The sequence below is a fragment of the Styela clava genome, chromosome 8 (assembly GCF_964204865.1).
Source record: "Styela clava chromosome 8, kaStyClav1.hap1.2, whole genome shotgun sequence".
NCBI lineage: Eukaryota > Metazoa > Chordata > Ascidiacea > Stolidobranchia > Styelidae > Styela > Styela clava.
This window is the reverse complement of record NC_135257.1, coordinates 12,273,197-12,345,285: the sequence shown is the minus strand read 5'-3', so window position 1 is coordinate 12,345,285 and position 72,089 is coordinate 12,273,197. Positions and strand designations below refer to the sequence as shown.

The window sequence follows — 72,089 nt, the reverse complement described above, 5'->3', positions numbered from 1 at the left end:
TAGAATTCACGCAAAATTTTGAAATAAATAAAAGTAATAGCCTTCTAGCGAAGAAATTAATCTTTAACCACTGAAAATTTCAAGGCAATTGGTCCAGTATTCGAAGAGAAAAGCGATTTTTTAAAAATGTGTCTAAGAATAAGAACAACAACATAATATTGAAACGATCGTTATGGCCACTAAACGTGTCCAATAATAATAAAACGAATGATGAATTACGATAGGTAGTAAAAAATGGCAGTGGAAATGGAAAACATTATGGAACGGTGTAGCTTGTGGCTCGTGTTCATAATTCAGATATAATGTATTCACGGGCAGATAGACAAAGTCAAATGACATGAAACAGATAAAAACGCCAAATAGAAACTTTGATACTCTTTTCTTCATTTTGCGACCTCCTACTGAGTGCACCTGAGTTTCATGCTCACCTGTGCAACATTCTACGCTTAAGATATTATCATCGTAAACATAATACTTTATCATTGTGATAGTATAGATACGCGTAACTGGCTGTTCATTAGCCTTACGTATCAACAACATCTATACGTTCGGAGAATGAATGCAAAAATATTAACGCACAAATTTGATGTGCATTAAACGGATTCACAATGAATAAACAGCATATGACTGGGGCTATCATGAAGTTTTTGTAGGATTTGGTGACTAGGAACAGGTAGGAGCTTTCACTTAATATTCACCGTAACTACACGTGACGCCACATAGTCTGGCGTTCAAATGTCGCAGCGAGCTACGCAATGTGACGTCGGCGTTAAATGGAGCGAAATTGAATCACGTTGTTGACGTCACGTTCAGCGTAAGCCTCGTAACGTCGATATTTTGAGAAAATTTTTAAATCTTTTTTTTTTTTTTTTTTTTTTTTTTTTTTATTAGATTTTCATAAAATAAAATAATATTGAATTAATCAATATTAGAAGATAAATAATACATTCCAAAAAAGTAATATTTCACACTGTTTGAAATTGTAATCTAATAGTATGGTATGAGTAAACAGAAGATTGGAGAAATTTCACATTTTATCTATATACTATACAATCAATTACTAAATAAAATTATATTGAAATAAACAATATCAGTAATACAGTCATGAAGAGTATCACAATGTTTGCATTCGCAATCTAATTATGTTATTAGAAAGAATAATATATTTTACTTGAATCGCACACGACATCTCGTGATCACTGTAATTTTCCTTGTACATTGTGTATGCCCTCTAGCGATTGACGGTCTTTTAGTGAAGTTAGCGTCGGCAGAATTCGCTATGTTAGCCGCTCAAGAACAAGGTGTCAATTTTTGGCTAAAATGTGATTTTTTGTGTCAAAAAATAAATAAGATTAGACGATTGAAGATGATAACAGATTTAGATATAAAAGGACTCTCTATAGAAACTGCCAGAAGCAAAATATGACGTAATTTAGTCAAGATATAAACGATTGAAAATTTCATCCGAAGTTACAAACCATCCGAAGTTACCTGCGTTTATTGGACACGTAGTGGACATAACGATCGTTTCAATATTATGTTGTTGTTGGACACGTAGTGGACATAACGATCGTTTCAATATTATGTTGTTGTTGTTCTTGTTCTTGTTATCCTTGTTGTTGTTCTTTGACACGTTTTTAAAAAGTCGCTTTTCTCTTCGAATACTGGACCAATTGCTTTGAAATTTTCAGTGGTTGAAGATAAAATTTTTCTCCAGAAGGCTATTACTTTTTTTTTCGCTATGACGTCATCAAAATTATTGCCATTGGGTGGCGCTACGTGTCCATATATTTGAGCATAGCTCTCTTGTTGTTCTTGTTCTTGTTCTTGTTGTTCTTTGACACGTTTTTAAAAAGTCGCTTTTCTCTTCGAATACTGGACCAATTGCTTTGAAATTTTCAGTGGTTAAAGATTAATTTTTTCGCTAGAAGGCTATTACTTTTGTTTATTCTTAAATTTTATATGAATCCTATGAGATATGATATTTCATACAAAATTTCGCGGTATTTATTTTTACTCATGGGAACACTGTTTTACACTTATTTCAAGCGGTTTCGCGATCGATTGTCTTGCTCAGTACTACAGCTACTGTAGGTCGGTACTGGTAAGTTGCCATACAGGTACCGTAACGCAGTGAAATTGACTTATTCCTTCCGCGGTATTACTAATGCTGCAATGCAAGTTTTATAGCCTATCGTATGCGGAACGGAATATCAGACCTACAGGTTCGGTACCGGTACTGGTAGCTCAGTACGTAAGTACGATACTGGTACTGGTGTCTTACCACAATGAAATTACCGTAACTTATTCTTTCACGGTCCTACCAGTGCAGTAATGCAAGCGTTGTAGCACTTGTAGCCTACTATATTTGTTTATTTTGACGAGAGTCTACTGGAAACAACATAAAATTTGAAAGGGAAGAATTGTTCTGTGATCAATTATCTGTCCTAAAGTGTAAACAACATAAAATTTGCAAGGGAACAACTGTTCTGTGATCAATTACGGTACCGTATATGGCCTACAGTGTACAGGTAAGATGCTGGCTGACTGCTAACCGGTACTGGTAGCTCAGTACGTAAGTACGATACTGGTACTGGTGCCGGTACCGGTGTCTTACCACAATGAAATTACCGTAACTTATTCTTTCACGGTCCTACCAGTGCAGTAATGCAAGCGTTGTAGCACTTGTAGCCTACTATATTTGTTTATTTTGATGAGAGTCTACTGGAAACAACATAAAATTTGAAAGGGAAGAATTGTTCTGTGATCAATTATCTGTCCTAAAGTGTAAACAACATAAAATTTGCAAGGGAACAACTGTTCTGTGATCAATTACCGTATACCTACAGTGTACAGGTAAGATGCTGCCTGACTGCTAACTCAGTACCGCTTGACACGTTTTTAAAAGTCGCTTTTCTCTTCGAATACTGGACCAATTGCTTTGAAATTTTTAGTGGTTAAAGATAAAAATTTTCTCCAGAAGGCTATTACTTTTTTTTCGCTATGACGTCATCAAAATTATGTGACTCTACGTGTCCATATATTTGAGCATAGCTGTCTTGTTTTTTTTTGATAGTGCTGTTTGATCTGAAGCAAATTCTAAAAATGCTACATACTTAATAAGCTATCGTAAGCTCACAGCCAACGGGCGGGCAGAACTCTGTTACAGATATGAAAGTTTTTTGCTGTTATTTTCGATCAAGGCAGCGGAGTCGAGAAAAATTTGCGATGGACTCCCGAACTCTGCATTACAAACACTTTTGGCTTCAACACTGACTTCGATTCCAGACTACGGGTTGTAAAAAATTCCGAGCTCTGATACCAAAATCTCTGGCTCATGCAATGTTTCCTTTGACTTCTTTTATTGGTATCCCCTTAAAAGTCTGAAATTTCGACTCAGACTCCGGAAAACTACAAATGCGTTCCATTGAAAAATGCCAATTTCAACAGCCCCGCTTGCGAGCCGAACAATCATGTTAGTCCTGACTCCTGTCTGAATATTCGATAAGAAAATGAATCGAGAAATCTTTTCATATCCGGAGAAGCTTTATTGTTTTATCTTCAATGTATATCTATATATTTGAAAATTAAAAATGAAATTGTCATTGCACATTGCTGAAATATATACAGTATATATATATATACCAAATCACGACGTCAACAACGTACATTGAGAAACTTCACATTTTCACAAAACAATCCTGAATTCTTTTTCTTCTTCTCCATCTGACGTTACGACAGTTTCTAACTGCTTTGGTAATCGAATGGCAGTGTTTCTGAAAATTGAGATATGAATTGAAGGTCCTGAACATATTATTCTCGTCTCGTTAATGATATCTATATGCAGGCATGGATTAACCATTAGGCAAAATAAGCACGTACGTAGGGTACAAAGAGAAAGCGGGCACCACAGAAATTTTAAAAGACGAAATTTTAATGGTGCATCGATGTTTAATAAATAATTCGAGTTCGTCAGACGCTCCAGGCCTCAATATTGATCCGCCTAATATTAGTTTGAAAAAATAAATTCTGAAATATACCCAATCATAGCTTGGCCTTAGTATCGAATATTACTTGTCGTAGTTTTCTTCAGATAACACTAGTTTCATCACTATTAATATATAGCTATAGTACCCAAGTCTCCATTGCCTATAGGGCTTCTAAAACGCATGGCCCGGCGCTGTCTATATGTTAAACTAATTATTAGATACGCTAATTACGCAAATAGGAAGTAATTATGATTTTAAAGTGTTTGTTTTAAATACGCTTGAGGATTAATTAGCCTAAGCATTAAGTGTCTTGTACAGCAGTTTTTATGAATAAGAAACTTGTTAGTCTTACCATTGCATCTGTACTCGACATCTGACCAAATGATGTTCTCTTGTGAATAACAGTAAACACCTAGTCTTCCTCCCTTGAACGTTTCATCTTTAACTACTCCGCTATCAGTCAACTAAAATTTAGAATACTTATAAATTAATTAGGGCAATATAAGACTTGCATGAATATTTGAACTGAACTGAGCCATATATAAAGCTGTGTTTTTATACGCGCTCGTAATTTTAGAATATAAAGTACAACCAAGTACTTTTTTTTTATTGTTCCACGCAGTATTTGATGTTTTTATATGAAAATGTTTCAAATCGAACGAGAAAAAATAGAGTACACTTATTTTGCCATCCCGAACCTATAACTGAGACATAATTTCCTCAGGTTCTACTGTGTATGACCACTATCTAATTTTAGGTTCTAAAACATATAGCCACCGTACTAATGAGGTTCCTTGGTATATTCTCAACTTGATATATCCAACTGAAGGTCTGTGGATCAATTCCCACCGGTATGACGTTTTATCCTTCCATCCCTTATTTGCTGGATCAATCCAGATAAGTTTAGCTTGGCCTTCTGTACTTGAACCTTTCCACAGAGCATTAGCTAACTGTTTCGCTGGACCAGTTTGAGATTCAATAACCTGTTTGTGGTGGTATACAATATTAAAGATCTTTTTTTAAGTAACGAACAAAATTATGCTCATTCTATTGTTTAACGCCTAAATATATATATATTCAAACGTAACATTATTTTAAACAATTACGAAAGTTAGTAAAGACTGAAATAAGATCGGTAATTTCGTTCTATATCCATTCAAATTATGGATATTTAATTATTCAGTGATCCAATAATTTATTTACAGCTGTATTCATGTTGATTGCTCATTGCGTTTAAGTGGTAATTTCAAAGTGGCAGCAAGATAGGTTCAACGGTCATTTTGCAATGAATAATTCAAGTGCAATGACGTATGTTTCACAAATGTAACCTAGATTAATGAAGGACGCGACTTTATATATATATATATACCATATATATATGTGTGAAAGAGATAACCATCAAAGGTAATTATTCTCAACCTCTGACCTTTATTTGAAATCCAGCTTTAGAAACACCTTGATCAGCCTGCTTCCATTGTGCGACGTAAAATCTACTGCTATCCTGTAAAATAAATTACCTATTAATTAAGTATTCAATTGTCGGTATTTCGCACATTTGCTCCAATACAAGATGTATATAAGAGAGAAACGGTGCGGATGAAGGAAGCTTGCGAAATGAAATCGCGAGATGAAAAAAGACAATCGCAATCGGAGATAATCGATTTACTTGCATTTTTTCTGTTTATCAAATTGCAAACTAATTAAAATCACACCTGGAACCCAAAAACAAAACCTATGAAATCGTCATCAGTATTGGTATTCACAAATAATGTTCCATAGAAATCAACTCCGTTGAATGCAGTATCACCGACTGCCAGCGCAGGATCACTGTTCTTGGTTTCTGTAATCTCTTTACCCTGAAATAAATTGCAAAATAATGTACAATCTTTATTTGCCTAGCAGTTTGTTCGACTGTGAAAAAGACTTTAAGGCTTTCTAAAATCGGAAATCTAAAGCCAATCGAAGATCAGCAACGTTTATCTTTTATATCAATGTTTGTACAATCCACGTCGGAATATATGAAAATGTATATGATGTTTTTATAATGCTACTTCTTTGGGTGCTTTAATATGAAATTAGGCTAAGTTTTCGGCACATCACGGGCGTTCATTCATGCTGCCCATATTTAAGTATACGATTTAAAATTGGAGAAGTGTTGTAAACAATAAAAGTTGTGATTTGTGAGTTTTTATTGCTACATACATTGTGTGTTACCACCCAATTTGGTGGTTCAGAGCCACTTGGATCAAGATTAATTTGTTGTAAATCTCGGAAATCCGTTTTCTGAATATTAGCATTCTTTGGGCAAGCATCATTCTCGTCTGGTACTTCATCACCGTCAAAATCATCCTCACATGCGTCTCCTACACTGTTTTCTACAAAAAAGTATGCGACAAATTAACACAATCTCAAAGTACTTTTTGTCATGTTTCACTACACAATTAATTTCACACTCACTATTTTTATCTTTCTGATCGGGGTTTGCAACCAATCTACAGTTATCGTTCTCATCAGTTATGCCGTCATCATCATCATCGTCATCACAGGCATCGCCTAAAATTATGATTTTTTCAATAAGTCTGTATGATAGTTTTTTGCATCATTTGGTATTATTATTGATAATACAAATATTTTAATCAAACAAGCATTAGGCTATATTACTATCCTATTTTTGAAACACACCATATAACAAATCATATATATATCATTTTTAATTTGTCGTCAAAATATTTATTTATTTTAATTCTCTTGTCGATTATGAAGGTGTTGTGTCTCGATTGTGGTCATTTGCAGTTTTCAATTTCAATATTGGATTACGTGCCTAGTCCATCCTTGTCAGTATCAAGTTGTCCACTGTTGATGATATCCGGACAATTGTCTTTATCGTCTTGAACACCGTCCTTATCCCGGTCCTAAATTTTACGATTTGATTTATTTAATTCTTATCAAAATTGTCTGCACAAAAAGATCATCTAGAAAAATAAAAGGATAGAGAAATCGGGTGCAATATTAACCCAAGCGCAAAATGGATGTTTCCCCGAGCATTGATTACTGTGTTTATCTCCGTAACAATGGCCAATCAGCAAGTTGACAATGGTATATATATTGTATTTTAGCAGCAGCCCCCCCAGAAAGATATTTAAGCATGGTTTTAAACAATGCATCGTTTTCGGGGTTTGCGAGGTATTGGTCAATTTTCCTCTGTGTTTCCAAAAATTGCTTGTAAACCAAAAAATGAATTGTCATTACGTCTTTCATTTAGTTTCAACAATTTAAAATTAGTCTCGAAAAAGCTGCGATGGATTAGGCCAAAATTAGCGAGCAAACGGCACGTGGTTAAATATACTCGTATATATTAATAAAAATGATGCTTTTAAACGTGCAAACTAGTTTGTAAGCGCCCGCTCGCACAAACGCTCTTAAAATAAGCTTAAAAAATGTTAGAATACAGTAGTAAAGTATAGAGAGGGTTTTCTGTGGCCAGGGGTCCGCGAAAAATCCAAGACAACCGTACGATCACCTCATGCCACAAGACCGGTAGACAATATTATCTATCATTATCAATAGATATCCAAGAATTTCTGAACAATGTACATTGACTATTTGGTATTTGCCATTCCATTTACATCAATGTAAACCAAAGCTAACGTAGCAATTAGCTTGCCCTGTCTTATTATTACAGTATTTCAAACATTACCTGGTCATGGTCACACAAATCGCCTACAAGATCAGAATCCGAATCTTTTTGGTCTGGATTTTCTTCATCTGGACAATTATCGCACACATCTCCTACGTTATCCCCGTCTCTATCAAGCTGACTCTCGTTTGGAATATTTGGACAGTTGTCATCAGAATTGTCATGATCTAGCAAAACGTACTTAAAAATGAACGAACTTAAAGGCATCAGTTGTTTGCAACAGTGTTGTACAGTCATAATTTCTTCGATATAGACTATGAAAACTCTAACTACTTTAAAACAATATCAGATTTGGGTCAAAAATAGCCTGCTGTTCAATCGGATGGGAATAAATCAAATGTCACAATGCAATACTTCGATAAAGATAGTGGCGTCATAACACAATTTTAGGTCGTTAAGCGGAGCCAAATTCCCTCTAAGTACCACACTAATTTCAGCATTGATAAAATACGTCACTATGAGATATTTTGTCTGATATTCTTACTTACCATCCCCATCTTTATCATCATCACACTCATCGCCTAATCCGTCTTTATCAACATCGAATTGTTGGAAATTTTGGACAGATATGCAATTATCACATGCATCGCCCACACCGTCTCCATCCCCATCTTCTTGCCCTTTATTCGCAATGTATTTGCAATTGTCCTGAAAAATCAAAATTAGATCTGTGTATAGCTATAAGTAAAAGTAAAAATTCCTATACGTTTTGAAGGTGCTAATCAATTTACACAGATCCTCCACATGCCCTCAATCAAGCTCCAATAAAATTTGGCAATAACTTCTCTGCGATCATCGGAAAGCAATCTTATCTATTTTCAGAATGCTGAATATAAGGTATAGAATGTAATTAGAGTTCACAATTTTGTTTAGATACTCACACATCATCATTATTAACATTGGGAATTATTTCAGCACTAAAAAAAAAAATTTTAAGATTTCGGATATTCGCAAATACTGCATCATACCTTGCAAGAGAGGTAAGAAGAAATCAATAAAAATAATTTTCACATCTGTATTTTTTCTGCCGTCATCGTCAATATCGTCATCGCAAGAATCGCCAATTCCATCTCCATCCCTGTCCTCCTGTCCACTATTTGGTATATTTACACAATTATCCTTCTGACAGGACTGTTCTTCGCATGGCAGTTTTTCGTCTGGCTGCCCATCATTATCACTATCTTTCCCGCAGTGAATCCCGTTTCCGGCTTGGCCTACCGGGCACTTTAATTAAACAAATGAATGAAACTTTTTATTCAATACCATTTTAGGAATTTATGATGTAGGGGCTTATATTTCCACAAATACTCGTAAATTTGATGCTGATTTTATGACTAATAGAACTTTTTTCGGCGAGAAACATTGTAAATTTGCCAACTCACTTCCTTTATAAATGTGCATGTTTTTCCATCACCCATATAGCCTTCAGGACAAGGACCACACTTCACGCCTCTTTCTACATTAGTGCATTCAACACCAGTAAAGCAAGGGTTGCTGAGATCACAATCATCTTTTCGATCTATTCCTAAAAATAGATATATATTGCTATAAATTAGAGATGATCGAATGATTTTCATAAAATTTCACAAAATTTACTTCCAGTAATCATTTTCGCAATGTGAAATTTACTTTAACTTTTGTAATCGATGTCTGATAGCATCTACGTAAATGTTTAATACTTTTTATTAGCTTAGGTTTTAATCTTCATACCACATGCTTTGCACTCAAGAATTGCTTGCGTCATTTTCTGTGTTGCGAGTGTCAACTTCCCAATCTCTTCGGCAAGTTTTGCAAAACCATCTACTGGCGTCGGGCTTTTACCCCTCGCATGTTTACCTGTAACAATTGGAATAATATAAATTATTACATTCTATCAATAAAACGTTCACACAATTTTGCAATACATGTTCATTTTAGTATATATAGATTCGCCGTCCTTTACTATATATAAAGTTTGCCTTGAAAAAAATAGGCGTATGGTGTATTTTAGATACTCCCCATTACAATTGTTCTCTCAATTAGAAATAAACTCGGGAGACGTAAAAGTCATTGATGAGGCACCCCCTCAATGTATATTCATAGCCTATCTTCGAAAACGCGCTGAATTGCAGAATGTATTACCAATAGTGACAATGTATAAAATGAAGATTCCGTTTGCAATTTGCAATGCCAAACTTTTATCAGTTTTTGCAGACCGTTTATGAGATTTGAGAGTGTCTGGAGATAAAAAATAAAAAAAGCAATAACTTACGGCCAAAAATTGTTGGAAACGAAATTACCCCCATGCACAATAGCGCCAAAATATTGAATGCTTTAACCATCTTTGCTCTTTATTAGAAAAGATTCTTGATGTTTGCATCTATGAGAACACGACCAAACTGACCAATTTGCAAGTAGCAGAACGTTATATATCCAGGCCAGAGACGGGAAATTTTTTTTCCTTTTTTACTATTTTATAACTAGCATGAACACCCGTTCTTCTGCAATTATTTGGACACGTATGAATGTTTTACTTGCATAAGCAGGGGTTATGCAACATTCGTTTTTTTGGAAGTCAATTCAGAGAAGCAGCACGCAATCAAAAACACAAAAAAAGTTTTTTTTTGTTTCTTCAAACCTTAATTATTTAAAGTGAAATTTGATGTTTTGTATAAATGTAGCACTTTTCATCCAAAGATGAAGTGTATATGAATTTGTGATATTTTTTGAGCCGTTATATTTTATACACATTTCTCAAATTCTGGCGCACAAGGTGGTTAATAAAGTATCGAGTTCGTCACAGGGTACTGTAATTATGATTTCTCATTTCAAGTCATTTGAAGCTCACTAGTTTAAAAATATAATCAATATTTGATTCTTACTTCAGTCAGACACCAATTAAATGTCCGTAGATTATTAAAACCAATTTATATTAAACTAAAAATGTTGCCTTAAATATTGTATAATGAAATATAGATGTTCGCTTATATTTTGCATGGAAATGACAAACGAAAACAAAATTTCTTCTAGTTTTTTTGTACAAATTGTAGACGGACAAAAATTTATGTTAAAACCGATTGCCTAAGTTGTCACAGCATTGTGCTTCTGATAAAATATTCGAGTTTGCAATGAAACTGTTTACGCGGCATAACATAATGAATGTGTGTTGAAAAAAAAAAACGGGTTTTCAATTATTCCCCAAGTATCAGGCCGTACATGTCCGCAATTTGACACTACGTAAAAATTTTTAGTCCATTAGTTTATTTAAAGTTTCGCAGAAAATAATAATGACTGCTTGAGACTATTTTTCTGAAAACCATTTCAACACAAGGTCCGAGATCGCAAATTGAATTGTACGTTATATGAAAAACGGAAATATTCAACTGAAATAGATTGTTTTCATTTTTCAGAAAATTCTGTTATATACCTCACTTTAAATTAATATGCTTTTCAATTGTAAAACATTGACTTCATAAGAAAGAGGTGCATAAATATGTAGACTTTGTACAGTCATCAATGCATTCATTGGAAAATTTTAGGAAATTCAAGCTGATCATTTGGACAAAAATTGGTTTTTAAACATGTGTTACACGTGACAAACTAGGGGTTGTCAAATTCCAAGTATTCTCTCGAAATATAAATGCAAACTTTGTTTTGAGCACAATTGAATGATAAAAGATAAGGGCAAACCGTAAACCAGATTCAAAAGACATGATTAAAAAAAAAAATTCTTAATAATGTAGAGTGGTCCATATTGTCTCCTTGCCATTGGAAAAATTATTTTAAATATAGATGATGAGATACCGTAAATGGTTGTTTAATTAATGTTTGTCGACCCCCCTCCCCTTTTTTGAAATTTCGCTAATAACGGGTGCGATTGCATTTGGCTACAATCGCCGATTATTTTCTTCTTTTTAATTTCTTGGTTACTTTTGTTTGCGCTCGAAATTATGTTAATGTATGATTATAACCAAAAGTTTTAGTAATCTAGGACGTTTCCAGAGAAGCCATCTGGAATCTTTTGTAGAGAGCCAGATGCATGAAAAAGCCAGATCAAAACAACATTTTGTCCTATTTTTTGTACAAATTGTGTACAGTATACGGACTAAGATTAATGTCGAAACTAATTGCTAAAGTTGTCACAGCATTGTACTGATAAGATATTCGAGTTTGCAATAAAACTGTTTACACGGCATGACATAATCAATGTGCGTTTAAAAACGAGTTTTAAATGATTCCCCCGGGTATGTGAACGTACATGTCCTCAATTTGACACTACGTAATAATTTAAGACCATTCTTTCATTTAAAGTTTCGCAGAAAATAGAGAATGCTCGCGACTATTTTTCCGTAAATATTTAACACAATGTCCTAGTTTGCAAATGAAATTGTGCGTTATAGGAAAAACGGAAATGTCCGACTTAAGCATATTGTTTTAACCTATACAGAATTCTATTATATACCTCATTTCAAAAATAACGTGCTCCTGCATTTTTCATGTTTCCAATTATCAAACATTGCCCTCATGAAAAAGAGTTGCTGTGAATATATGTTGTCTTTGTACAGGCAATAATGCTATCATTCGACTGGTATTAAACATCGTTCCCAAAACGGTTTCCATGAAAATTATAGGAAACTCCCGCTGAATATTTCAATGAAAATTGTTTTTTAAACATGCGCTATACAAGTGACAACTCCAAAAAATTTCAAATTCCAAGTAGCCCTCTCCGTGAGCTCAAGAAAAAGTAACCGAGTAGTATCTAAAAATAGTTTTAGAATTTCATGAAGGCATGAAAACAAGCGTTTTAGTGATACAGAAGTTGTCAAAGAATGTATGTTTTGAAGTCTAATCTAGATTTACCGATAAAAAACCTATAGCATGGCAGCGTATGAAAAAGTAACCGACTGCTCCCTAAAATTGCTTGAATTTTATGTAAGAGTAAGAAGCCTTCAGTGATGCAGAAGTTGCCAAATTTGGCATGGAACATATTGCTCAAACACTGTTTGATGCTATACAAAAGATGAACTAAAAATTAAAGTAAAACAGACTCTGTTGTCTGATTCTGTGGCAATGAGGACAACTTAACTATTAGCTAAAGATCACTCACTAACTGACGCGAATGACAAAACTAAACTGGTTATTTATTTGCGAGTGAGAAAATACGGGAATTGTGTGATATGACTGCCCTTAATAGACGGACAAAAATCATTTTTTTTATTATTTCAGCTTATAAAAATTCACTCAAAGGCTTATGTTATGATATTTCATACATATTTCTGAAATTTTCTGGCACATGGGATTGTTCATAAAATATCAAGTTTGTCACAGGGTGATGGAATTTCGATTTCTCAAAAGCACTAGTTATGAAATCTAATCAATATTCACTAATTAAAAACCTATATATTATCAAAGCTAACTCATAACGCTAAACATGTTGCATGGTCCATGGAACATGTTGGAAAATGGAAATTGATATTTGCATTGAACATTTTGTATGGAAATGCCAGATGAAAACAACATTTTGTGTTAGTTTTTTGTACTTATTGTAGATAAACAAACATCAATGTTGCCACTGATCGCCAAAGTCTTCGCCAGTTTTGACCTATAATAAGACATCTGAAATGAACGTTTACATGGCATTATTCAATGAATGCGTTCATCAACGAGTTTTAGAACATTGAATCTGATTTTTGGTAACTCCGAGTAGGTGAATAAACGCGTTTCTTGAGCGCCACATACATATTGTTCGGATCTTCATATATCCTACTTACGACTCTTTATGAATAAATGTATTGTGAGACCATAAACGAGGTCACCAAGATATTTTACCGCAATTTGACCCTGCATGATGCTTGATGGCCATTCTTTTCTTAAAAGGTTCGCAGAAACTTGTCACTGTTTGAGACGATTTTTTCCATGAAAAATCACCTATTTCAATTTTCCTCCGAAAAATAAAACTAGGGCTTATTTTCAGGGTAGGTCTTATTTTCGGGGAAACACTGTATGTAATATAGCCTACGAGTTTGCAAATGGGAATTTATGTTACATGAAACAAAAATTCTATAAGGATTGTATTATATCCTTAATTTCAAAATTGAATTGCTCTCGCATATTTAGGTTTTTAATTATGGTACATTGCCTTCACAGGAAAGAGTTGCTATGAATATGTAGACTTTAGAGTTCAGACTGTACAGGCATCAATGGTACCATTTTACTGGTATAAGGCATCGTTACCAATTCGGTTTTCAGGGAAATTATAGGAAATTCCAGCTGATCATTTCGACAAAAATTGTTTTTCAAACATGCGCTACACGTGGCCAATTTAGGTGTTCTCCAATTCCAAGTATTCTTGTGTAATATTTTCTGAAATTGAAAAGCTTTGCACAAATTCAAGCTGATGTAAACAACCAAATTATGATTTTGCATTACTTCAGACATATATGTGACGTAGCCTACATATAAAATTCCGTGTTATGAGCGTGATCCAAAAAAAAACAGAATTTATAAATTTCTTAATTTCTTCTTTGAAAATAAAAATAAAATCGGGGTAATTTTGTTTGCGCTCGGAAATTATGTTTGTATATGATTATGCCCAAAAGTCTAGATAAACTAGGACGCATTGCAAAAGCTATTTGGAATCTTTTGTAGAAAGCCCCCGTCACCGCTAAAAAGAAAAAAATAACAATTATTCAGATAGGGATACAGATCGCGCTAGAAAATCAAACTTTCAAATCATTCCTAACCCGAACCCCAACCTCGATAATTATTAATTTTGTTTTTAGAACGTGGCGTTTTTTCTCAAATCTCACATTTGATTTTGCATTAGTGGTGCGCACTTTCTACAAAAGATTCGATATGTGTTCTCTAGGTAGACTCTTGTCCAAATCTTTTTCGGTTTAAAAAGTTACCGTCTCGATTTATTTAAATTTTGGATATTTGAAAAATCGATCTTCTTAAAATAATACTGCCCATATGCTTGAGTTACATGCTGATTGATGTGATTATCTGAATTATTTGTTTGGCAGCTATCATAAGACTTGGCAGTTATCATTTAAGCTAGGTGTTTAAAGAAATGCTTGCTTTGGAACGTCATGGAAGGAGACGTCACATCCGACGAGTTAATCAGAATCCATGCTGTTTCTAAGAATTTGTTATTATAAAATAATGACCTTTACCCGTCATGGATCCTTGCCGAAATTACCATGGAGACGCACCGCGACTTGCCGATGATTGGCAGTTTAGTGCGCTCTTGTGGTGTTCGTGATACGGGTCTAGTGCAAAATGACAGACTTGCCTAAAATATATTAATGTTTTATATTGAAAGAAGCTTCTAGGCAAAGGACTGAGTCATCGAAATGTCACACGGGTGAGTTTGATGCCACCATCGAGTTCTGAAGTAGAGTATCATAAGTTAAAAATATTGCTAACAAATTTCAAAATGTCTTGTTTTTGTTGCCGATTTGCTATTACGCAAACTGCTTTATTCTATATTATTACTGCACACGTATATTGGAATATGTATTCAATAAATGTATTTAAATAGTATTCTCATAGTCTCCAGTCTACGATTCATAAGATTATATGTAAAACGAAATGATTCCGGTTTACCAACCAAACTGGAACCAAATTTTGATGTTTTAGTTAAAAGTAGCTCAAGACATTTATTGACTCTATCTTTTGTTGCAGCACATACAATCAATTATGGGCTGAGGCTCAGACAAGTATTGATGATCTTTTGCCTCGGGAAATACCACTTGAGCCTCCGAGGCCTGAAAAAGTATGTTCAGAAATATTTATTGTTGGATTTCATGGTATTTGTGAATTTATTTAAGATTATTTGTTCGAATGTACATTATATGTTTTCTCATATTCACAAAATATATTATTTTGATATAGTACACTGTTGGAATTATTATTTTCTGTTATGGACATTATAGAGTCATGATTTAAAATAATGTTTTAACAAAAATAATTTCAGGATAGATTGACGGTATTTCAGACGCTTGCTACTCTCTATATCAAATATATCCAAATACTTCGAAAACTTGAAGCATCTTATGATCAGGTAATTTTATTCTAGTTTGTTGTTTTCGTCTGAGAAAAGTTGATGAATCATGTTTGCCAATCACTCGATATTTCTGATTTGTCAGAACAAGATAGGGTTTACACAGGGGTGGGATTCAATTTTTTTGTCAACCGGTCACAAAAGTCATATTTTTTCACCCGGTTCTGTTACAAAAAGTCATTGACAATAACCAGTAATGCTAACCAGTTCGCTGATCTCATAAAATCCTGTGAGACGGTTCTATAGAACTGGTGCGAACCGGCTGAATCCCACCACTGGGTTTACATATTTATCTCAGTGAAGAGGAAAAGACGATGAGACATCTCTAATCATATGACGAACCACAACCTCTCGTCCGGTTACCAGTCCGGTCGGGTGGATTAGTTAGCCAGGTTTCAGATGCATGGTCTCAGTAGTGAAGGAAGATGTCCCCACCAGCGGCTACGTAAACCACTCTGCAGTGATGAGGAGTGTAGCAATCTCCTCTTGCAAATAATTTTCCCCCACAGAATTCGAACCTGCAAACCCAGATAGAGATTAAATCTCTTTTCACACCATGACAGATGTATGATATAATCGGTGTTAAAATCTGAGCACATTTGACAAAGTGAAGGGGTTTTGTTTCGCTTGTTTTCCTCAAACTATTGATTACACTCTTAATAAAGAGCTAAAGGTCCAAATACATTAAGGGTAAACAATTATGATTCATTTAATTAACAGTTATACTAGGGGTTTTATATTTATTGCTTTATGCCTTCTGTATTACACTTGCATCTGAAGCCACAAATAACTTTTTACCGTACTGATACAACCTAACTAATCATGAGGTATCATTTTTTTCAATTGATAATAATAATTTCTTCATAAGAAAATGAATGTGATTGGTATCACTTCTGATAACTTTCCAGGGAGAGAACCCTCTTATAAGTTAAGGGAAAATAAATAAAAAAGTGATATAATAATTGCAGATAGTTCATCCTCAAAAAAGAAGAGTCTTGCGTCAAGTTGTTGATGGAACAGTAGGAAGATTGTTGGAAGTAAAAAATGAAATGGTCAACTTGGAATTTTCAGAGTTTCATTATTTTGATGACATCCTCTCAGATCTGAAACTCACTCCTGTGAGTCAAAGTAGTTATGAAATGTAGAAGGCTTTCTGGATTATGCCTGTTAGTCATTTTATATATGTTGTGCTGGCTTTATTTAATATTTTTGTTTTGTACATTTAAATATTTTATCAGGCAATAGGCTAATTCGTAAGAGATTCACATACAATTACAGTAACTACTCTGAAGGAAAGCTGAAAAATTTTAAAATTAGATACATCAGTGGACATAGGCCTTTACGAATCAAGTTTTGATCCACCAGTTAAATTTATTCATTGGAGAAACATGAATAAATTTTCTAGCAACAGTCATTTTTTTTTTCAATCCAGCTTATGGTATAATGATAATATTATATTTTCAACGCAGAATGATATAGAAATTCCAGTACCAAAATACTACAGATATGAACGCAAGAAGATATTGAAGGATCGAGAGCAGTTGTTGGGAAGCATTCTTTCCAAAATGGGTCCAAGTTTGACAGATAAGGTAGATATTTAGAGATTTCTTTTTCTTGTTGCTATGTTATAATTAGTTTATTAATAATTTCAGCTCTATTACATATCTAGACCATTTTAGTATTATTCAAATTATAATGATTTATCTTTTTTATTCAAATGCCCATAAATATAACATACATTTTTTGGCGCTCCTGAGGTATGCGTACCAAGATGATGCATAACCTGAACCCTAACCTGGTACACATACTATGTTCAGGTTGTCTGTCATCTTGGTACACATATTTCGGGAGCACCCATTTTTTTATGGAAAAGCATTTAAACCTTGATTTCCTACTTTTCAATATTTATATGAGGTGTGTTATTATTTTGCCTCAAGTCTTTGGATAGGCATCCACATAAATGCAAAGAGATGTACAGTTCAGAAAAACTCAGTTATTTCTTTATTGACTTATTGAATCAATCGATCAATCAATTTTATTTCGGTCACTCTGAAAAAAAAAAAAAAAGAACTAACGGACAAACAAAATGCAGAGGACCTGGAGGACAGGCATAACTTAATAAAATAGTTAAAAACGTACAATTATATGCCCGTCCACCAAAAACAGTCAAAAGAACACAATAAAACAAAAACATGATGTAAAATCGTGCAATACCTTTTAAATCAATTTCAAAATGTGTAACATGTATGTGTATAACAACAGTGCTTTTCCTACAAAAATATCGAATGAAAACACTCGTTGATGTAAAATGGTGATGCTGTAGTTCAATTTCATTGCAAAAATAACACAGTGACAAATAATTGTTACTAAAAAACAAGCTCGTTAAATAGATTGAATGTTCCATAACAGTCTATACACAAATCATGGATGGGGGTATCGGGTTCTTACGTCGTTTTCGATTAGTTCAATTTAAAATCATTGTATCTGTTCCAATGCTTCCAACATTAATATCGAATTTCTATTGTACCTAATTTTTTGTGCCCTTTGTGAGATGGTGAACTGCAGGACGAACAAGGGTTTGAATCTGTGGAGCCACACACCGGAGATAGTCTAATATGCTGGTCATGAGAAAATCACACCCATGAACATAATAGTGAGAATAAGATATTAGGTGAAAATACTAAGAAAAAACTTCATTCAGGAAAAAGACGTGAAGCAGATGTCTCTTGAGGAAGCGATTCGACTTATTCAAGTTCATGAACGTGCTAGACAAGGACGTCTTCGAGCTAAATTTATGAAAGAGATTCGAATGGAAGAAGAGCGAGAAAGAGTTGCGGCACAGAGAGGAGCTCCCACACTTGATCCTGATGTTGCGGCAACAAGAATTCAGAAGGTATAATAGTTTTTAGACAAAAAAACTGAAAATTAATTTTTAGTCTCTAATTGAAATCATAATAAATTGATAGGGCACATGCATATGTTGATATTCAACGTAAATATTAGTTAGTGACATGTACTCTCGCAGAATGTGATTAGGGTCACCTAATTTGTACATAAAATTCAGTTTCTACATTTGTCATCACAATAAAAATCGTGCTAAGAACCAGTATACTAAATAAATGTACTATGCACTAAATGTGCTGTGAAGTAGTGACACTCACACACAACACAAATTGATAACACATAATAGCAAGATTCATGATTGTCAGCTCTCGTAATGAACCAGTAGTACATTTTCTATGTTAAATAGCTGTTTTTTATCACATAGATCTGGAAAGGATTTGTCAGAAGAAAATTAACAAGAAAACAAAGAGAAGAAGAAATGATTTTCATTGGAATGGTTAGAAATATTTTAAAATTAATATGATTGTGGTTTCAGAATCTTGTTGCGAAAAATAAAAATGTTTTTTGTATATGTACTTGTAAATTTGATAAAAGTAAAAACAACTGCTTGCTTTATGTTCAAATAGAAAATTATCAGCTTTTGTTTATCACAACTAACAATAAAGATAAGAAACAGAGCTCATTAAAATCAATTGGGGAAAAATCTCACGGCAAAATTTCTCTCAAAACAACATGTCCAAGTTTTTTTTAAAAAAAATGGGAATACAGAATGTATAATTTCACCTAAGAAAATTTAACTTGTTATTAGTTATGTTGGCAATTAGTTCAGATAGTTTTTGTGTCTTTTTTGCTCATTTACTTAATTATTTCTATTCAGGTTCCAACGAAAGAGTCCAGACCAAAGAAATTTTTACCACAAACTCTTGCTGAAAACACAGAGGTATGGATCATTAGTACATATTATGAAATATAAAGTTTAGATTGTAGTCATCCATATGATTGCTCGATTTAGCAAAAGTTTTTGATCAAGTAGTAGATGTGTTAATAATGTTTATTTTCTGTAGTTTGAGTATGCATTTATATTGTAAGTTAGGGCTTTGTGTGGATAAACTGTATATTTGACCATACTTCCACTTCTGGCTCTGACATTGAACTTGAAGAAAATCAAATCTTGAAAATGATTTTTTACAAGCTTTATTAAATGGACTGCTGAAAATACTTTTCACTTATTAATCGGAAGTTTGGCTTATTTTATTACTATTGAAAATCGACAATCCTGACTCTGGGGAATTCAGTATTACGAGTCCGACTCTGGGAAGATTGGAATATGGCTCCAATTCTGTCTCCATTGTGAAAATGCTCAACTCTGACGGGGAAATGTTCCTTATATTTCTTGTAGATGGCACGTCGTGTAACACAAGATGAATATGAAGTAGAATACCAGCAAGCTCTTGTTACTGTAAAAGAGAAAATACGGGAAGTTGAAGGACCTGATATGAAGGAAAGAATGCAAGATCAAATTCGGCAATGGTTTATTGAATGCAGGTCTTTAATTATACAAAATACCAAATTTTTAAAGTAATTATAGTGAATCATAATACTTAGATATCATATAATGATTTGACAATGAGGATATTTGCATGTGGTCTGTTTCAGTTATAATGTTCATTTATTATTTATAATTTAACAGTTTAGAAAATTAACTTACATACCGGTGGGTTACCAGTTAGAATCAGTTAAATATGTGTCTATCGTCAGATATGAGAATCCGAATACCCATTATGTGACTCAATAGCCTTTTGTACACAAACACATATGTGTTTTTATAACACTTCCTCTGGCCGAGGTCAGACTACTCTAGAGAAGCATATTTCAATCGTAACCGGAAAAGCAATAGCTTTGAGTTTATTCGAACAGTCAATAACTATACCATATTACGATACCGTCCTTGCATTATACACATACGAATCTGCAAACGAAGAGGCGTATGAATCAACAAGTGAAAACGGATAAGTACGGTAGTTGCTCAACCCCAACCCTATTGAAATTTTCATGTGTTAAACAGAATGTGATTCCATGTAATTCAGTTTTCTTCCAGAAATAATCACAGCATAATAATATTATCGCCTTTTCTGTGTTACCGTTATATCCTCAATAAATTATCGATCCATATACATATCAAAAAGACAACTTATTTCAATTGCTTTTTCATGTGACCAGTTAGTTAAATCTCTAGTTTGCGCAGTATGCTAAAATACTAAATAGTACGATCATCCTATGATGTTGAATTATTATTCTGATGTACATTTAGATAGGTTTCAGCTATGATAAAAAAAATATGTCAACAACATTTCTGTTGATGGTAAACTGTTGGGATTGTGTGTGCATAAACACTCTCAGCTCATGAAATACTTGTTGCAAGCTTTTCATTGTATACTTTCCTAGTTTAATACTTTTTTTCGTTCATTATTCAGAGATGCAACTGGTAAGTTTCCTGATTATCCTGATGAAGAAGATGGAGGATCAGCACTTTTATTCAAGGAAAAAACACCTGAAGAGGTTTAATTTATTAAAGATTATTGCTTCTGAATTTTATTGATGAATCATTTGTACAAGTTATTAATATTATATAGGTTGAAGCTGAAATGGCTGCAAAAGAAGAAGAAAAAGGTGGAAAAAAGAAAGGAAAGAAAGGGAAAAAATCAGGAAAGAAGAAAAAGGGAAAGAAATCAGGAAAGAAAGGCAAGAAGGGAAAGAAAGGTGGTGGTGACGAAGAGGTATAATTGATAGAATTCTATTCATGGCAAAAGTTTTGTCATTCCTAGTTCAGAGATTGTTCCAACCATATACTCTCTTGCTTCACTGGTTCGCCACTGTGCCGCCATTGATTACTCTGCACAGGGGTTGAATCCCATGAAGTATGATATTAGTGTTGTAACCTCTATTCGGTTGCGGCATCCTTTAACCACCCTCCATTGAAACAAATGAATTTTGCTATCTGATGTTCTCATATTGTGCACAGAGAATCACTTTGTTTGATTTCATGACCAATTGTATTTGTGTGGCTGCCATGACACTTTTTCAATTATATTAGAAATAATATTAAACATTGGCATGTTTTTACAGTTTTAGACCCTAATTGTCAATTTAAAGTTTTGATTTCAAAAATGTATGTACATATCAAATACCTCAATGGTCATTATGCCTCAATGTCATTATGTGAGGTGTTTTAGCTTAGACGCAGTAATCACAAATTATTATCAAGAAAGCTGTGATAGACTAGCCTAAACTCAGCGATTGTACTTTTAAATGGCAGGTGGGTAAATGTTTTGAATCAAAACCAGTTTGTGGGCACCAACTCGCGGAAAAGCTCTTGAAATGGGCAACAAAAACTTTCTATTTATGGGCTCTAGAGTTAAGAAACATTCTGTACTGATTTGTCTTTGGATGAAAGTTCTCAGTTTGCAATATACTCAATTGATCTTATTTTCTTTCCTTTCACCCAGGATAAATTTTATTTGTTATTATCTCAAATTCATGCTATTGTTTTTATTTTCCAATCCCCTTCAGGAAGAAGAACCAGGATGGAAAATGGCTCCATCAAACTTTTTACCAGAGGTTGAGCAAGCTCATAGAGGGTTTCGAGGTACATTAGAAACAAACTTTATCCATTTATACTCGAGCAATACCAAAACTACCGTGAAACAACAATTGTAATTTTACCTACACTCCAACCTTTAAACCTGCTTGTGGACAAGTAGTAGATTTTGGTTTGACTAGTGGGAATTATGTTAATATACTTTAATTGTGAATCGACCAACTGATTCTGGTGGAGTTTATTTAACTTGGATAATCAAAAAATGCTTTCAAAATCAGCAGAATAGACTCTTAGTCCTTACAGCTATTCGAAGGTATAGAACAATTTACTGATATTTATATTATAATTATAATCATTCCAACACTAAAATGGGAAAACACTTTCAAATTGAGCATGAGAACTTCTATATGGTAAGGTATAGAATAGATTTTTTATAGGTCAACGGGAAACATTTATTATCGTATATTCTTGCATGCAAGCCGAGTTTAAAACTGAAAAAAGTTGGCAAACTAAGGGATCATCTTATACGGTCCTAACTCTAATTCTCTTCTGCAACCATTTGCTGTTATAGGTGTGTACGGCATGGTACGATTTGTAAGGTCAGCTTATATGCGAATTTTTATAAATTCACCTATTAGTTTTGATCTTAGGGCAGTGGTTCTTAAACTTTTCTGAGCGCCACCCAAATCTGAGTTTTATGAATACTCGCGACCCAATCCTAAATAACGCAAAATGTGTTTTTAATGTTAGTACAGTTTGACTCAAATACAGACAACTATTTATTAGAAACAGTCCATTGACTCAGTGAGATTGATGAAACTGAAATTTCCTTTTCATTATATCTTCAATACACAGCTCTATTTTACTTAACGCAATATGCAAGTTGTCATGGGTATCGAGGCGATTGCGAGCTTAGTTTTGATAACCGTCAGTGCCAAATATCCTCGCTCACACAAGTGCCTTGTTGCGAATTGTAGCAGAAAAGGCGTCCGCTGTCCGTCGCAAACACGACATCCTAGCTGGCCTTTGATATCTCTCGAGATGAAGTCACATTTTCTCTAGATATTGAATAATCTAATGTCGAGAAGCGAGCTTTTTCATTGCGTCGTCTATTACAATTTACATTACCAAAAAGACACCCATTTTTGTTTATTTTAATCCACTAGGACGACATTCCACGCGGTCAACACAACGACAAGCGACGTGCATGGTTACCGATACCATAAAAATAATACACGTGACTGGCATATCAGAATTGTGATGTAACAATGAGCTCAAGACAGTTCTTTCCGTGAATGAAATTTTATATTTCATTATTTTTAAATACCAGAGTTTAAAAGCTAAATTGAAACATTGGGAAAGCTGAAAATTCCTCCTTCTCCTCTTAGATTGCCCTTGCATTGACGACCTTGTCGCGACCCATTTTTAAACCTTCCGCGACCCATGTTTGGGTCGCGACCCATACTTTAAGAACCACTGTCTTAGGGGGATCTATTTGGACTTATATGCGAGATTGATCAGCTTATATGCGAAAATTTAAATCAGTATATTTCATCTTCGTTTTATTTATAGACGTGTGGATGACAAGAGATGAGAGTGGCAATTTTCAACAAAAACATGACAATGAATTAATCAAAGAAAAGAAGAGACTAGAAGTTGAAGATGAAGTTAGGAAACAAGTTGATGAATTAATGAGAGAGGAATTGAATAATTTGAAAATGGTGATTAAGTTCATTAACCCTTTCCATGCGATTTTTATTTTTTATTAAATAATCGTATTTGCTACGCCGATTTTATGCATTTGTACCCTCACAACTAATCGATCGACTAACGAAAAACTAATGATCCTCTGCTGCCCACTGACGACTCGTTGGAAAGCTTATTTAAAGAGCTTGCAATTGGCGATTGAAAAAAAAAGTTTTTTTCAAAAGTGGTGGTCTGAGTCACAAACCGGATAGAAAAAAAGCATTTTTATGGGAGTTGAAACTTCAAACCGTGATAAAAAATAGAAATATTCGCTAAATCCTTTACTGTTACCGCTTCGTGGTTGGCAAACAATAGCATAATATTGCTGTAGCGATTTCGTGATCTAACTCAAAATACTTTGGTAGATGGAAGGGATAATATGTCTTCTATTACCACCCAAAAATCACCGAAATTTGCATAAATTAGAAAAAAAAAACACTCCCTCGTTACGCCGCAAATAAAATTCCCGTCGTAAAAAAAAAGGGAGATTTACCGTCGCCTATGTTAATCTCGAAGAAGACTTCTTATCAATAAACTAAAACCCGGAAAAATTAGACCAACAGTTTGCGACCGATTGCTAAATAAAACGGTGGAGTACATCAATGTACCCGCCGCAATCTAGCGACTTTTGTCGTTGGTACGTATACGTGCCCCCCGCACGGAAAGGGTTAATAAAGCAAAAATTAAATTTCAATAACCGAGTATTTTATTACTAAAATAGTATCTTTGTATCATTGCTGTTTTAAAGTACCATGGAATGTTAAGCTTCTGTTTGAACTACTATTAACCTTTTATTATTTGGATACTTGTTTGTTTTACCTATTTAAAAAAGAGAAAGAACATAAATAGAATTGATGTACCGGTATGTTAATGCTTAATGCAAAATTTCAACTTTGTGTCATCAGTTTTTTCATGTCTAATCAAAAAATCTTGGTGTGAGAAATTTTACAAACTCAATGTGTCACACTTTTAAGAATTATTTTTGGCTCTAAGTTTAATGAATTATATCTTCCAGGCACTTGATCGTGACAAAGGTAAGAAGGGGAAAAAAGGGAAAAAGAGCGGAAAGAAGGTGAGTTTAAATTTGTTCTGCAGTTTTTTTTTGTCTCAGCTGTTGTTGGTTCACGACACAGACAAATATAGATATCACAAAATAGTCATATTGACTCTTATAGCTTGAACTTGTGTGTTGCTGTTAACAAAAATACAAGGATGTGATAATCCTGTGATAATGCAGATTTGTTATATATAGAGAATTTGAAAAGCTCACTTCATTTCAAGTCTATGCCTCCGAAAACAAACAATATACCTAATCCCATACCCGACTTGGAATGGTAACCGGACGACAGGCCGTGATTCGCCATATGGATAAGCCGATAATATTCTTATCGGCTTTCCTCTCCCCCGGGATAAATATGTAAATCCTATCCTATTTAAAAAGAATCCCAACCACTGTCAAAGCAGAAATACTAGAAGGAGACATTTAAAATATTCATATAGCATGGCATATAAAATAAAAACACAACAAATTAATTAACCACAAACACGGACAAGTAAATAGGGTATAAATGCATATGAACTGACAGACAGACTTAATACATAATTATTGAACCCGAAAACGAACTAGGATTACTTGCGACACAAGAGAGTCATTGCTTGCTAAAGATCACATGAACTTGATGTGAAATATAATATTTAGGATTCTTTGAATTTGATCTTTGAAGTCGATTTCAGATTTGAATCTGTTCTTTGAAATATGCCAATTAATTATAATTTTATTTGTTTGAAATTTTAGGACCTCCTCAGAAAATATATCTGATTGAATATTTTTAAACCTTCTTTATCAAACAGAAAAAGAAGAAAGGTAAGAAAAGTGGTAAGAAGGGAAAGAAAGGAAAAAAAGAAAAAGATTTGACAGCTGATAGAACAATTGAATCATTGTATGAAGAACTTGTACAACAAGGAATCCTAGTTCGATCTCCACAGGTATTATTTAATTTCAGGCTTTTTTAGCATAACCTCAAGCATTACCGCAATTTAATCACATTTAATGAATATATTCCTTAGTGTTTTTAATTAAATGATTTAATAATCATTTTTAATTACTTTATGGTTGGTGATTGACTCATCATGCTAAGCAATATGAACAGGCTTGGCAATACACTACTGATTCAATTAGCGTGTAATCTTGGTATGTTCACATATTATAAAGAATGATTATGTTTAGTTATGAGATACTGAACTTCTCACCATCACAGGCAGGCTAGTTCTTGTAAAATCTTCTTGGTTGGTTCCTCACACCAAAGTCTATGTATATGAAATGATTAATTAGGTGGCTATTTTTATACTTAAAATGGTAACTAATGGAAAGGCTGTATATCACCATGTGGTTGATTTCTGAAATGCTAGACCAAATTATTTCTGACTACGCTCTGAAGGATATAGGTTTTACAGCATTTGTATTAAGATGATCTTGTTCGATTGTATGCTTCTATTACCGACTTTTGTTGAACTTATATCCATGTGACTTTCTGGCTTTAGGGGATTTGTTCATATTTTCTATAATATATGGAATGCCCTGGATGAATATGTGAATTGCTATTCATTTATAAGTATAAAACTTTTAATTGCCAGATATATTTAAAAGACTACATCGGGGATTACAGCTATCTTGGAACAACTTTAAGACAAGCAGACATTGAACCAATGCCTTCATTATCTGATGTCAGACAACTTGTTGCTTTGTATGGAATTCTACCTCTTGGTGGGTTTAGATTGGATATGTGTTCGATTTTTTATAAGCAAGCACACATCAGAATGATGTGCCATTGAAAGAGTTCAATTTGTTGAAAATTAATAATGTTAGCGATAGATCCACTCTTGCCACCATGGACAGGATTAGGGCTTCACATATTTTTCCTGGGAAACAAAAAAAAGGGAATTATGAGGACCATTGGCTCTCGTTCTAATACCAGTCTAGGTCAGGTATGGGAATATCTAACCATTTTGTGTTCCAGGTGCATGTTCTTGAATGGTGCTGTATTCAATCAGTGGTTAAATGAACCTTCCCTTGTTGCCAATCACTTCGTGCTTAATCGTCTCCCACAACCACAATATTCCTGTATCAGAAGAAAGGAAATGGTTTTGCATTTTGCAAGACCAAGTCACCTCATTGCCATTTATAATTATAAATTCGATCTAATTGGCTCAATTAATATTGATTAAACTGTTCTGTGTTTTCAAACGGTTGATATAATTTTACAGGATCACAGTTTGTTCACCAGAACATGCCACAAATAAAGTCTATTTTACTTGCTGGACCTCGGGGTGTTGGAAAGAAGATGCTTCTTCATGCGATATGCACTGAAACTGGAGCTAATTTGTTTGATTTAACACCTGAAAATATTGCAGGAAAATATCCTGGGAAATCTGGCTTAGCAATGCTGATCCATATGGTCACAAAGGTAAAGTATAGACTTTAGAATCTTGTATTCTGGTTAGGTAAGGTCATTTGGAGAATATAAATATGGCCTTGACCATAATTGAGCAAGTTGTATTTGTAAGTAAGATTCCTGAGTGCACTGAAATAGATCTTATATTCTGAATCATATGTCAATACATTTTTTTGGTGCAAAGGTGTAAATGAGAATTAAATGAATATCTTAGTTGTTAGCACCCATTGTAAAAGTTTTTGAACCGTGAGTCAAGTCAAGTCCTGGGTTATCCGAGTCCAAAATCAAGTCAAATATAGTTGATTCCGAATATGAGTTCGTTTATTTATTACAAGCAGTACACAACAATGGCATTTACTGTGCTATTTTTGTATTTGCCTATGTTTATTGATTTGTTTGTGTTATTTGATATGGACCATGATGGTCTGGTTCAATAGAATTGAATTAAACGAACCCAGTCTTTTCCAGTCTTTGATGAATTGTGGCTCAAGTCAATGACTAGAACCTCCCCAACACTGTTAGCATGTCGTCAAAACTTTGTTGGCGTCATAGGTTAAAAACCTAATGCCTACCACTTAGCACAGGATGTAATAAATTTGGATTGGCAAGACCAAATTGGAAAAATTGTAGTTCTTCTTATACAACACCCCATAATTAATAAATGCACACTGTTTTCAATGCAGACAAGCTTATATTCAATTCTGAAACTCCAAATCAAATCTTGTAAATTATGCTTTACATATTATTTAACAGGTGGCAAGAGAACTGCAACCGTCTGTCATATTCATTGGAGGTTGTGAAAAAACATTCGTCAAGAAAGCACCCAAAGGGGATAAAACTGATCCAAAGAGATTAAAGAAAGATTTACCGAAAATATTGAAGGGATTCAAACCAGAAGATAGGTGAGAATAAACTATCTCTCGAGGCCAGTTAGTGATTTCAGATGTGTGAACTTGTGTGTTGAAAGAATTATAACTAACCAGGAATTATGTGGACTACCTTGTAATGGTTAGGACCCATGCATGTTACCTAATTGTTGTTGGGATAATTTTCTTTCGGCTCAAAGTAAGACTTATTATTGCCTTAATATAGCATATTTAATAGTACTGTAATGAATCGTAACTCTTAACTGTTTCTTGTAAATTTTGAAAAAATGATTGTATATTCGAAAATGTTAAAAAGCTTGTTTTTTGTATACCGGTACTCTGCCCTTTGAACGTGTTTTACTCTCAATACTGATTGTTTTTATTTCAGGGTTGTTTTGGTTGGAACATCTGTTTCTCCATTTGATGCAGAATTGAAACCTTTTGTAAAGACATATGAGAGGATTATTCTTATTCCAAGACCTGATTACGCATCAAGATACAGTAAGTATGCTGGTCATATACATATATACATTATATATACCACAGCAGGCTGCAGATCATTGATTTCAACAGTTTTCGGTTACGGATTCTTTCACCATCAAGTCCATGCATCTGAAACAAATACCTGTCTAACTAATCCCATACAATATGGCCTGGTAACCGAACAATAGGCCGTGATTTGACATAAGATTAAGCTGTCTTATTCACTTTCCTCTCCTAGTATATAAATATGAAAATCCTATTCTATCCTTCATTAATTTCGCTACTGGCGGATAGGGAAATGTAATCAAATTTCACGATTATTAAAAACAAGAGTTTTACACTAATCAGAGTTTTTTTTGCTCAACATATAATAGATATCTGGTGTCGAGAATGACATTTTTATCCTATCTCAGGAGTTGGTGCCACAGTTGGGTTTTTGAATGGGTGGACTCTTATAACACTTTTCTACTAGCACTGCATGCTGGCACATGTACCTCTTGGTTTGCCCTAGTTGACCTGTTGAATGAACGACAGCAGCAATGACTTGACATACGACTAATTTCTCTTAGTGGCATCTGTCTAGAATTTAGATGAACATTCAAACTGCCCTTGAAGTTTTACATTTGATTAAATATATTATACTTCATTTAAAGTTTTATGGAAGCATCTTATCTTGGAACACAATGGCATTATCACACAACATCTTGATGTCAGTAGTTTAACAAAAATTACTGATGGGTATACGCAAGGTCATGTTGTTGAAGCTGTCAAATACATCTTGACAGAAAGAAGAATTTCTCAGGTTTGAATATTTATGTATTATTTTTTATTGCAGAGACTAGATTTGATGTAAACGTATTATATAGTTCTGAAGATATTTGATGGTTGTTAACAGAATTCACCATCAACCCCAGAGCATTTTAGAAGAGGCACAGAATCATGATGTCTGTTTTGAAATCTTTTTTTTTTTTCAAATTTCTGCTATATTTTCCGTAGTATAGTTTCACTGCACCACACATATTGAAATGGGATTTCTTCTCCACTATCTTATAATCGTGTGTCATATTTTTTCATAGTCTTACTGATGGTTCAGTGAAAAGCATTCACAATGAAGTAGCTTTGATTTTCAGGTTGTTTCAACATTTTTATAAATTACCAAACACATTGATCTTATACATGTCGCATTGTTGAACATCTTCAAATCGAAATCCTAATGCTTCCTTCTTATTATATCATATTTTCTTGAATATTTTATATTTTCAACGTCTTTTCCAGCTTTCTAAGAAACCTCTTGCTGCCGTTGAATTTGTTTCTCCACTTGCTCGAATTGATCCAATTTATAAAGAAGAAGAGGAAGCATTTAAGGTAAGCTATACTAGCAAACGTTTAATTGTCTCACTCAATTTATCTTCAGTTTATGGGCTTAATCCCTATCTTTTGCTTTATTTTCTTTACTTTATTTATGAAAAATTGGCTGATAAAATGATAACCTTGAATGTTCAGATGGTATTTCGTTAACATATGGTGAATTTTTTTTTAAATAGACTTTCTAGTTCATTTTTATAATTTTGGAATTAATCTTGGTAACACACTTATTATTGGTTTTCCGCAGCCTAAATTTAAATACGGTTCACCATATTTTAATTGATTTCTTATTATTTTGCTATTATTTTTGCTTCTTTGCCAACTCAGTCTTGGTATGGTAAAACTCCACTCGGCAAAAAGAGGGAAAAATTAGCCAAAGGAGGAGATGAAGATGGAGATGGCGGTGGAAAGAAAGGAAAAGGAAAGAAGAAGGGAAAGAAAGGAAAAAAGAAGAAGAAATAAACTTTTGCTTTATCATGCTTTTTTCCGCAAGTTTCAGTTTGATCCAGTGCTTTCAGTTTTGCCGATCTAGACTTTCTTAACTCAAATTAGATATCATTTTAATATTTCGATATTCCAGATTTTAAAATCATGGAAAATAAGGATATTTTGTTTAAAAATGTAAATTGATCCCATCAGTATTTGAAAAAAATAAGGTTTTTGGTTAATTATTTCGTTTTTGATTTTATTTTTCCTCAACAATTATGTTGTGCTTTTTAATTTTTTTGTCGGTTTCAGCTGGTAAGGTTTCAATAATGCGAGTGCAAATTTTATTATGGTACTAAGATTAATTTACACCTATAACACTGTATGAAGACATTTGATATGTATTTAATATATTAGAAACTATTTTTGAATTGTTTTTATAATAAAAATGACATTTGACACAAAAAAGTCTAAAAGAAAGAATATTCATCGTATTAAATATTCGAAGAACTAAGGCGTTATGATTTGAGAAAATAATTATTTTGAAGTTTGACTCCAATGTTGGATTCTAAATCATTACGTAGTTGCGTTTTCCATTTTCAAAATCGATATCTGGTTATAGATAAGAAGCTACTCACAATTCTGCAAATTTGCGAATAGAGGTCTCTATTCAAAATACAAGTGCCATCATTTTGTTACCTTATTATCATTGTTGAGCGCTGGTAAGTTCAAAGAGAAAGGTGAATCCGGGGGTTGGTAAACACGGATCACAAGTTAATGCTTAGTTCACTACGTGGCCCTCGTCCCCCATTTTTATCGTTTGCCCACAGGTAATGGTGCTGATGGTACTCCCATAATTTATTTATTTTTCTTCTGTGTTTTAATTTTTGATTAACGCAGAATTGGTATATGAAAACCCCACTCGGGAAGAAAAGATTAGAAGCAGCGAAAAATCCGGATGAAGAAGAAGAAAGTGGAAAAGGAAAGAAGGGAAAGAAAAAGAAGAAATAAAATCTTGTAGTAGTAATTGGATAAATATTGTGCTCCCTCAAACTCATAGTGTATAATATATTTACTTCAAAAACCTAGTAACTGGTAGTTTTGATGCTAAATTACTTGTATCGCAATTACATGGTTACATGAAAAAATTTTCATTTTAAGGCTTGTACTTGGATATTTAAATGTTTTATATATGGCCGTCACGCACTCTCCGCCCTCTATACGCCCCAATACAAACTCACTGGGTCAGTGAACCGTATGTACAAGTGATTAAGCGTAACAGCGATAATGCAGAAATTTATCATGGAGGCTTTTGATGGCCAAACAGCATGCAAAACTGGTTACAAATTTGAGAGGCGTTATCTGGGCGGTCCGCCACTTTTCTCACGAACTTCCGGTTTGGTTTAATACAAAAAAGTTCAGACGGAATGCCTAATTAGGCGATTCAAAGCAAGCCAATGGTAAAAAGCATGTTCCTTCTATTGTTTTGACTGAGAGGAGAAACGCTACGCCACATACATGACCGCAGGGCACGTTCGACACCAAACAAGTGCATTATTGCCTATACACGTGTCATATGGGAAATATTAGAAGACTACTAAATTCAAAATATCATATAATTAGCAGTTCATGCATCTAAAACATAATAACTGGCTAGCAGCTAACTATTTCCATACCCATCATGGACTGGTAACCGGACGATAGGCTTGGGTTCGCCTTATGATTTAGCCGTTTTATCGGCTTTCCTCGCCACCCCCAGGCTAAATTGGTAAATCCCATCCTATATCATCAAAGTGTTTTAAAACATACTAATTTAAAAATATCAAAACGAGCGAAATACATCCAACAATTCGAAATAACATTACACTGTCGCCCATTGTGGCATCCGTAAAGTCCCTGTTTCGTAGTCAACGTGACACATCTCATAAATGTGCTTTCAACCTTCTGCACGTTTACACCTTGAAAACCAAACGAAGGGAGTGTCAAGCACGGGCCCTGAGAAAATGAACCTGCGCTGTGGCTTTAGCCAGACGTATCCAAAGCATTAAGTTGACAAAAGAGTTCATTCTCCGAATATTGAACGAGTATAACGTCGTTTTCGATGTTAAACGTGTACGTCATTTTGACGTCAAAGGTCTATAACCAACCGGACGCACATATTACTCACATCTCAGCACAGGTTTCTAAATTAGTTTGCGTATAAAATTCTGATTGAGTCACGAATATTGGCGTAGACTTCATTGATTAGATAACAATAGAATTACACACGAGGAAGACCATAAACTGATACGTGAATGACCTCACGTTGTTGCTTACCACCTATTCCACTTTACACACATGTGTGACTTTTTTAAACTCTGGATTAAAAAGCTATGTAAAAGTGAAAATTCCGAATCAATATGACAGACTTCGTTAGATTCTAGGAATATTTGACAACCAAGCACCACAACGTCAAAAGTACTCAGTTTACTTAAGTAATGTAAGTCTGTGGACTGGTAGCAGCCGTATCGCAACACTTTCCTAGCTTGACACCAACATTGAAAAATATTTTGTTTCTCTCCATCTGTCTTTAGTTTCGACATTGCGTGGGTGGATTGCGCCATCAAATGAGTTCCCAATCTATTTTTGTCCATCGTTAATGTATAATGAACTACAGGTGCCCAGGTGAAACACCAGCATTTGCTTTGGGGATTCCTCCCTACAGAGTACTGTACAAAGAATATGGTCTAGTTGGAGAACATCGAGACAACAGTTCCTGGTACACCCGCTTAAGACAACAAATGAATATTCCCCAAGCTGCCTATTCAATAACTGGCTGTTGAGATTTCAACAACATGACACAATACCTTTACTATTGAAATAAATTTTATTTTCGAGTGAGAAAAAGGAAAAAATACAATTCAAGAGGTTGAAGTTGAAATAAGCCAGCAGTTTGCGGCACATAAGATATATTTTATCACCATACCGAATATATTAAAATAAAACAGCAACAAATTGAATTTTTAAGATGGACTTTTTTTTCATTTGAAAGCTTCGCATACAAGAATAATAGCACAATAAAATTTAATAACATAGGCAATAACGCAATTGCAATTTAGCCGAACTTAGTTTGGAAAGCACAAAACAGCCAAATTGAAAAATATATTTTAAAAAAATACAAAAAAAAACAGTAAAATTGTATGTTAGTCGGATCGTGCAAATTTACTTTTCATATTCAAAAAACCTGGTCAAACTGTGACATCATATTGAGTTTGGCTAAGCATTGAGGAGATTCATGTGCTAAAATCAACTAAAAATGGTTTGAATTTAGACCAAAACTCCATACAACTTCTATTTTCTAACTTGAAACAAGGGCAACTTTGAACAGAATGTACAACATTGTTCTGATGCCCATAGGTTTCTACACAAATACAATTACGATACTATGAATAACATCAAAAAAGTTCCACTGACTTCATTCATATTTATTCACGGCTTAATAGATAGGGGCCGATGATCAGATTTACACAAATACAATATTTTCTGACAGAGAAGCACAATGACATAACAAAGCGGAAAATTTTTTACACGATACAAAATATATATACTGTATATAGTAATGAATAGTGGTGAAAACCTATTTCACAAAAATAAGTTTCAGATTCAGCAAAGTAATCTTACTCCTATTTAATTTTAACTGATAAAAAAGTGTAATTGAGATTATGCAGGACTAGAAATGAGAAGAAAATGACAAAAAAAGTTAAGATCATAAGGAGACAGACAGGTGAGAATTTAGTACACACAGCTGTAAAGTTAGAGCGAAACAAATGAGGAAAACAGAAAACAACAAAAAGGCTTCACACATACTTCACTGCATGGGTTAATCTCAAAAATAGCAATCCAGTTGCTTTTGCCATTATTAAAAAGTAAAATCAATTTTCAGTTCAGCAAGTGGGTAGGTCATAATAACATATTCATATGATATGACTCTAATCTTTGTCACATGGATTCTTCACAATCACATGGGAGGCCAAATTTTCAATATCAATTTGAATTTTTAGAATTCACATAATTATATTTTGTTAACCAAAATGGGGTTATTGTTAAGAATAAGGGAATCTGATATTGTATTGAATTAGCCCATAATCAAACACCATAAGCCTAAATTTTTTATATTTTAACTGAAGAACTATCCTCAAAAAGTTTACCTGGTTTTGCATGACCCAAAATTAAATACTTAAATATATTAGAGGCCTATAACGAGAAACCTTGACAGTTGACACTTTTGTGAACACATACCATACGGGTAAGCATGTAGACATCCTATTGTTTTCAATACTTAGCTTTCAAAAGAGATGCTGTTTACAGGGTATCATATATCCATAGGTCTAATCATGATAAGCCCGATTTATAGAATCTTTGTTGGAGCTTCACAATTATTAATAATACTACATGTAGTTGATGGGACCACATTGCTGAAATAACAATTATGCTGAATTAAGATCTCTTATTTTTGTTACAAATAATTCACATTTACCAATGAGAGTTTTCAGAATCAAAAAAGATTTTGAGGTGTGTTGTTAACTGTAGCGAATTTTTAATCAACAGTGGACTTTTTCACATGTGTGGATATCCGAGAATTTTTAGTATTAGCCAAATAAAAGGAGAAGAATTGAAACATGGTGACTGAAAATTTTTTTGGGTTAATTGAGCTTGGGGATTTAAAATGAATCAACAGTTATTATGGCAAGATAATTATATAGCTTATTTGACAGTCTCGGGTGGGAATGCCTGAAAAATTGAACAACAAATTTCACAGAAAAACTGGTTTAAATCTGAAAAAATACAGATTTGTTTAGAAACGTTTTATTGGAAAGAATTTTCTGTCATAAATATCTGAAGTTTTTATAAATGTGCTAAAGTAAATTTTGCATATGACACAATTATGAAGCAATTTCAAATAATAGAATGAATTCATGTTTTAAATTTTTCAAGTGTTTCACATATTCTCCTACTGAATATATAGTTTCTCATACTGGATATATAGTTTTCAAAATTCTGTTCAAGGTGTTTTACAATAGAATTAATTCATTTTTAATGCAGAATAATCAGTACCTAAGGTCCTAACCATGCTTCATTTGAAATATGAACTTATTAAATTGAACCCCTAAAACTAGGATGTATATCTTTTAGATATGGAACATCCCCAAACCTTAAATCTATATTTTTATTTTTTATTTGTGAATATAAGATAGTACAACAAAAACAATAAAACACGGAGAAAATAAAGATACATTTCATTTCGCACACATATAGTTTTTTATTTGTTAGGGGTATTAAAAATAGATATTATTACAAAACGACATCAGAATAGTATCATTATGTAGTGATAAAGTTTTACACAGGTACAAAAAATTTGACAAAAATAAGAAAAATACACCCAACAATGAGAGAATTACAATAAAGAATAACGCATCACAAGCTAAAAAATATGACCTTTCCAAACAAAAATTAGACATTCTAAGCTTATTTCATGAATATGCTAGTTGCTGATGTATTGACATGTGATTACATTCTACATAAAATATACGGAACTGTCTACAAACATACCTCTATACATAAATAACACTTCGAACCACAATCAAAACTGAATTTTTTTCAGAACCACTTGCCCTAATTCAAGTTTACCATCGAGCCAAATTAGGCCCGAGGGTCATATTATGACTGCTGGCATACAGATCACTCCTATAGTAATGAATTATAATATCCACAATCCTCAGGTTTGTGCATTAACAGGTTTCAATAAAGAGTTCAACTATTCATAAAACACTTTACATAAAATAGCGATAGATTTACTTTGGCCTATTACACCTTACGCTGGCACAGGGGCCGGCTAATTTGCATATTTTTTTAAGGATCCAATAGTCAAATCCAATTGATTATTTCAATTGTTAACTTGTAATGCGACCACAAATTTGGATTAGAATAAAAAAAATTGGGCATAATGACGGTTTGTTAAACCCTGAACCAATGGTTTGAAATAATTTGGCGCATTGTTAAGTGAATTACCGAATAGACATATAAAAAATAAAGTTTTGGTTGATATACACAGGTCACAAGACAGTCATATGTATTACCTAAAACCAATTATATATATAATTTTTTTTTTCAATATATTAATAATACACTCATATATAAACACAATTTATGATATTTTAGTTTCGGGAACTGAATATTAAATAACATTCTGTGTCGCCAGTGTCAGTTGGACAAATGCATAATTTAGGCACCAAAAATTCAACACAGTTTTCCCTTGAATTTGAATTTAGAAATTTAGAACTGGAGACAAAACACACAATACAAATTTGAATGGGCCTGAATATATTCTTTTCAAATTTTCACAGTGATTCTTTGGCCGCATTTGGTGTGGAAAATGTCTTGAAAGGCGATAGGTGAGTTTACCTGGTTGGTTGGTTGGCTCGCTCGTAGGGCAATAACGATAGCATTTGCATAACAAAAAATCTTTGCGACATGAAAATACATATTCATTTTTATTGTAAAGCAATACAGTACTTGGAATTTCGAGACTCGAGAATGTATCGACATGTATACGATACATATTATGAAATTTTTAAATGCAAGCTCCCATTTCCATGGCGAAGCTTGTAATTACAGAAAGTATTTTCAGCCAGAGAAAAACAATTAATAATATGCAGTTCAAAAACAATTATAATAAATCCTAAGCATGATAGGCCTAGGAATCTTACACTTATAGGGTTTTTATATGAATCTTAACTACTTCAACAACATATAAAAACGAAGAATAGATTATTCTCCTATGCTATTCATACATTGATGTGAGAAAAACCACAGCAATATAGAAAAGTGTTGATATACCACTAATAAATTCCGTGCCCCAAATAGTCATTTATTTTTATTTAAGTACATTGGCCTAATGAGAGTAAATAGGAAGCACAACAAAACCATAAAGAATTTCTAAATCAGATTTCAATAAATGAAATAATAAAAGCGGATAACTCCCTGATTCAATTTGCCTAATATTATTAGGGCATGGGAAATTAGCTTTCGCTTGTTAGGAAATTTTTGAAGGTCAATAAAATTCATTTTCTTAATAATATTAATATATAGAAATATATATTTATTTTTAGAAATAATCAGAGTCGCAAATGTAGTCATTACTGGAAGTGACGAAGCAAAATGTTTATGATTAAAAGGAAAATGTTGACCTGGTTCATCAGAGAGACATGCTACGTAGAGACAATCAAAATTTCAGGCATGCTGATAAGCATACCGTTGGCATCGTTGTTGGCCGCTGTCATAACTTGGATTAACTCGTCGCTGCTGCTACAGCTTGTGTCCAAAACATCAATAATTTCATCTGTTCATTAAAAAATACAGAAATTTACATTAATTTAAAATATAATAAAAACGCTAATCAGGTTGAGGCTATAGAAACAAATAGAAACAATTTAGATCACCAAGTCTTATTAACTATACTATTAGAACATGGAATTACACCCATTAAAACTTTAATCAGTCAAAGCAATGTGTAGTTAAGATCATTGCGAATAAGTTCAATATAAGCCATATTACTCTCCTCTAAAATAGAGACAAAACTAATTTTGATTACTGATAATATGTGGAGGATAATGGAAATTTCCCTACAATGATAATTTGGTATCCAATCTCATGATTTATCAATAATGACCCATCATATAAACATTTAGAAAGCAATGTTTTAAATGAATAGAAAACGTGCAGGCTTAAAAATGAATTTCATAACCTCGCATTTGTGACATTAGAACGCTGAAAAACTTTGGTTAAAATACAAGTCAAAATGATTCGCATATAAAGTCAATAGCCACACCATTTCAAATACTGATAAGATCAGAAATGATCTTTAATTCAATTCCATTCTGATAAAATACAAAAACATGTAGGCCTACTGGGAATTTCTCAGTCTAATAAGTTTTCCTTCAAAAAATGTTATTATTAGGGAAAAATTTGGGATACGCAATTCAGTATTCTGAATCAATTCATATTAAATATAGAGGGAAATTTAAAAAACCTAAGTTTTATTTTTCCAATGTTGAACAATACCACAGTCCGCAGAATTAAATTTACAATGAAGAACATTTTATTTGACATTGATATAATATTTGTCACACTCAAAGAGACAATTGACCTCATGAAAGGCACTAAATATTAATAGCCTTACTCTGTTTAAATATTAAACTACTGCATATCATCAATGTGATGCAAATGTTTGATAGCATTCGCACGCACGCAACAACTCGAAAAAGAGAGAATAAGATCTTCAGATTACAAACAAAATACCAGCTGACTCAAGTCTGGACTTGCCCAAGTGTGGCTTTAAGTAAATATGCTTAGGTGTGTGACGTTTGTACGCTTCGTTTGTACGCTTCGATGACTAACACCAAAATTACTTGACGTGCCATGTGACCTACATCAATTGTGTTACAAAGAAACGGGAACTTGCGAGTTGTGATCCAACACGGTCCAAAATATCCTTTCAATAGGTATATTCGATAACAAATAATACTATGATACACGAAAATTATCATTGTCCAATGAGCATTGCAAGATGGTATTGTAATTTCAGTAATGTATAAGATTGCCTTGCTTCTGAGAAATGTTTCGAATGATGTTGTAATATGTAGCAACACAGTTATAAAATTTAATAACAAAAATAGGACAGAATAATAGACAATTTTTATTTGATTTATTATTAAATTATGGCTTCATTGGCAGAAATATCCATTGATTATCTGTTTATGTTAAGTATTTCAAAATTTGAATGTTTCATTCTGAAACCAAATATTCAAAACTTATTAACTGAAATGTTCAAATGTTTCTGCAGAATACAAAATGTTGTGCATAAAAACATGGTGGAAGCAGAACCTTTTGATAAAATTAACTGTCTACTTACAAACTACTTGAGGGAGTATATACTAGTGCATAATATAAAACTAAATATAGCAGGCGGTTGCTGAAAGGCTTATTCAAATTAATCGCTCTGATGAAGTTTGTCTGTATATACATTCAAAATGTTGGCTTGCCATATTGTTCGCTTCTTGCTAGTTGTGCATGCATTGCTATGAACCTAAATAAGTTGTAACAAAAATACACCTACCTTTATCAGAATCGTTTGAGCACTCAGACAGTGAAGTAGATCCGGTTGAATCTCGACGCAGTCTTTCAAATTTTATTTCCAACCGAAATAAAATTTGCTTTAATTGTTCATTATATTTGCCGAGTTTGTCTTTTTCTTTCTCATAACCAACCTCCTTCCCCTCAAGGTCCTAAAATATTAACAAATTTAAAGAATGATAATTTTTCATAATTATTTTATTTAAGATCATCCATACATATTCAAAACTGCTACCAAAAAGCCATAACAACCTTCAGCCTTGCGAAAGTTTTCCCAGCATAAATTAGTCTGTATCTAACTTGAATAATTTCACAGCAAGAGAGTCTATAAATACAGGAAATTACATTTTTATAATATGTACTATCAAAAAGTATTACGAATTAATTCTGAAAATCCAAATTGAAAATATTTCTTCCACCAACCTTAATCAATGAAGTAGCTTTTTTCAACAGTCCTAAGGTAGTGTGCCTGTTTGAGTCAGATCCAAGAGGAACGATTGATTTGAGGTTATCGAGGCAGTTTCGTAGGTGGGCACGTCTAAATTGTGTATCAAAATAATACAATCATATATCACAGAAACAATTAAAACCTTTGCTCAATATTTGAAACATGCCAGGGTGGGGAAGAGCAATTTTAATGAATGCATCAGTTTAGGTCAGTATTTATGAATTTTCATTACCGGTACATGGATAGTCGAGAATGAAGTTACCACAACACAAAATCTTGGTTTAATTAAATAGTCGGATGATAATCCAGCCTATGGGGCTAAAGTAACTCCACTCACCTATTTTTTTCAAGTTCATTATGGGATGTCCTGAAAACAAAAAGAGCATTATAGTACTTCAGAAATACCATGTCAAAAATGTTAAATTGATATAAAAGGATAATTGAATTCATAACTAGAACAAATATCCGTATTCAATATTATTCAAGAGTCTAACAGATTTTTGATCACAATATTCATACCTGCTTTGACTTTTCTTTGAACTTTTCAGTCGTTTTTTAGCCGGTTCATCGTCACCGTATTTAAAAGTTGATGCATATCCATGATCTGATTCTGTATGAAATAAAAAAAAATATTTGTCACCAAAATCAAAATCTTTTTCAATCACAATATGAATCATTATATGGTATGACCCCAAAAACAGAACTCAGAGAAGGAGAGAGAGAAGATAATTCTTATGCAAAGCCTCGTAGATTACTACAACTTTTGGGTACAATCATACACAAACTGAAGTTACGTGTTCAGATTTTAAAATATTTTCGTAGAAGTAATTAAGAAATTTATGGGTTCTGTTTTTTGAGTCACCCTATATAAGGTACGATATTGTTTATCAATGTTCAGACAAAAATATTTTTTAACCAAAATCTTTAGTCAACATGCAATATGCTGAAATACTTATTAAATGCAATATGCTAAATATATTTAAAACCTTGCGATGATCTGAATACAGAGAAATACCTAGAAAGTTGAAAGTTACACCTAAAGTACAGCACACTATCCAAATTCCAAGAATTTCCCTCCATTTGGCTCAATAAAACAAACACTCTATGTGTCTCACAAACGAGGGGCGTCTGGGACCACGTCAGATGCTTCATATCGTGCCATGCTTGTTTCAATAAAAATCTAAATTAATCGAGGCCGTCACATGACCAAAATTGCCGTTTTTTGCTAAAAACTCTCGAATGCTACGGTAGAATTTTTTTTCCTTCTGTAAATCGGATTATTTTTTCCCAAGGAATTCAATGATGACGTTACTAGAGTGCGCTTCTTTGTAGTATTTTGCGCAACTTCATTATACTGCATTATTACCGATATTGAGGGACAACAATGTCCAGACGTCTCCCAAAGAAGGGGTGTCTGATCATCTGTAAAATGGGTTTCTCTGAAACGGGACAATGTCACGCGATTTGTATAGTGTGCTGTACTGTAATGTGAATTATTACATCATGCCATAAACAACTGAGCAACATTTGCTGAATCAATTGACACTTCTGGAATAGTTTGATACGTTACTTAAAACTTGATGAAAGTATTTATTGTAACAACTGCAATAGTCAAAACGCTCTAATGCACGTTGCAATACTGTATCAATGCGTGTATAAAAGTTTTACAACTTTTCTTGACAATACCACCAATATATAGCCTATTATAAATATTGATAATGTATTTGATCAAAACTGAATTTTATTGAGTGCAGAAAAATAGAATGACCGCACTTACTGACTTATGACCTGTGTGAGTGACTTTTATAAACTGGTACATTTTCCAGTTTTATCAGAAATATAGTTATAACTGATATTGATCACACAAGTGTAAAATGCAATACTAGAATATATCACCAACAACAACTTAATGTGCTAATAATCAATGAGAATAAAAAAAGAAAACTGAAAAATATCATCTGATAAAGGTCTGTAATTTCTCGATTTACATATTTAAAATGAATGGTATTGAGGAAAATATGCACAAATTGATTGTCAGTATATTACCTCTTTGCCTTTTACTGTCACATTTCTCTAAATAGTTTGCAGCTTCAATCAATAACTCCAACCCCAGCCCCTTCGTATCGTCATCACTTTCGCTGGTCGGAGATGCATTCATTGATCGCAACATGATTAACAGTCAATATTCTAAGTTACTTGCTTAATAAAATAGTTTCACGTTATTCCACTAATTGTAATCAAATATTTCGTTAAAAATAAATCTGCTATAAATGCTCTAAGGTCGCCCGCTAAACCTCGTCGTGTCAGGTTGTTACCTCTGGGCTAAACACAAAAACAAAGAAATCGTGACGTAAAAACTCGGTAACCAATCAAATTCAAAGCATTTCTTCTCCAGTGAGGCCACATGTCTCGCACGCCTGCGCCTACTTTTCCTTTTAAACGCGTATCGAAGAGGCGGGGTACCGCTGCTAAACAATAGTGGAATAAGAGAGACGCGAGCACAAGGTCGCTATCGCTAAATTTTGAAACCCCTGTCCGCCATTTCCAACAGAAAATCGGCAATGCGGAGCGCGTCGCTCAACACGAAGAAACAAACACGCGACACCCACGCCTCTCTGCGAAATCAGCTGACTGGTGTATGATGATTGTACGTCATATAAGACTCCAATCAGCCTGTGTTGTTGTTCTGTAGACGGCATCCGTCCGCTCCGAGTGTTTTATGGGGTTCCATTACATTTGAACCCACGTACATTTGAACCCATGACAATTGCACCTGTATGCTATTGCACCTATGGAATTTTTTTTGTTTCACGGATAGTTAAACCCATACTAACCCTAACCCATGGGTTTTAGCACCCGCATATAGATTGAACCCGTGGATATACGCATGGGTTCAAATGTACATGGGTTCAAATGTACGGTCACCGTTTTATGGCATACGTTTTCCGCGCTATAAGTGGAGTGTTTGCTTACAAAAAAATTTCACGCAATGGGATGATTTGAGGATTTAATGGAACCGAATCCAATTAGAATACGATTTTCGATTACTATTAATTCCATCAAAGCCAACGCGAAACCCACATTTGTTCAATTCGTTGTACAGCGATGCCTCTAACCTGACAAGAATCAGCATTTTAGCCACGTAGCAACATTTTGTAAGTTCTGTTGGCTTGTTTGATAGTTTCTGATGGCGAATAGTAGGTCATTTACCATCATAAACCGAATTTGGACAATCATGCCGTGAATTCCGATTTATAAAGCCGCCTTTACGCTTATCTTCCCCATCGTGACAACGATGAGTGAAGTTCCAAACGTGCGAAGCCGGCCGAAACGAGATTTTATTTCCCAGATTCATACGCAATAAGAACTGCTAAAGGGATATCACACTACCCTTTCTAAAAATCTAATATTATGGATACGAGAAAGTATCCCACTTCGGGGCGCCGACTACTTACCACTCACTCAAAAGCAAACCCATGCGCATAACCGACATGACGGACGGGTAATTTCACGAAAGCCGTAAACTCGAGTAATTGAAGCACCAAAAAAAACGCATTGTCAAAGGCCCGACTCCAGAAAGATTTCACCTGCAACGTGCGCCTCAAAATAGTTCCCAAGCAAATATGCGTGAAAAAGGCACAATTATTGCTTCAATTATTTCATTCATAAGCTAATACCATACAAGCCATTTAAGATTTAGTCTATTGATTGAAATGCATGTATTCTGATCAAAGTGTCCGCTCTGGGAACAAGCGTTTCGGGAAAAGTGGTACTATACAAAATTCGGAAAATGCGTGAAAATCTCGACAACTGATGCAGATATGCCAGGAACGTGTTAAATAGGGACACTAACAATTTATATTGCAATTGGAAGGCATATTTTCAAAGTCTGCTCAATACTCTTCTTCTTCAGCGCTGCCGTCAGCCGCAGAATCGACACCAACCTCTTCATAGTCTTTTTCCAGGGCAGCAAGGTCTTCGCGAGCTTCTGAAAATTCTCCTTCCTCCATGCCCTCGCCGACGTACCTTCGAAACGAAACTTCATTTATTATCGCATTTCAATCTTAAAAACTGGTTATGAATTGACGTTTCAAAGTTTGCATGAATGAAATTCGGGGAAAAAATACTAAATTGAAAATATCCGCCTTCGTGTTTGAAAAAATCTACATCCTACCTACAAACGTGCATAAATTTCCTACCAGTGAACAAATGCTCGTTTTGCATACATCAAGTCGAACTTGTGATCCAGACGTGCCCAAGCGTCAGCGATGGCAGTCGTATTGCTGAGCATGCAAACTGCACGCTGTACTTTTGCCAAGTCGCCACCCGGGACGACAGTCGGAGGCTGGTAGTTTATGCCCACCTTGAAGCCAGTTGGACACCAGTCGACGAACTAAAATATAAAAAAGATTAATATCTAGCTACCACTTATTCGCAACACACTTGACATACCTGCACCGTGCGTTTAGACTTGATATTGGCTATTGCTGCATTCACGTCTTTCGGAACAACATCACCTCGGTAAAGCATGCAGCAAGCCATATATTTTCCATGGCGAGGATCACATTTAACCATCTGGTTAGCATGGTCAAAGCAAGCGTTTGTGATTTCTGCTACTGAGAGCTGTTCGTGGTACGCCTTCTCAGCCGATATCACAGGGGCGTATGTAACTAGAGGAAAATGGATTCGTGGATATGGCACTAAGTTAGTCTGAAATTCTGTCAGATCTACGTTGAGTGCGCCATCAAATCTCAATGATGCAGTGATAGAAGACACAATTTGGCCGACCAGTCTGTTCAGATTGGTGTAGCTTGGGCGGTCAATGTCCAGATTACGTCGACATATATCATAGATGGCTTCATTGTCGACCATGAAAGCGCAATCTGAATGTTCCAGAGTTGTGTGAGTGGTCAGAATAGAATTGTATGGTTCAACAACAGCGGTCGAAACCTTGGAAAACATAAAAAAATTATATTGGGCACTGCCCCTTGAAACACCCAAATCCAATAAGCCTACTAATTAAAGGCCAGGAAAAAAGCCGACCTGATAACGCTTTTGTCACATTGATAGATCTTACCTGGGGAGCGGGGTAGACAGCAAATTCTAGCTTCGACTTTTTACCGTAGTCTACAGAGAGTCTCTCCATCAATAAGGAGGCAAATCCTGACCCAGTTCCGCCGCCAAACGAATGGAAAATGAGAAATCCTTGTAAACCGGTGCACTGATCAGTGAGCTTTCGAATTCGATCCAAAACGGAATCAACCAGTTCTTTGCCTAAAAATTCTCGAAAAGTTAATAATCGTCAAAAAAAAATACTCTCTAGATGAGACTACCTACCGATGGTGTAATGTCCACGCGCGTAATTGTTCGCTGCATCTTCCTTCCCAGTAATCAGTTGTTCAGGATGGAACAGTTGTCGATACTTGCCGGAACGGATTTCGTCTGTAATGGTTAGGTTATTAGACACGGATTGTATGTTTTAAATCAAGTTATCTTTTATATTTTATCATTTTACCTACAACAGTTGGTTCCAAGTCCACAAACACTGCTCTCGGGACATACTTTCCAGACCCCGTCTCGCTGAAAAAAGTGTTGAACGAATCGTCGGCCCTGCATTCTTTGGTGGGATCAGAACGTGCTGGTATGTTACCATCTGGTTCTATACCATGTTCCAGACAATAAAGCTCCCAGCATGCATTTCCAATTTGAACTCCGGCTTGTCCAACGTGAATTGAAATACACTCGCGCTGTAATACAAATTCACTCCTGACAATGATAGGAACTATGGCCTTATATGGTATGTCGTAAAGAGGCTTTGGGAATTTTTAAATTTCGACGTGTTACGAACCACCGTGCCTTCCACGCCCGCGCCAGACAGTTAAAAAATCAATAAACTAGTTGTACATTATTTCACCTCAAACATTCCTTTCAGCAGCTTTGGCTAGTGAAATAAACCCACATAAAAATCCCACATGTTTCGCTCATCTAGCTGACTTTTTGCATCAGTAGCGATTAGTAACTATAATACTCACCATCTTCCGATAACCTTTCAACAACGAACGAAAATAAAACTAAACAGATCCGCGAACGGGGTTAGACGCTCGACGTGGCAAGAGGAGATGCGTTTGACAAAACTGTTCTTATATCGGACAGCGAACAACAAGTGATTAGTGCTCAGACAAAATAGTGATGTTGTTTATCAGTAATGATTACTGCCAAGCAGATGGCTTTCTTCCGAATGTGGCCAAACTTTCATACTTATCCTACACAGTATGTTTATACGGATGTATCTGATGTAACATGGGGGTGTTCAATATATTTATGGCACAATCGAAATAGAATTTCAAGGCTAACATAGATATACTCTTTTGAGTTGAGTAATGAGTTTATGTATCACCAGTATTTCTTAAACGTGTTCGATCGAATCCTTGGGGTGCGGTGAAGATGTTCGAAGAAGGTCCGATGAAACAGTTTTCTATCATGGAGTTTCGTATGAAACAGCATTTTAATTGTGTGAAATTTAATCGCATGTGTTCAGACTTTCGTGTTTAAACGGTGACGGCACATTTGAACCCACGTAAATTTGCACCCGTATATCCGCGGGTTCAATGCAATCTATATGCGGGTGCTAAAAGTTCAAATATCCGTAGATGCAAATTTCCATATGTGCAATAGTATGCACCTAGGTGCAATTGTTGTGGGTTCGGGTTAGTATGGGTTCAAATATCCGTAGATGCAAGTTTCCATAGGTGCAATTGTCGTGGGTTCAAATGTAATGGAACCGTTTAAACAACTCATAAAATAGCTGTCTCTCCATGTTCAGTATGCACAGCAGGTATAAATTTATCTGGACGATTTTACTTAAATCCCAGTACACTTGTTTCGTCACGGATATCGCACACTTGGAGTACTTCTGTGTGATATCGTTTTAGGCTGTGTTTGCAATTGGCTTCGAAATATCTCAGGCTGCTACGAAAAACCTCCAAGGTGAACGACGCCTTATTCATAATTTACTAGTGAAGTGTCGCTCAGTTTCACGGACAAGTTCAAAATCAGAAATTGATGTAGGCCTACACAATGAAGGCATGTCCTCATCGATGTAGCCTACACGAAAGAATATGAAATAAGGGCGTGTCTGAAACTCATGACATCATAGAATTTGCAGCAAAGAATATATCATGGCAGAGCTTGGTTGAAATTATTATAACCCGCCATGGACGACGGCAGCGAATTGGTAACGTGCATCGCAGCTAGCCTTGTTGTATTTTCGTAAGTTTTTGTATTAAATTTATGTAAAGCTAATTTACATGCTAATATAGCTTACGTACCGACATAAAAAAAAACGGCATTCATACCCTATTACAGTGGTTCTCAACCGGGGGCCACGAAGCAGTTCAAGGGGGGGGGCACGACACAAGGCTAATAATTCATTATAAAGCGACTTCGTTTAACACATGTATGAACCATAGTTATCCTTCCTTTCAAGTTCTATTCAGCCTGTAATTAAAAACAAAAATGGTGAAATTTGTAGTGCAAGTAACTACAGGCCTATTGCAGTGGCCTCTGTCTTATTTAAGAATTTTTGAAAAACACATTTCAAATAACACTGAGTCTTACTTAACTACATCTCACAACCAGTTTGGTTTCAAGCCTGGTCACGAGACTGACATGTGCATTTTTACAATAAAGCATCTAGCTACTAGCTACTTATTATTCCAAAAAATCATCACCAGTTTTCATAGCTTTTTTGGATGCCACTAAAGCTTTTGATAAAGTTAATCACTGGACTCTATTTCGTAAATTAATCAACAGAAGAATCCCCAAAATATTTTTATCGCTGATTGTACACATGTATCGTAATCAATCCATGTTTGTTAGTTGGGGTAGCAGTGTGTCAGATCCTTTCTCTGTTCATAATGGTACCAAGCAAGGTAGTATATTAAGTCCATATTTATATGCTGTTTTCATGGATGACCTTTCTGTTAAGTTGAATCAATAGACCATTGGATGTGTAGCAAATAACAATATTATCCATCATTTTTTTATGCTGATGACATGTGTTGCATTTCACCTTCAGCCAAAGGTCTTCAACGTTTACTTAACATATGCGATAAATACTCTATTGAACATGACATCTTGTACAACTCGAAAAAATCTGTTTGTATGTGTATCCAGAATAAAAAGTTTAGGCTGAATAATTTGCCTGATATCAAACTTCGTAATTCTGTATTGACTTATGTTTCGTCCACTAAATATCTTGGTGTTTTCCTATCCAGTGATCTTAGAGATGACCTTGACTTGAATCGTCAGTATAAATCAATTTATTTTATAGCCCATACAATTTGGAAAAAATTTGTCAATTGTTCCACTACTGTGAAAAATCTTTTATTTAGGACGTATTGTTGTAGGATTTATAACTGCCAGCTCTGGTTGTTTTTCAATAATTATAGTTATAAAAAAGTTAAAATTTCATATAATAATGCTTATCGCGTAATTCACTGTGTCTCTAGATCTGATAGTGTCTGTCACAAAATGGTATCTGGGAACATTCCCTCTTTCGAAGCACTCCATAGAAAAAATCTGTGGTTGTTCATGACGAGATGCAGGAACTCCAATAACATTCTATTACTATCATTATTTGATTACCAGATACTGTTTGTTACGGGCTATCTTAGATTCTATACCTCACTTTTGGTCTCTTAAATTGCTATAGTATAACTCTTTTTTGAGACTTACTGTGAATCTGATTGTCATATCAGGTATTTTATGTATTTATTGTGTTACTTTTGTTTTGCTTATGTTTACTTGTTGTGTTGTTTTTATATGGACCACGGCGGTCTGGAGTAATAAACGAATTGAATTGAATTTGCATACTTTAACTTAAAAGAAAATTCCCCGTTCACCTCAGTTTTATTACTTCAGTCACTAGGTGTATCCAAATTTTTATGTATGCGAATTGTTTGATCATAATGGAATTTTGAATCTACTAATCCGAATAGTTTGTTAGTAGGCCATCTAACAGCAGACGGGCAGTTTCGCGAGACTGCGAGATAACGGTCGGTATCATATTATACCTGCAGAAGCCTATATGTAAATTCCCAATCCCCAAAATATATTGAGCTGCCTTTTAGACAGTGTGTTCGTTTTTAAGACGTGTACAGCAAATCAAGTGTGGTGTTTTGTGTAAATACTTGTTCTCATAACGTTTTTTAAATGTCTCCAGCATTAAGGAAAATGTTGGGATAGCATAAGTTAGAGTCATGTACTTTAACACAATGTTTTTCTTGCAAAAAAGATCATGCCCAATCGGAATTCCTGGTTCTTCTGGTAAAAGCCTTCATGGTAAACCTGGTTTTAAACACAAGCAAAAATAGCCCACGACTAACGGATCTATACCAAGAACATTGTTCTGTAAGATGCCAGGAAGGCGAATGACTTTTTGGAACATGTTTTGCGTTGTATAAAGTGATTGGACAAACCTTAAAAACTACTGATCATGACTATTTTCTCAAAATAAGTATTAAGTTTATTGAATTCTATTTCGATTTTGAATGGATCCTGGATTTTCAAGTCAGAATTCGGGTCCAATTCAATTGTAATGTAGCAAAAATAAAAACTTTTTTTCTAAAAAGCTCAATTATGCGCCCCGTCTGTAAAAAGGTTTCAGAGATTTTGATACAACTGTTGAGCCTGGCTTGGATAATGCCCACTGCATAAAATACCTAAACAGAGGATAATAAACAATTGTATAATGAATATTTATTAAAAACAAGGTCACAAGCACTCGTAATCAGAAATACGAACCAAGATTATTTATACATGGCCAAAAGTATGCGATTTATCATTGATGTATGTGCAAAAATCAATTCATTCATGAATGAGCAGTAGCAGTATATATTCTGTCAACTGGTTTGTCCGTAAAAAACATGGTATTTAAAATAATTCACAAACAAAAAGAAGGCATCACATAATCAGACGGTACAAAAAATAAAAAAGTAGCACGCAATGTCATATTTTCGTGCCACCATATTCATAAATCAAGCAATCACGTCAATTTTGGTTGGAAAAATCAAATATTTTTAGTAACTAATTCTATCATAGTTTTGTAATAACGTTCATTGTTTTATTATTTGTCACACAGTAACTTCCGATAGCGTCACTTCTCGAAGACGATCCGGTACGATCTGTTTCTGAACCGGATGTATCCGATCGGAAGCAGGGTTTTTCAATTGGAGATGTAAGCAGAGCAGACTTTGAGCCACATGATAAATCTCTAGCAAGGTAACCTCCCTCAACAGGTAGTGTGTCATTAATTTCAACGTCGCTTTTTTGAGAATCGGATTGTATAGCATATGCGTAACTGTCTCCAACTTGGGAAATGGCGGAGGAAGACGCCATGTGTGATTCGCTTCCGTGATGCCCAGCCCGCGTTGTTGTTTCTAATCCATATCGCTGAAAAGCGCTTCGTCCGTCGGCAACAGATGACACAACGGACCAAAGCGACGTGGGCCGATTCGATTCTTCGCCTGGTGGTTCAACAACGTTCAGTCGCACTGTGCCTTGAACGGCTTGTTTTCCATTGTATGTTTTGTACGCCCGATGATGATCTGGAGTAGCCGAATTGGTAGTTTGTAAACTGTACCGACCGCCACTTTCAGTCGAAAAGTCGCCTTTCTTCATTCCCAAGCTGAATTCCGGTATGGGTGGGTGAATTGTTGATAACTCTTCCTTGCTGTTGCAAACCATCATGCTAGCGGGTGATCCATCGTCACTTGAATGATATGCGTTGCCATATTTTTTAAAGCTTCTTCTTTTTGTATTTCTGCTCTGTTCTTCTGCTGATGTTGACGTGAGGGAATCGTCGCGAAAAACGCATGGTTTCAATTGTGGTAGCGCAGTCGTAGACATAGCACGTGTTGGAGATTTTGTGTGAGAATACCTATGTGGTAAAGTGTACGCACATAATGCGTGGTTAGACTTTTCCAACACTGCTGCATCCAGTGATATTTCAGGATTGGTGTGACAGTTTGTAATACTCCGTGGCTTCATTTTATTGTCCCCACTTGGAGCATCATCACCGTTGCTATCAACCTTCTTCATTTCTTTTTTGAAGAGATCGTTCTTTTCAGCCAATTGTGCTTCCAGTTTCTATGTAAAATATAATCATCAAAATATTGTTGAGAGCATAAAAATAATACCATACGTTTTTTAAATAAATGTGTTAAAACGGGGTTCACACAAGCATAGCTATATTGACTTCAAATACCGGCTTGCTCCAGTTTGAGCCCTAATCAGTACAAGGGACGCGGTCAATAACTAAACCTGAAAAAGATGAGATAATTTGCATAATTTATTTTGGGGTGGAACCATAAGTTTGTGCTTATCTTTGCCTTTTTCCTAGCGGAAAGCAAGGTCTGGTTTGAATCAGTAATCACCAGTAGTGATTATCGAGCAGCCACATATATGGAAAAATCTAACATTGAATCATACTAGGGTAAAAAGTCAAACTCCACATATAAATATATTTAAGAGACCGGATATTCCCAGTATTAGTAGGAGTAAACGACTCCGAGATCCGACTGGCAGTTAACTATGGCAACTATAGCACAAATAGCTAGATAGAAACATCCAATAAAAATATCATTAGAGAAAATACTTTTCATTTCGAATATGTCTTAGGTTATACTGTACGCACCTCGATCTTGAACTTGTCTTTCTTTTTATGATATGAGACAACGGAGAAAGCAATAATGTTCACAAACAGAAGAACGAATCCTATAGCCAACGTAATGGTCAAACGAAGTGACATCCCACCATCAGCTTTGTTAGATTCATCACTTGAATTTGGTGACATTGTACTAAGAGCGTCACTACAAGATGAGAAAGAATCAATATTTTACACGAGAAATGCTCAACAGTTTATATATCTTTGAGCCAAATGATACTCACAATATAACAAATATTTCACATAGAATCAATATTTTGTATCTAGTAGCCACAATCAATATCTATTTAGGTAACATACGTGTCTATTCAAATACTAATAATATAAAAATAATAATATAAAATAAAATCTTCATGCGTGAACCAATTTCAACAATTTTGCGCCACGACGTCGTAAGCATTTGGATCATAGAAAAAATGTATCTAGCTAATTCCTCACTTAATGGGGGCAGTTTCCCTGCCAGGGAAAATAAGAAACAATGTATAATTTAAGAACAATATCGATTCACATTTGTTTTAACAGTAGTAGATTTTTGGCAATTCTGAAACAAAACATTTTTCAACCAAACGAGTAACACAATTCTTACCGAATAGGGCTCCATATGATAGGCTTATCAGTAGATTTCTTGGTTGTTGGTGGCGTGGCTATAGCAGGACGCCAGGTCGTAGACTTTTGTGATGGAAATATTTTCTCAGCCTCCTGTGATTATTTCAATAAATAAAATTCGATAAATATTTGATCTGTTTTTATGTACCGTAAGTGTCAAAGTACATTTTTAAGAATATGTATGTTTAAATTCTATTGAAAGTTTTTTCATAATCGCACAAAGACAAGCAATATAAAATGGATGTGAACCCTTTTCAAACATAATCTGCGACGCTTTGTAAGTTAATAGTTTTTTAATTCACGTTGGTTGAACCACAAAACCTCAAAACATGACTATCAACCGCAATCTCGAATTCAACAAAACGTGATTCGCGGTATTTATGATATGCATGCGATTCCGTTTCAAGGATTTGGAAACACGATACGCTATTATTCTACTTAACTCAATGTCAATACCCGATGGTAAATACAAATTTCGAATTTAAAATGTGCATATGATGCAATTTAGCAATAAATAAAAGATTACTGTTCGCAAAAATGATTAGAATAAAAAGGGACTGTTACTTACCATCATATTTGGTAAAAAAGTATTCCAAAATGCCACTTGATTTGCCCGGTAATGATCTAGTATCGCAGGTTTCTTTGAAATCATCAAATATTTTTGGGCGGCTTTATCGTATTTTGGCCAATCCAAGTCTTGAAATTTGTTATGAACACCCGTCAGAAAATCCGTCTTCTGCTTGTTGCCCAACATTGGGTTTCTGTTAAACACATGAGATAATATTTTCTTCAAATGGTAGTGGGTTCGTGTTCAATTATAAATACATACTCAGTAGGAGAATGTATATCTGAATTGTCTGAAATTGCATGTGTTCCGCACAGTTCGTTATTGGGAATCTTTATTATGATTTTTTTTTCATGCAAGATCTTTTCGGTTCGTCATTGTCTACCCAATTCTTTGTGCGCAGGTGAAGTGTTAGGCATAGGATTTCAACCCGAGATACATTATCTGTGATGCCAACACTTAAGTTTGACGCTTTGACTGCCGCCGTTACCAGTATTATTTGATAAGAAATACCAGTAATACTTTTCTAATTTTTTCCGATATTTTTGATAATGTATTCTGCCATATATAATGTCGTCACGCTAATAACCGGATTGCGTAAGTCATTTTTAGCAGTTTTTAGAAAAACGTAAAAAACTTCTAATGATATTGCTTGAGAGTCAATAATTTGCCATAGTTCAATTTTTTCATCGTAGCCGGATTCTAAGTTAATTTGTATGACGCAGTCATGTGACGACATAATGGCGCACTGTGACTTAGGCAGAAATGTGTCTATGACTTGGGGACATACGCAATTTTGCAACTTGACTATATGCACCAGTCCTGAAAACCAAACAATCCAAAAACGAATGTAATATTTAGTATCTACGATGTTTAATCCCCAAAATAGCTAATCTGTTTCATTTCAATACCATTATTTTTTATGTTTGAAAATATATATTTCAATAATATAACACACTCTGCACACCCACCGAAATAAGACTAAGATTAAATATAAAGACTAAAACAGCAATGTACCCCTATATAATAGCCAACCAAGGTGACTTGGACCCGGACAGTGAATATCACAAGTGAGCGCCTTTCTATACTGCAGTATAAATTCAAATTTATAAGCACTAAGCTAGAATCTGAGATGCAAAAACTCGAAAATCCTTCGCCGAGGTTATTTTGCCTTTGTGACGTCACAATAGTCCTGCATTAACAATGGCAATTCATTATGACGAAACAATTAAACAAATTTGCATGTCATACAAAATCTCCATTTTTATGGGTTTCGGAATTCTTAAAATAAAATCTGAGTTAACAGACAGATGCGCAGCTTTACATAAATACCTATTTTATAAAAAAAACTCCAAACCGCCAAAAATGACTTACGTAATTGGGTTATTAGCTTGACGATGTGATACCCATTGTATACGTCAAATACCGAAACCTCGGATATATATGAACGAATTGTAGACCTCTAACACATTTAAATAACATTCAATACTGTCTGCTCTTAGACTTGGAGGCCTTTTCAAGATTTTTAGAATCAGGATAGTGCTATTGTATTCAAATCAGTCCCTGAACGACAATTTTATACTTTTTCGACAACCTGAAAATTTCGACCTTAAAATAATTTATCTCATACTAATGCAGACGTCGACGCAAATAGCCAGGTTAATGATTTAACCAAAACCTTGAACGGTAGTGCAGGTGGAACCAGGTGAATGCATTAATTAATAATAGAATGTTGATGGAGATGGCAAACGCTCACAAGTAATTGAAGCCACAAACGTACCGTCAGTATTTACGTGAAACGTAATTATTTGCGCCCGCCATTTTTAATTCGATTTGAGTTGAATAGACGATTCAATAGACATTGATCCATTTGCGTGCGTCAGTTACGTGAAAATGCGGGGAACCCAAAATTAGTAAAATAATAGTTTGTTGACAAGCCTTTCTTCTGCTATTATTTCTGGCCATGCCATGTTTCCTAATATCTCTACTTTCATTCTTACTAGAACCCATTAATTTTTTAATTACTTCTACAATAATAAAAAAATTGATTTAACACTTGGATTCCTGTGTATGTGTATGATAGCACACAAATGTTGCATAATCTTTGAAGTTCTGCACAAAAGTTATGTTTTTTTTTTGGAATATGTTCCTGTGTTCAGTTTTTTTCTTTGGCAGGGGTGTTTTTAGATTGATTTCTAGTAATGATCATTTGCAAAGAGCCTTTCTAAAGTATGGGGCTTGTAGGTAAACCTTTATTGGGGATATGTTCTGGGTTAAGATAAGTATGCATACAATGGGTGGAAATGGGAAATAAGAATAAATAAGCTTTGGATAGCACAAATTGGTGGTTCGCGCGTTAGATATTTTTGTTCGAAACGACAACCCAAAGAATAGTGCACTGTGCCTTCAAAATAGTTAGTACCTACTGGATAAACGTAATATAATGTTCCATACATAATATAACGTTACAGTGCTAACAACTGGACATATTTAGACTGTTTGTACTCACCTTTCTTTTGCAAAATTTGTCCAATATGTCATGATTCCAGCACTGATCATCCTATCTGTTTTTGTGAAGTTATATCCAAACAAAACATCTTGGCCTGAGTAGAATGGATACCCGAATACAAACGGTAATTCGTCACCGTGGCCAGCATCCATCCACTCTGATTCACTATCGGTTCCTGTGAATTAATTAATACTTGGTGTTTATTAAAATAAAGCGACAACTGTATTGTGTAACGCCATGAATAGAAGATTTTTTTTTATTGTGACTAGGTGTTTCCATACTGGAATACTTTTTATTAAAATGAAGCGACAACTATATTGTGTAACACCATGAATAGATGTTTTTTTTTATTACGACTATGCGTTTACATATTCGAAGACTTTGGCATTAATTTTTTCTTTGCAGATTTTTTTTTCAAATATCTTGAATTGGTAACTAAAACGAACCATTTCATGACAAATGATTATTACATAAGAAAATCTATAATTTTTTATTATTTTCAAATTTGAATTTTGTCTAATTTTTTTTAAAATATTCCTGACGCCTATTCTCTCTAACAATAACATCGTCACACTTCTGAGACGATTAACAAGAAATTGCATCCCTTATGTAGATCAAAATTCATGAGTACCGTTATGTCATAAGATGGTGCTTGAGTCGAATTTCAAACTACCCGGATTCGGTAGTCAGAGTCAGATTTTTAATGACGATTATGATAGTCAATCTTGTTTTCAGACTCTCAAAAGGAATCAGCGTTACCAAATGTTTTCAATATAGCCTATTAAAGGAGATTTGAGTGCGCCAATGTTTTAGTAATCAATATATATATATATATATATTTTTTTCAGTTTACGGCTGTAGTCGGAGACAAAAAAAAAATTCAGTCCGGAGTTCAGTGTCAGAGTCAATTGCAAATTTTCTCATCCCAGAGTGGTCACTCTACAACCCCGATTTTAAGTATGGTGGAACACTTCTTATAATTATCGCTTGTATGGACTATAAAATCGTACCAACATTTGAATCAATTGCAAAACAGAGGAAACCTAATTTATAAATGCTTCTCTAAAAGCATATTCAGTAGCACAAACCTGCTCGATGAAATAAAGTGTAGAAATATACAGAATATCCCAGCTTCAAATTCATGTTTGCAGTTCGCACGACTGGCTCCACCCATTGTCTGTCGGTGTATAAATCAAGAAGAGATCTTCGCAATGTTCTTTCGTCTGATCTGAGAAGAGCGATATATAAACAAAATGATTGATTATTTGTGAGATTTAGATTTTGTTCGTATGTTTACATGTCAGGCATCTTAAAAGTGCAAACAAAATTTTTCGAATTTCAAGTATTATAACCGTGGACGGTGGACGTTTATGCAGTCGCTCCAGAAGAACCAATATGGAGCTAACTAATTTTGTTCGCCTACTTTACACCAAGTTGTGTAAAGGAACGGAAGCATATAGGCAGGGGTTATATTCACTTAACCAACACAAACAGACCCCGAACTCGTAATAGAACTAAAATAGGGAAAATCGGAATAAAATTATGACCCAACCCTAACCTGGTACACATACCATACGGGAGTACATTTATGCAAAGTGAAACAGGTGACTCACGATTTTTAAAATAATAAAATTTTCATGCAACGAAAATGAACGCCTGACAAATGAAAAGAGTGACATCGTAAGTATCCTTTGGCGTCTCTCATGGGGGTAAGACTTTACCTAAAAACACTTTTCGTAAAAAGCCTTGTCGCTGTCATAAAGTACCAATTGTATTAACGCCTCTGTCGGTAAAAAATCTATTTCACTCACTCGCGTGTCCAATCCGTGTACATAAATTCTATAATACGTCTGAGAATCCCTTTCGCCGTTCCAGCTCGTCTATAGAATCCATCTACAAATTTATCGACGTCCATCTTGAAATCTTTCTGATCATACACGCGTTTCGTTACTTCAAATGCTGACATTATTCCCACCGGATTTCGTTTTCGTACCAATCCATATCCGTCACCTTGCGAGACACCGATGATCATCTAAACAAAAAACAAGTGATGTGTTCCGAATTTTTATATTACTTTTACTCGATTCATTAATTCATAGATAATTATGTATCATTCGATAACGGTCTCGTTACTGTCGGGATTTTCATTTGGTGACGTTCTTATTAAAGGCTTGGAGTTTTATCTGCATTGTGGCTCTTCAATTTTTGCTGACAACTCTCAATCAGCGACGTCCTCGCTGGAAAATGTCGAGTAATAAATTCGGATTTCACCAAAATGGAAATTTGAAAATAGGTAATCTATTTAGTTGTTGTCGAGCAAAGTTGGTGCCGCACATCCATTGATATTAAAGTTATCATGTTACTATAACAGTTTTTTTTTCCTTTTATTGTAGATATAGCTCTAAATGTGTGATGATTTGATTTCAAAAACATGATGTTACGGGTGATGTCAGACATGCTAAATACAACAAAATCAATGTTAAATGAAGTTTATTTTATATTAGCTTGAACTGATTCAGTTCAAATTGTTTTTAGTTTTAGAAGATCCATAAATCAACACTAATCCCAGCAAACGAATCAATACGATTTTTTTATATAAAATTGTCAGCCATGTATTCAGTGTTCACGATGTAGTATGTCAAATCGATTGCCGGCTTCTACTTAACTTTTTCGTCGCGTTTGTGGCGTAGAATTAAAAGGGAAACTCAGATGAACCAATTGCTCATTTGAATTTTCACCAAATTTCTGAAAGCTGGAATTACCCAATAAACTCATTCCAGTACGATTTTATCAAACGAATCTGAGCCGAGAGGCCTGAGTCACTCTTTCCAAGTTGGACACGAAGTGGACCTATGAATAATTTCGCTGAATTCTTGTTTTTGAAGTTGGAATGAAACGCCTTTCTTCGGAACCATTAGGGCAATCAGATTCTTACTTTCAGTACTGGTTCCCAACCTTTTTTTCAAGCGACCCAAATTTAAAAAAAATACGTTTTATAAATAAGCGCGACCCAAGGATATGCTCAAATAATAAACGTGACCAAAATAAAATGAATAATATAAAACAATCCATTTTATATAACATTTATTTCCCCAGAAATTACTTTAAGGTGTGAAAACTGAGCGTGTTTGCCATCAGCGAGTTTTTGAAATCGACGAGTAGCTTTTCTCAAGCGAAATAAGCAATTGCAATTACTATTAGGGCAACACTCAAATATCAATTATAAAATAAACAATGAATTTACTATAAATAAAAAATAAAATTAGTAACTTTTAGTTTTTTTTATTGTAAAAAGCAAGCGACTCAAGTAAATTTTCAGGCGACCCAGTTTTGGGTGATTGGGATAGACAAACATACACTGAATTGGGTATTCTTACAATTGTCATAATAGTCGGATCCAGTTATGAAAAATATTTGATGCAGACTTGGTTTACGTAATACAGATTTAATAAATACAAAGGAAAATAAATGATAGTAACGATACTGTCAAATTATTTCTTCATTAAAAATTTAATATTCTGTTTTCCGACATTATATTTTTAGTAATATAAAGTTTAAATTTATAGTTTGTCATTATGCACAGACGATTTTATCAGACCTTGTTAAAATAATCGATGAATTTAAGTATAAGACACATAGTGTATATCTGCATATTCACGATAATAAAACTTTTTTTCTTCCTATCGAGTGTTTTATTTAATAAAGGTCGGGATATCCTTATAAATATCAGAATGAAAATGGCGTCACCACAAAAGAGCGAGATGTTTTCTTGAATTGCTGAAATATCAAATCATCGAACTGTTTTCTAAGTAGAAAGACTTAAATTTTGAAAGGCAAAAAAACATTGTCGCAAATTTTTTTTATGTGGAATCAGGCAAACGCGACATTTCTAGAATATTTGAATATAGTTATTTGTGATAATTTTATTGTTTTACACAAATTTCATGGAACAGTTTTCACCTCGTTTCATTCAGGTTTCAGGTGGATAATAAGAACAATTTTCTACGCATTTCGTACTTGATCGTATTTTGTAACTGTCTTAAAAATCAAACCTTCTATCTGTATGGCAGCTCAATTTAGGATAGGATAGGATAGGATTTACATATTTATCCCGGGGGAGAGGAAAGCCGATAAGACGGCTTATCCATATGGCGAACCACGGCCTCTCGTCCGGTTACCATCCCAAGTCGGGTATGGGATTAGTTATATTGTTTGTTTTCGGAAGCATGGACTTGGTGGTGGAGGAAGCCGTAACCGACCAGCGGTTACGTGAACCACCCAACGACGGCGAGGAGTCCAGCAATCCTCTCGCACATAACCATCCCTGCATGGGATTCGAACCTGTGAACCCACGCAGAGTAATTAGAGGTGCGGTGGCGAGCGTATTCCTAACGCTTAGCCCGTTGAGCCACACCGCCGCGCCGCGCCGCGCCGCGCCATTTCTCTGTATGAAAGAGACCATTTACTTGGAGATCTTCAAAATGACGCTTGTTCTGGTCGCCTAATTTTGAGGGCGACGGTTATCACGGCATATTAATATCGAATATTAAATTCACATTTTCTTTACTAAAGGATCAGTGACGCAGCGTGGGTAAAGGCCGTGGCGCTCACAACGAAATGGTAGTTTTTTCAATTTCAGTGATTATAATTGTGGCTCTGTAAATATCATACCGGATAGTTCATATATTCTCCGGATTTCATTAGTTCTTCCGGTTCATCGGATAAGACTCCATCTGATCCATCCACCACCGGCCCAAACGCAAGATTGTACATTTCGGGTTGCAGATCTGCTGCCAGTATATCACTAAAACCACAAATAAAATTAAATAATAAAATTAAAAATCAATTCGAAATAAACCTCTCTTTCGATTAACCAATAAACCAATAATTGATTATTCAAAAGAGATTACATTATTATTACATTATTTTGTTTATTTGATGAAACCATTCAATGACCTGGTTAAGCATATATTGGCATTGCAAGTTTGTAATTGTTTTCCCATAGATCACAACACGCCCATTTCAACTAAGGTAACAAATTTGGTACGCGACCGAAAAGATACCGGCCGTTCCGAACTTTAGTATTTCCATTCATGTACGCTATTATTTGCCCAGTGCTTTGTTTCGATAGCGATATCATGAAACATATCATAAGACTTATATTTGGGGTTGTAAAAATTATTGTGACTGGAAATATTTGACATAATGGGAATATTCTCGGCGCTCCAGAAGTATGTGTATACCAATATGGAGGTAACTAATTTTTTTCGCCTACTCTACATCAAGTTGTGTAAATCGAGGGAAGCCTATGAGCAGGGGGTATACTCACTTGGCTAACACAGACAGTCCCCGAACTCATAATAGAACTAAAAGAAGGAAAATCGGAATAAAATTATGGTCTAACCTGGTACACATACTACGGGAGTACCCTATTCTCACTGAAATATTTTTAAATTCAATATTTCTCCCACAGTGATTCTGAAATGCACCGACCTCCAATGCTTTTTTCGTAAGCAATCCATTAATTCGGCTCCTGACGAATTACTAGCACAATTAATACCAGGATGTTGAGAAAATAGCCTTGTCTGCGTCATTGGACGTTGAACTATAGTCCACGATGATAACGCCGTTCCACTTTGCAGTATTATTTGTTGAAAGTAATCTGAAATAATATTTGGTAATCCGTTGTCTTTTTTAGGTTATTTTCACACCGGCTGATGACGCGGAAGTTATTTAGCGGTTTATTGTCCAATCTAGATTATTTTTTCTGACATATTGTAATCGAAGCCTAGCTTATTATTTTCGTGAAGAGGAATACGGTTTGTATTTCCGTTGTCAGAATTTTGTCGTCCAGTAGCTTATTCCGAGCGTCAAATCATTTTGTAGTAGGAGTCAAGATTGTTAAGAACCCGGATCCGGATTTTAAAAATTATGAATTTTCAATCAACTCAACAATATAATATATCAATACAAAAGCAAAAGGTACAATCTGTGATCGGGATACATCCTCTGTAAGTTATGCTCCCACATAAATCACGATAATAGTTTCCGTCATTTTTGACATGATATTAAAGTTGCAAATGCAAAAGGCAAATGACATTTTGAATTTTTACTCTACTAAATGCTATACCTTCAACATGCACCGATACCATAAGCAAGCTAATACTTGCTGCTCCCGATCCCGAACCAAACAATGTCACCCTTGTTTTGTCTCCGCCAAAATGTTCTATATTTTTATATATCCATTCAAGCGCCTTGATTTGGTCCCAAAGGCCGTAGTTTCCTGGGCTGTGTTGGTTCGAAGTGCTAAGAAATCCTGTAAGATATAAATTTAAAGACAATCTGAGTTAAAGTGATAATCCAGAATCACTATCTCCATTTAATTTCGTCTAGACCAGGCAAACTGTTGGTACAAGTCCTACATATCAAACGCTAAATGTACCGTTTGACGTTTAATTTTATTGGTACCCCCGTAGTATGTGTACCCGGTTAGGGTTGGGCCATATTTATATTCTGATTCTTCTTATTTTAGTTATATATATTACGAGTTCGGGGACTGTCTGTGTTAGCCAATTGAATATAACCAGTGATGAGCTGTAGCCGGAACGTTCCGGTTGTTAGACATTTTATTGCATTTGCGTTCCGTTTGATGAAATAAAATTATGTCATAGAAAGTCCAGTTCTAGTACATCTTGTAAACTTACTTATTAACTTACGTTCTGTTACGCCATAATTCTTTTTACATTACAGCAGACAAATATTTAGTGCACAGCAATAACGTTTAATGGATGTTTTGCCGACCTTTGACCCAGTGGAATTTCATCCTATACCTTTCTAATAAACACATTCGTATTGAAATGGTATAAATATTCTTGTAATTTTGATCAAACATATACCAGATAATTTCTTTATATTTCATTGTAGTCCTTCGGCTCTATCTTAGGACAGACAAAAATTTGTGGTAGCGTCCGCGTCGTTTTGTAAATATATATTACATTTTCACAAATTAGCTGCGTTCCGGTTGTTACGATTTTCCAGGATCATCACTAATACCCCCTGTCCATAGGATTCAGTTCCTTTACACAACTTGATGTAAAGTGGGCGAACAAAATCAGTAACTTCCATATCGGTATACACACACTTCTGGAGCGCCATTTGATTTCTTATAGGGTTTTAAGTCAAATCTAAACTTCTTACTCTATAAATATCTTATATATTTAAAGTTAATATAACTAAGCATAGCCATGACACATTCTAAAAAAAATTATGTACACAACTTCACTCTGCAGAACTGTAGTGAATGAGCGTTTTCGCTATAAAGTAACGTTGACACTCAACATCCGACAACTATTATACCTATTCAAATTATAAATCTAGAAACTAAAGTGTTGAACTTACCCAAAGCACCAAGCCTATAGTTAAATGTAATCACAATTACTTTCCCGTAGCTTGCTAAAACACTTCCGTCGTAAAAATTTCCGGAACCTTCCATGAACGTGTGACCGTGAATGTAAACCATTACAGCGAGTCGGTTTTTGTAACTTCCGGGTGCATGGGACTCTGTACAAACAAAAGAGGTTATTGCAAAAAAAAAAGTCAGTTCGATGCCTGATTTTGTCGATGATCGATAATAAATTGAACGTATTTATTATATGTTGTCATCATTCTTATTGGACGGACGCTATATACAGAACAAATTTATTTTTGTTTTCAAATAACGATCCGTGCTTTGCTTTTATTTATAGCTCGCTACTACAAAGATAGCAGAAATAAAATTTCCTCAAATAAACAATATCTAGAAAAGGAAATTTAAAATAATTGATGCTCGGGTTGCGAGCTTTTATGTGGCTTTTTATAGTGCCTTCGTCATCATGCTTGTGTAATACTAAACAACTATACGAAGAAAATCATCAAGAGACCAAAGTCTTTGTATCAAGTGTTTCAGGACGTTCCTTTCAGTTCCTTCGCTCGTGAGTTCTTGGAGAATTAATAAAGTCGTTGGATAGAAATAGATTATTCAAACACAAGGACATTCAGCTGCTTTTGTAATAAACTTTACATTAAATTTTAGTATATTTGGCGTTGTAAATCTGCTTCAAATTTCAAACGATTTGCGACAGCGGAGCCGAGTTTAGTTTCGAAATCCCATCATCGAAAATTACTCATGGTCATGATTCACGTTCTAGCCGGTAAATACTCATCGCTAATAGCGAGGCAGTTACTCAAACACAAGTTTGCTTATTGCTTCCCAAGAAACACACAATTTTTAGGGGTCCAGTTAAATTGGTCATCGTAATAAAATCAATCAATTCTCAATTATGTCTTTGTAACATAAATATTGATTTTGCGTTCTATAATTATGACAACTGTTTTATTATCGGAAAGATTAATATTTAAAATTTCAATTAGACAATTTCTCATATTGCATATTTTACGGAGGTCTGCTTCGAATATGGTCACAAAGCTCACTTCGACTTCAAGAGTCGAGATACGAGCACATACATCAGGTTCTCATCTACACAAAGAATCGTTTGTATAATAATCTTTCTGTATCGATCAATGTCATAACTTTGCACGCTCGGATTTATAATTCTATATCGTAATATGTGCTCCGACATGCGTAATTGAAAATTGACTGAATTATAATATCAATCACAATTTTAGGTGTCTTATAAAAGGAAGTCTTTGTTCTATTGCCTTAAACTTCAAATGAAATGAAGCGATGACCCAAGCTATAGCTTTCTATTTTAATTCAGTAATTTATCAACTGATGTAAATATTTAGCAAGGGACAATTTTTGGGCTCATACGGGAAACAACCTTTAAATTCATTCCCTTACATTTTACTCTTACCGCCTGGGAATACTTTTTACGCTTTTGTTGCACGCTGCATATACCTACACATGTATGACAAATTGCTGACATTTCGCGGCGAAAGGACAGAAAATGGGTTCCAATACACATAACGCGTGCTCGTGCCAAAAAGCAAGTAGCGTACCGCGGGGAAAAGATGTACCAAAGTGCATTTACATCTCGCTGATACAGAGTGTCCAAACACACAAGTGAAATTTATTTTAAAAAATTTCGCGCACACCACAATTCGACTTCGAAGAAGGCGGTGTGTCATTCCATCGTTGCAAATTCGCAGGCGAGATTGAAAATTGGACGGAGCCGATTTATTCCGCTCTGAATGCGCAACGAAAATCGATTTTTCAAAGTCCCGGCGGATTCAACTTCCAGGACGAAATTGATTGGAGATAACTACGGTAAGTCTTCGTAAATGGCAAAGGATTTACATTACTAAGACAACCGTAATTTTGTGTTCATTTGGTCTTATTAATGACTTCGCTTCTAAATAATAGATAAAGTATAAAATTGAGGGTAAAGAACGACCAAAATTATGTTTTTAGTCGTTTGTCTGACAAATAACGATGTTATTTTCAGATTTTGAATTGGGTAAACATGGCTCTCACTATGAAGAAATTTCCTAATGAATTATACATAAGGTTGACTTATTTCACGTGTCCCTTAAACGTGCGATCACAAGATTTAATGCAAAGACTAAGCGAAGAATCGATATTTCAACTTGTCATTTGGACAGTGTCGTAAAACAAGAAACCCATTTCGTTTTTTGATATTGGACAGTCACTGAATAAAGGTGGCCAAGTTTGCAACGCACCATTGGCAACTAAATTGAATATATTCATACAGGAAACGTCGACCCATTTTTTGAAAATTTAATATTAATTTTTCAAGCATTCAACATCGTTTGTTTTATTTCTAATCCCCTCTTATCATATGATTAAAATAATCTGGTACGTATACATATTTTATTGTTTATGATATGGCATTGGACAACTGATTGAAAAGCGATAAACCTTTTCCCTAAGATTTATAATTCTTACAACTTTTTACACTGGTACGGGGAATATTTGAAAGGTACCAGTACGATGTCACGTATGACAAGGCGAATATCACGACTATATTGAGACGAGAGTTCGGGTTTTTTTAACCATTATTTCTCGCACCTAAATGATTTTCTACATGGTAGAAGGTGTTAACTGTGGATAGCGACCATCCGCTAAAACTTTTTGAAACTATTGCTGCCATTTCTTAAATACAGATGCTCAGGAAGAAAATGGAATACCCATGTCGGGCGGAAAGCCCGAATCCGTTCGTATCGCCACTCTGTTAGTTATTCTATTATCAGCCATTTGAAACAATTCAGAAAATATATTCTGCGACGATTTGAAATGTGCAGCTATTGCGTGTAAATGAAATCATAGCACCACTATTTTAGTGACTTAAATTGGTGTAAATAAAGTACCTGAACATTCAATAATATCGTACGTATACCAAGAATTTTCTTGATATTTGGCTCTTTTGGGATATCGTCCCTGAAGTGTCAACATCTTACCAGCCGAGGGTGTTAAATTCGGCGTTTGACAAAAAAACGATAAGAATTTTTACAAGATTCTTGACAGGCAGATTGTGTTGTGATAAACAGCTGACATGTTTTCTTACACGGGGAATAAACAGTTTGATCCGTGGGGAATTCGCAGTGGCGCTGATTACATATACTTAGACACAGAAAGTGTGATGCGGGCATGACGATCTGCTTAAAATTCGATTGGATGATTTAAAAATCAATAGGGTCGTTTAATGGCCTTTGTGATTTAACTTAAAATTAATAAATTTCAATATCGTCAATATTTAATATGCTATTTTACAACATATATGCAAATGATATACAAAAAGTGCTGAGCTTAAAATAAAAAATACATTGAAAATAAGAATCAAAAATATTAAAAAGATAATAACTAAAGCAATAAACACATAAATTTGAGCCAAACTATACATAAAAAATAGCAATGGGAAATGTTTGCGGGCATTCAATGCCAGCCATTTTCTATTCAAACATGCTTTTTAGAAATTTTTTATATTCTTAGGCAGTGTTTCTCAAACTGTGTGCCACGGCACACTAGTGAGAGATTCTCAAGTGTGCCGTGAAGCATTTTGGAATTTTAGAAAACAAGCTGTTCGTATTACACATACATGCAGCTGGCAGGCTTGTGATACTTGAGTACCCATATTTAATTACACTGATAATATTATATATAGCATTTGCCTTGTCGTTGTAGTAAGGGGGATTGTTTCGGCATAAATGTATTGTGATGTCATAATGTTTTGTAAACATGTCGTCCACCTTACACGGTGTTGACTTTCACGTTCAGTTAGGTAACAGGAAAGCAGGTTTGAACAAGTTTTGGCTATCTGCTTACAAAATATATTTAATCATCGGCGCAAAGGCCATCAAAATATTCTTGCCATTTGCATCTCCATGGCTCTGTTAACACGTATTTTATGTTCCGACTGAAATTAAAAGCAAAAAAGGGAGCCACAGAACCTCGTTTCTATTGTTTCTCAAAACAGGCACACACATCGCATTAGCATTTGCTGAATAATTTGTTGAAGTCCAGCTTTATTTTTTCACGAGTGTGCCGCAAGATTTTTTTTATTTTCTCAGTGCGCCGCGAGCAAAAAAAGTTTGAGAACCACTGTTCTTAGGTGCGCAATACTTTCACACAGAAAAGCTGCTAATACATTGGGCAACACTTTAACACTACAAATTTGTTTGCCTGCAAATTTGTTGGCAAATAGACATCTTGAGATCAGGGATATGTGGTAGCTTGACAGCAATTTTTTTCAAGTCACAAAGTAATGAGTAGAAGAAGTGGAATATATCCAGATGTTCAAATTGGTATAGTATCATATTTAAGCGATGATATGAGAAATCTGTGCCTTGTCAAAGCACTGGCATAAACGTTATAAAGTTAAGTTTTAATCATGAAGAAAACTCACCGTTGTAATAGAACTCAAGTGGGACATATATATTCATGTACAAACAATCTTCCGACATATTTTTAGACATTTTCTTCATGTATTTCGATGATTTTTGAAACCAAGCTGGAAGCAGTGGATAAAGAAACGGCCCATCCAATTTTTGTGGGCAAATTGGACCCATCGTGAACGCGTCTCGAACTCCTGTTTGAATTGGGGTAATAAGATAAATCGCCGTTTTAATATATCACTGTGGATGGAATGACATTTCAAAATTTACCATTTTTTGAAGTGAATAATCGGGAGATAACGACATAATAAAAATGAAAAACGGTCAATGATTTCAACAAAAATGGGAAAGTTAAGTTTAAACAGAAACGTTAAAATTATGAAAAGGCATGATAACTGTTTAAAAAATTACATTCAAACAGTAACAAATTTGTTGATTAAAAATTTGAATAAATTGGTTCAAGATTGGACAGATAATTATGATTATTACAGATTTCCAATTTGGGAACAATAAGAACTTCTAAAATTTGAGTACAGAATTGCTATTACTTAGCATTGTATGCATCACATATGAAATATGATCTCACAAATAACAACAAAATTCTATTGTATAAATTTGATATAAAAATGATCAATATCTGTCATCTTTTTGCAAACTGGTTGTTGAGCTCGCTTTGCCCTGTAAATCCCCAGCTAGTAATATGACTTACAGGCTCGCGTCAGTCCACACCAGTTCATACAAATCTGGTGAAAATTTTTATTTTTCGATAATGGTTAGGTATTAGTATGGAGCTTCTTATATAAATGACATAAAAATTTGAAAGAGTTGTGTTATTATATCTTGGATTCGAACGATTGAGAAAAGTTTGAAGATTAAGCGGGTAAACATATCAGCATTATTTACAATTGTTTGACAGTTGTAGCAATTACGCTGTTCAATTCGCTGTGCCGAAGACCTTAATTAAAATCTGAAATTTGGCAGGTTTCATTTCCCACGTCATTGACGTACCAGGATTCGTCACGGAAAAACTCATCAGGGATGCCAAATCCGCGTTCTTTATTAATCAATTTAACTCTGGCCCCAATTCTGTTTCGTCGAAGTTTACGCGGTAGTTCTGTGACGAGAGCGGACGAAAATATTAGCGTTGAGTGGATTACATACCCAAATTGGCAATATTGTAGGTAAAATTGGGTAGACGCGAAATTTGACAAGAAAAACAAATCGAATTGGATGGTCAAATATTCATTCATTACCGCTGACTATATTGGACATCACGGAAAACGCTATTAGTCGAATTTGATAATTTACTGCACAGCCACATATTATATATAGATTTTTCCCGAATATGAAACAAACATATACCTATTCCAGTGATTTCTATGCATTTCTGAATTACGAAATTTTCATAAAATGTAGAAAAAAAACGCAGAACGTAAACGCTTCAGCTAACAGCTAAAACACGCCTTGTTACCTGGCGCGTTTTTAAAAAAAGCCTCGATTCTTAGTAGCGCCGAAACAAAAAGAGCGTCGGTAGAATTTGAGCTTGTGGTACCTTAGTGTTTCTCCACAAAACCATTATTATTCCTAATTTTGCTCTCATTTGTATGGCTTTCATTTAACTCAGGATTTGGAATAGTTCCATAGATAGTTCTTAGCGTATTGTCTTCCACAATCACGTTCAGGTACGCGATCCCAGTAAACGTAATATTTTGAAGCGTTGGAATTAAGTGTGTATATTTGTCTCTTAAAAAAACATTACGAGAAAGGTTTTTAGGCACAAATATTTTTTTCGCAAGCCATATTTTGAGTAAAAGTGGCAACGAAAATTCATGGGGGATTTTGTTAACAATAGTGGAAGAGACTGGATTTTTTTTTTTTGAATGAAAATATATTGCTTTTTCTAGATTATTTCTATAAATTTAATATTCGATATTTTGTTCAAATAATAACTAACTCACCATCCCATGTATTTGGATCTTCTGGTTTCTGCCATCGCCTGTCGCCGATTGGGGGCTTACTGTACGGCACTCCTAAGAATTGAACAACAGGGCAGAGCATGTCAATATTGAATCGTTTCCCCCTTAACTTGCCGTAATTTGTCGGTATAATTGGCAGATTGTATTGTCTTGTTTTACAATCCGTATTTTGAGTCTTATATTTCGGAAACCGTAAGTCTCCGAAGTAACTAGAATCGTCATATGGTTGTTTTCCCATCAAATCAAAATCGGAAAAATCGTTTCGGGCATTTGTTAGTCCGAAAAAGAGTCCACAAAAAACAAATCTAACTAGAAAAGCGTTGTAGTGCAGTATTTCCATCCCTTTGCAACTTCTTTGTTTTCCCTGCTTGATATCACATCGTCTGTACCAGCACTTTCCTCGCAGTGAAATCAGCAATACCAGACTGTCACACTCGCTGTAGCTGCGGACTAAAAATCGATTCACAGAAAGTTATATTTCGAAGATGATTTCAACCCGACAAAGTGAGTCTGCCTTCTTTTCGTGGACAGAAGTCTAAATCCCTGAGAGATTTATGTACTTAGGGAAAATAATTCGCACAAAGTGTGGTAGTTGTACGTTTGGTGCGCATCAATAATTTATTCATTTAAAAATAATTCGGTTTTACTGGGTTATGTCTATATAGCTCCTGACATAGCGAAGCCACACTAAGTTTGCTAATAGTTCAAGGTACAACCAATACTAAGCATATAAGTTTTCAAATTTCTTCACTGGTCTCAACTACAGTTATATATATATATACTTTATATTTAAACTTCCCGAGTCTAAAAAACGAATGAAAAGAGTGAAAGGGACATTGTGCCATTTATCACAGTGCACAATCATTAAAATTGTGCGCGTCTACGGAATGCATTCTCAAATTAGAATCCGAGCTGCACGCCTTGTTTTACAGCACCGCTCGCAACCAGACTAAAATTATTGGACACGGAATACACATGTGAATCGTTTTGGTGGACTGCTGTTGTTGGGGAAAACGCTGATAAAATTGAATATACTTAATTCCTAATGCAGTAAGATTACGGTCAGATCACAAGTCATATATCGAGTGAAACAAGAACACAATATTATAGAGCATTCTCGGCAAACCGGAAACGATACGTTATCAAATTGGTCGAAACGAGAAAGACAATACATGGAGCGAATGCATTATCGCTGTTGCGAAACATAATGCGGCCTATTTTGTGAAATATTACATGCTATTAATATGAAAGGGTAAAATACATTATAATCCATAGTTACACAATGCACATTCGCTACACTATAATGTCATTCCCAAAATTTCCCCTAACTTTTTTTCCATCACGTTCGACAACCTCCGTCACACCTGTTCGCTAGTCTTTGCAGCCAACTAGTGTTAAGTTGAGAATAAATAGGACTGCGATTTTTAATATAAGATAGCCTCTCTTTCAGATAGTTCGGATCCTATACCCGTTGAAAACTACGTAGAATAATTTAAGTTGTAAGACTGTGAAGTCTCATGCACAATTGAATGGCCAACCTATTTAAAATGCAATACGGACAAAGAAAATGTGATCACAAACCAGGCTTTAAAAAGCGACTATATTCATTACTATCTTAAATCTATTCAAACTGGCAAAAATTTGTATGTTCTTAAACTGTACAACAAGTATGCATAATGTAAACGGACAGAAGTCCAAACTTATTATCTAGTCCGTTTCCCAACCAGGTAGGGATCCCTCTCAAGGGAGGAATATTTTCGTTCTTGGGGAGGAATTTTGCTTTGTATTTGCTGTAGTATTACTAATATTCTCCAGTTCTTTATTATTACAATAAATACTTATTTATGCACACATTATCAACTACTTGAAATTAAAGCAGGATCTGGTAAGGATCTATTGAATATTGAATAAATAAAGTACTTTTTATGAATAGAAAGGGAAGAATAACAAGTTTCAAAATAGCCGAAGGGAGGAATGTAACGAAAAAGGTTGGGAACCCCTGGGATGGGCAATGTAGGATAATTGGCGATTCTAAAATACTTAAATCAAATCCAGAATACCAAATCATATTCTAGTTTTTCAGGTATTCAAATAGTAGAAATTCCCCACCACATCGCTTGATTAAAACTTTAAAAAAGCAAAATTGAAGCCTAAATGTATTTCTATCTTTGTGCAATGGCCTGAGCGCTGTATTTTTTTGATATAAATCAGGCATTACCCGGAGACAATAAAATTTAAGAATTTTGACAATATTTTTTTTGCCTTGAACTGTTTAAAATTTTTGTGATCCTAAATACTGATATGCAAAATTAGGACTCGCATTATGTAGGCCTACTTTAATAGTAAACGGTGGGATACAAAAAATAGATATGAAACAGCATTAAATAATTATTAATGTGAGAGTGTACTAAAACATATCCGCTGAAAATTAATTTTATGCGTGTCCAACGTACAGTATATTTAAATCATGCGCGTATATTTAAATTATCTTAATTAATACAAGAGAGCTACGCTCAAATATATGGATGCGTAGCGCCACCTAGTGGCAAATTTGGAAAACATCATAGCACTCAAAAAAACGAATCCCATGCAGCTCACCGAAATATTTGAAATGAATAAAAATGATAGCCTCCTAGGCGAAAATCATCATCAATCTATCATCAACCACTGACAAATTTCAAAGCAAATGGTCCAGTAATTAATGAGAATGGCGTTTTTTCCTAACGATA

At 34.6% G+C, this 72,089-nt stretch overlaps 5 protein-coding genes across 6 annotated transcripts; 1 reads left to right on the top strand and 4 right to left on the bottom strand.

The window, feature by feature from the left end:
* Positions 1 to 2,591: 2,591 nt before the first annotated feature.
* LOC120346436 (cartilage oligomeric matrix protein-like) lies at positions 2,592 to 10,055 on the bottom strand. Its single transcript, XM_039416176.2, has 14 exons — positions 9,938 to 10,055; positions 9,397 to 9,522; positions 9,069 to 9,211; positions 8,698 to 8,910; positions 8,175 to 8,334; positions 7,687 to 7,853; positions 6,811 to 6,901; positions 6,447 to 6,542; positions 6,192 to 6,364; positions 5,702 to 5,845; positions 5,416 to 5,490; positions 4,772 to 4,972; positions 4,342 to 4,453; positions 2,592 to 3,776 (listed from the first exon to the last, which is right to left on the bottom strand). The coding sequence occupies exons 1-14, from the start codon at positions 10,005 to 10,007 to the stop codon at positions 3,745 to 3,747; spliced, it is 1,803 nt and encodes a 600-aa protein (XP_039272110.2). The 5' UTR covers positions 10,008 to 10,055; the 3' UTR covers positions 2,592 to 3,744.
* A 4,825-nt stretch (positions 10,056 to 14,880) lies between these two features.
* On the top strand, positions 14,881 to 31,675 carry LOC120346431 (dynein regulatory complex protein 11-like). 2 transcript variants are annotated; one of them, XM_039416166.2, is made up of 22 exons: positions 14,881 to 15,031; positions 15,352 to 15,442; positions 15,644 to 15,730; positions 16,699 to 16,848; positions 17,200 to 17,319; positions 18,432 to 18,623; positions 18,999 to 19,070; positions 19,452 to 19,514; positions 19,974 to 20,119; positions 21,049 to 21,133; positions 21,208 to 21,351; positions 22,145 to 22,220; positions 23,745 to 23,893; positions 24,934 to 24,990; positions 25,770 to 25,904; positions 26,553 to 26,682; positions 27,183 to 27,382; positions 28,124 to 28,272; positions 28,625 to 28,737; positions 29,373 to 29,521; positions 29,995 to 30,084; positions 31,411 to 31,675. In XM_039416166.2, exons 1-22 carry the CDS (start codon positions 15,021 to 15,023, stop codon positions 31,519 to 31,521), a joined length of 2,520 nt encoding a protein of 839 aa, XP_039272100.1. In that variant the 5' UTR covers positions 14,881 to 15,020; the 3' UTR covers positions 31,522 to 31,675. The 2 variants fall into 2 exon arrangements, with proteins under 2 accessions (XP_039272100.1, XP_039272099.1); XM_039416165.2 differs by lacking the exon at positions 31,411 to 31,675 and adding an exon at positions 30,412 to 31,366.
* A 1,682-nt stretch (positions 31,676 to 33,357) lies between these two features.
* On the bottom strand, positions 33,358 to 42,830 carry LOC120346456 (max dimerization protein 1-like). The gene is made up of 6 exons (XM_039416200.2): positions 42,176 to 42,830; positions 40,649 to 40,739; positions 40,467 to 40,496; positions 40,105 to 40,219; positions 39,665 to 39,833; positions 33,358 to 37,888 (listed from the first exon to the last, which is right to left on the bottom strand). Exons 1-6 carry the CDS (start codon positions 42,297 to 42,299, stop codon positions 37,758 to 37,760), a joined length of 660 nt encoding a protein of 219 aa, XP_039272134.2. The 5' UTR covers positions 42,300 to 42,830; the 3' UTR covers positions 33,358 to 37,757.
* A 941-nt stretch (positions 42,831 to 43,771) lies between these two features.
* Positions 43,772 to 46,321, bottom strand: LOC120346443 (tubulin alpha chain, testis-specific-like). Its single transcript, XM_039416185.2, has 7 exons — positions 46,162 to 46,321; positions 45,645 to 45,876; positions 45,467 to 45,571; positions 45,207 to 45,403; positions 44,582 to 45,079; positions 44,329 to 44,522; positions 43,772 to 44,155 (listed from the first exon to the last, which is right to left on the bottom strand). The coding sequence occupies exons 1-7, from the start codon at positions 46,162 to 46,164 to the stop codon at positions 44,023 to 44,025; spliced, it is 1,362 nt and encodes a 453-aa protein (XP_039272119.1). The 5' UTR covers positions 46,165 to 46,321; the 3' UTR covers positions 43,772 to 44,022.
* Positions 46,322 to 49,873: 3,552 nt separating this feature from the next.
* On the bottom strand, positions 49,874 to 70,401 carry LOC120346428 (neuroligin-4, Y-linked-like). The gene is made up of 13 exons (XM_039416162.2): positions 69,343 to 70,401; positions 67,396 to 67,578; positions 62,933 to 63,094; positions 61,665 to 61,850; positions 61,028 to 61,196; positions 60,206 to 60,338; positions 57,346 to 57,566; positions 56,623 to 56,762; positions 55,535 to 55,709; positions 53,029 to 53,221; positions 52,441 to 52,553; positions 51,825 to 51,999; positions 49,874 to 51,277 (listed from the first exon to the last, which is right to left on the bottom strand). Exons 1-13 carry the CDS (start codon positions 69,698 to 69,700, stop codon positions 50,225 to 50,227), a joined length of 3,261 nt encoding a protein of 1,086 aa, XP_039272096.2. The 5' UTR covers positions 69,701 to 70,401; the 3' UTR covers positions 49,874 to 50,224.
* Positions 70,402 to 72,089: the final 1,688 nt, after the last annotated feature.

Excerpts from the sequence above, each read along its gene's own strand:
- LOC120346436 (XM_039416176.2), bottom strand. The coding sequence starts at position 10,007 with ATGGTTAAAGCATTCAATATTTTGGCGCTATTGTGCATGGGGGTAATT. Across the intron at positions 7,854-8,174 it reads TGATGATAAAGATGGGGATG|ATCATGACAATTCTGATGAC; the intron begins GTAAGTAAGAAT and ends ACGTTTTGCTAG. Across the intron at positions 3,777-4,341 it reads TGTCGAGTACAGATGCAATG|AAACACTGCCATTCGATTAC; the intron begins GTAAGACTAACA and ends CTCAATTTTCAG.
- LOC120346431 (XM_039416165.2), top strand. Across the intron at positions 15,731-16,698 it reads TTGAAGCATCTTATGATCAG|ATAGTTCATCCTCAAAAAAG; the intron begins GTAATTTTATTC and ends TAATAATTGCAG. Across the intron at positions 21,352-22,144 it reads AAGGTGGTGGTGACGAAGAG|GAAGAAGAACCAGGATGGAA; the intron begins GTATAATTGATA and ends AATCCCCTTCAG.
- LOC120346456 (XM_039416200.2), bottom strand. The coding sequence starts at position 42,299 with ATGTTGCGATCAATGAATGCATCTCCGACCAGCGAAAGTGATGACGAT. Across the intron at positions 40,220-40,466 it reads AATGAACTTGAAAAAAATAG|ACGTGCCCACCTACGAAACT; the intron begins GTGAGTGGAGTT and ends TACACAATTTAG. Across the intron at positions 39,834-40,104 it reads AAGCTACTTCATTGATTAAG|GACCTTGAGGGGAAGGAGGT; the intron begins GTTGGTGGAAGA and ends TTAATATTTTAG.
- LOC120346443 (XM_039416185.2), bottom strand. Across the intron at positions 45,572-45,644 it reads CTTGGAACCAACTGTTGTAG|ACGAAATCCGTTCCGGCAAG; the intron begins GTAAAATGATAA and ends TAACCATTACAG. Across the intron at positions 45,080-45,206 it reads CTGTCTACCCCGCTCCCCAG|GTTTCGACCGCTGTTGTTGA; the intron begins GTAAGATCTATC and ends ATGTTTTCCAAG.
- LOC120346428 (XM_039416162.2), bottom strand. The coding sequence starts at position 69,700 with ATGGAAATACTGCACTACAACGCTTTTCTAGTTAGATTTGTTTTTTGT. Across the intron at positions 63,095-67,395 it reads ACTTGAGTTCTATTACAACG|AGTCCCATGCACCCGGAAGT; the intron begins GTGAGTTTTCTT and ends TTGTTTGTACAG. Across the intron at positions 53,222-55,534 it reads ACAAATTTTGCAAAAGAAAG|AAACCCAATGTTGGGCAACA; the intron begins GTGAGTACAAAC and ends TGTGTTTAACAG.